Source organism: Crocuta crocuta, unplaced genomic scaffold (genome assembly GCF_008692635.1).
Source record: "Crocuta crocuta isolate KB4526 unplaced genomic scaffold, BGI_CrCroc_1.0 scaffold218, whole genome shotgun sequence".
In the NCBI taxonomy this organism is placed as follows: domain Eukaryota; kingdom Metazoa; phylum Chordata; class Mammalia; order Carnivora; family Hyaenidae; genus Crocuta; species Crocuta crocuta.
In genome coordinates, this window is record NW_027533170.1 from 9,981,611 (window position 1) to 10,043,600 (window position 61,990).

A 61,990-nucleotide genomic window follows, 5' to 3' on the forward strand; every position below is an offset into this window, starting at 1 on the left:
TTAGTTTTGTCAATTGTTTCCTTCATTGTGCAGAAGCTTTTCTTTAAAAATTTTTTAACATTTATTTAGTATTGAGAAATATAAAAAACACAGAGCATGATCATGGGAAGAACTGAAAGAAGGGGAGGTACAGAATCTGAAGCAGGCTCCAGGCTCTGATCTGTCAGCACAGAGCCTGATGCCGGTCTCGAGCCCACAAACTGTGGGACCATGACCTAAGCTGAAATCAGACACTTAATCCACTGAGGCACCCAGGAGCCCCATGCAGAAGCTTTTTATCTTGATGAGGTCCCAATAGTTCTTTTTTTTTTTTTTAATTTCCCTTGCCTCAGGAGATGTGTCAAGTAAGAAATTGCTGCAGTTGAGGTCAAAGAAGTTGGTTCCTGTTTTCTCCTCTAGAGTTTTGATGGTTTCCTGTCTCACATTTAGGTCTTTCACCCATTTTGAGTTTATTTTTGTGTATCCTGTAAGAAAGTGGTTCAGTTTCATTCTTCTGCATGTTGCTGTTCAGGTTTCCTAGCACCATTTGTTCAAGAGACTGTATTTTTCCATTGGACACTCTTTCCTGCTTTGTCAAAGATTTGTTGGCCATACATTTGTGGGTCCTATTCTGCGTTCTCTTTTCTATTCCATTGGTCTATGTGTCTGTTCTTGTGCTAGTACTACACTGTCTTGATGATTAGGGCTTTGTAATAGAGGCAAAAGTCCAGGATTGTGATGCCCCCTGCTTTGGTTTTCTTTTTCAGCATAACTTTGGCTATGCTGGGTCTTTTGCGGTTCCATACAAATTTTGCTTGTTCCAACAAACAAAGATTGTTTGTTCTGTCTTAGAGAAGAATGCCTGTGCAATTTTGATTGGGATTGCATTGAATGTGTAAATTGCTTTGAGTACTATTGATATTTTAACAATATTTGTTTTTCCATTCCATGAACGTGGAATGTTTTTCCAATTCTTTGCGTCTTCTTCAATTTCCTTCTTAAGTTTTTCTGCCGGAGACTGAAACTGCACAAGTCATCCCTGATGGCAAGACTCAGGAAAAAAAACCTGTGGGAAAAGACTGTAAGGCAGTCAGAAGAACCCCCTGAAGAATGCTTCTCTACTTGGTCTGTACCTTTTACTCTCACTTCTGCTGTTAGTCTATTCTAGGGTTAATATGAAACCAGAATCGCCCAAATTTCCCCCCTTCCTCCAAAATGGAATGTACCTAAATATCATGTCTGCCCTCTCAATCAGATGTTGTCTAATGATTATTGTAGCAATTAGCAAAATTGGGGATAGTCCGGTATGCATGGGATCTATAAGAGACCTAGAATTCATTTTACTTGTATGGGTCTAATTGCCAGTAAGAATACATATTATGCCATAAGCAGAGACAAAAACAAGACTTACTAGTTTTGGAGGACTTTCTCGGAAAAGTGTTAGAGAAATATTTGCCTGCTGATCTCAAGCCTGTAAGACAACTTATGGATTGTTCTGGCCAAAGAATGAGATTGGTAAATGCAGAGACCAAATTCTAGTTGATCCACATAAAACATTTCCATACGTCAGCTATGATAAATGTTGACATTGTTCTTTCTTAGTAAGGGGTTGTGAGAGTCTGTTACCTACAACCGTGGGTACAAGTATATCTTGTTTTTGCATGCCCACTGAATTTAAACAATTAAAGGGCACTGTGATCTCATGTGTTCTGGCAATATGCTTCACTTATCCTTAAATACCCTGCCATACGTAGTAAAGAATATGTAAAACTTTGTTATGACTACCTGGTTAAATTTTATTCTTTGAAGTGGAAATCATGTACCGTGAAATCACTGTTGCCAAGAAAACTTAGAAATGTTAAGTCCTATGACCGTATTCAAAAAATGTAAATTGTTTAAGCATGATTGTTTGGATTTGCTATATAAAAACCCTAAGCTGAAAAATAAATTTGAACAGTCCACCTGAAGAAGCTGGCTCCGTGTCTTCTTCGCCAATGCCAACCCTCACTCTTCGGGCTAACCCTGGCTTGCAGAGGCTGGACCCCTACATTTTTCTATAGTTTTCAGCATACAGATTTTTTTACATCTTTGGTTACGTTTATTCCCAGGTATTTTATGGTTCTTGGTGCAATTGTAAATGGGATCGATTTCTTGATTTCTCTTTCTGTTGCTTCATTACTGGTGTATAGAAATGCAACTTATTTCTGTACATTGATTTTGTATCCTGTGACTTTGCTGAATTCATGTATCAGTTCTAGCAGCTTTTTGGTGGAATCTTTCAGGTTTTCCATGTAGAATATCATGTCTTCTATGAAGTGTGAAAGATTGACTTCCTCCTTGCTAATTTGGATGCATTTTATTTCACTTTGTTGTCTGATTGCTGAGGCTAGGACTTCCAACACTCTGTTAAACAACAGTGGTGAGTGGACATCCATGTTATGTTCCTGATCTCAGGGGGAAAGCTCTCAGTTTTCCCCCATTAAGGATGATATTAGCTGTGGGCTTTTCATATATGGCTTTTATGATGCTAATTATGTCCCTTTTATCCTGAATTTCTTGAGGCATTTCATTAAAAATGTGTGCTATATTTTGTCAAATTCTGTTTCTGGGTCTGTTGACAGAATCATGTGGTTTTTATCCTTTCTTCTATTAATATAATGTATCACACTGACTGATTTGCAAACATTGAACCAACCCTGCAGCACAGGAATGAATCCCGCTTGATCATGGTGAATAATTCTTTTTTTTGCTGTTGAATTCGATTTGCTAGTATCTTGTTGAGAATTTTTACATCCATATTCATCAGGATATTGGCCTGTAAGTTTCCTTTTTTTTTTTTTTTGGTGGGGTCTCTATCTGGTTTGGGAATCAAGGAATGAGTCTGGAAGCTTTCCTTCTGCTTCTATTATTTGGAACAGTTTGAGAAGGATACATATTTACTCTGCTTTAAATGTCTGGTAGAATTACCCTGGGAAGCCGTCTGGCCCAGGACTCTTATATTTTGGGAGATTTTTTAAATTCAATTTCTTCACTGGTTACGGGTCTGTTCATTTTTTCTATTTCTTCCCTTTTGAGTTTTGATAGTTTGTGGGTATCTAGGAATTTGTCCATTTCTTCCAGGTTGTCCAGTTTGTTGGCATATAATTTTTCATAGTATTCTCTCATAGATGTATTTCTGAGGGATTGGTTGCAGTAAATCCATTTTTATTCATGATTTTATCTATTTGGGTCTTCTCACTTTTGTTTTTGAGAATTCTGGCTAGAGGTTTATCAATTTTGTTTATTTTTTTTAAAAAACAGCTCTTAGATTCATTGATATTCTACTTTTTTTGGGAGAGGATTCAGTCTTATTTACTTCTGCTCTAATCTTTATTACTTCTCTTCTTCTGGGTTTGGGGTTTCTTTGCTATTATGCTTCTAGTTCCTTTCGGTTTGCAGTTAGAGTTTGTATTTGGGATTTTTCTTGTTTCTTGAGATAGGCCTGGATTGCAATGTATTTTCCTCTTAGGACTGACTGCCTTTGCTGCATCCCAAGAGGTTTGGACTGTTGTATTCTCATTTTCATTTGCTTCCACATATTTTTTAATCGCTTCTTTAATTACCTGGTTGATGTGTTCATTCTTTAGTAGGTTGTTCTTTAACTTCCATGCATTTGGAGGATTTCCAAACTTTTTCTTGTGATTGATTTCATGGCGTTGTAATCAGAAAATATGTGTGATATGATCTCAATAATTCTATGCTTATTGAGGGCTGTTTTATGACCCAGTATATGATCTATCATGGAGAATGTTCCACGTGCCCTTGAAAAGAATGTGTATTCTGCTGCTTTTGAATGAAAAGTTCTGAATATGTCTGTCAAGTCCATCTGGCCCAGTGTACCATTTAAGGCCTAGATGATCTGTCCATTGCTGTAAGTGAAGTATTAATGTCCCTTGCAATTACAGTATTCTTATCAATAAGTTTGCTTATGTTTGTGATTAATTGATTTATGTATTTGGGTGCTTCAAATTGAGAGCACAAACATTTACAAATGTTACTCCTTGATAGATAGACCTTTTATTTATGATATAGTGCCCTTCTTCATCTGTTTTCACAGACAGTTTAAAATCAAGTTTGTCTGATATAAGTATGGCTACTCCAGTTTTCTTTTGACTTCTAGTAGCGTTATAGATGGTTCTCCATCCCCTCACTGTTTTTTTTCTTACAAATAGTTTATTGTCAAATGGTTTCCATATAACACCCAGTGCTCACCCCCACAAGCGCCCACCTCCATGCCCATCTCCCCCCTCCCCCCCACATCCATCAGTCCTCAGTTTTTTCTCAGCATTCAAGAGTCTCTCATGGTTTGCCTCTCTCCCTTTCCCACACCATTTCCCCCCTTCTTCTCCCCCATGGTCCTCCGTTAAGTTCCTTCTAATCCTCCTATACGTGCCAACATATGATATTTGTTCTTCTCTGCCTGACTTATTTCGCTCAGCATAACACCCTCAAGGTCCATCCATGTTGCTACACATGGCCAGATTTCATTGTTTCTCATTGCCATGTAGTATTCCATGGTATAGATAAACCACATCTTCTTGATCCATTCATCCGCTGATGGACACTTAGGCTCTTTCCATGTTTTAGTTATTGTTGAGAGTGCTGCTATGAACATTCATCCTCTCACTTTCAATCTGAAAGTTTCCTCAGGTCTAAAATGGGTCTCTTGTAGACACCGTATAGATGGATCTTGTTTTTTATCCATTCTGATACCTTATGTCTTTTTATTGGAGCAGTTAGTTCATTTACATTCAGAGTTATTACTGAAAGATATGGATTTAGTGTCATTGTATTATCTGTAGGTTTACTGCTTGTGGTGATGTCACTGGTCCTTTTTAGTCTTTGCAGCATTCCACTCAGAGTCCTTCCTGGGATCTGTTGCAGGGCTGGCTTAGTTGTCATATAATCCTTCAGTTTTTGTTTATCTGGGAAAGCCTTTATCTCTCCTATTCTGAATGACAACCTTGCTGGAATAAGAATTCTTGGCTGCACATTTCTCCTATTCAACCCATTGAATACCACTCCCTTCTGGCCTGCTAAGTTTCAGTATATAGGCCTGCTACTACCCTTATGTGTCTACCCTTGTAGGGTAGGTTAAGGCCTGTTTGTCCCTAGATGCTTTCAGAATTCTCTTTATGTTTGTATTTTGTCAGTTTCATTGGAAGATGTTAGATATGTTATAGTTTGTTTGTTTTTTTTTTTAATCTGAAGGGAGTTCTCTGTACCTCCTGGATTTGGTTGTCCTTTTTATTCCTCAGATTTTCTTCCTCAGAACTTCCTGAGAGAGGTTCTCAGCTATAACTTGTTCAAGTAAACCTTCAGCCCCTTTATCTCTTCTTCTTCCAGAACTCCTATGAGTCCTGTAAGGGCAATTCAAATAGAAGATAAGATAGAATATATTCAATAAAGGAGGATAGTGGAAAGCAATAAGAATTACAACATTCTTACAGTTTTTGTATTGAGTACTCCTTTTTTTTCACATTTCTTTTTTTTACCAGCTTTTTGCAGTGACACTTTCAATGAAGCTATTTTTTAATTTATTTACTTTTTCAGAGAGAGGGAGAGAGAATGAGCAGGAGAGAGGGGCAGAGAGAGAGAGAGAGAGAGAGAACCCAAGCAAGGTGCTGGGTCCATGCTCAGGGCAGAGCCAGATGCAGGGCTTGATCCCACAACCCTAGGATCATAACTTGAGTCAAAATCAAGTTGAATGCTCAAATGACTGAGCCACCCATTCACCCCTATTTTGGGAATTTTGACGTCTTTTCTATTAAGTGCCCTTCTAAAGTGATCTTTTCTGGGGCACCTGGGTGGTTCAGTCTATTAAACATCCAACTTCACCTCAGGTCATGATCTCATGGTTCATGGATTCAAGCCCTGTGTCAAGCTCTGTGCTGACAGCTAGCTCAGAGCCTGGAGTCTGTTTTGGATTCTGTGTCTCCCTCTCTCTCTGACCCTCCCCTGCTCACACTGTCTCTATCTCTCTCAAAAATAAATAAAAGACATTAAAAAATTTTAAAAAGTGATCTTTTCTAATTGGAATGTCCCTCATATAGGCCATTGCAATTCTAGGTTGTAATTCTCTGAGGGCTTGAAGCTGTTTGGTAGGACCCTGGCATAATTCTCCTATTCACATTAAATGTGAAGTTTAACCCACATTTTTATCCAGCCATACCTAGTCTCAAATAAGGAAGAACTCACATTTTTATCTGGTCTTAATTTGTGGCTCCTTACCTGACATCAAGCCAAGTTATTCAGGAAATTAAAAAAAAAAAAAAGCCTAGATTTTATAGCTTCCAAAATCATAATTCTTAAATATACAATATACAATGTGCTGGTGGGTAAAGCACTTAAGTATGGATTTAAGGATTCACTTTATTTATTTGTTTGTTTATTAGTTTATGCATTTATTTACTATATTTCTTAAAGCTAAAACTTTTCATCATATATATATTAATAGAAGCCAACCGTACTGAGGTAGTGGAACTATGGACACCAGCAGTACCCAAATAACCCAGGACTGGGCAAGGATTAAACCAACAGACCTCCATGAGTGGGGACTACAGATTGATTCCACACACATGGAGAACTGTAGCTGCTACCACATTTCCCAACTTGGAATCTGAGTTCAGAACCAAGAGCTCTGTGGACTGTTCAATAGAATGCCCTCTATTCATCACCACAAATTTCTATCATGGACTAAACCAGCAAATTCCATTATTGGAGACTGGAGACAGGAAGTGGGTAACAAACTAAGACAGCAAATAGTGGTAAATTGAAGCTATGGGCTGGAAGTGGGGAAAGGATTCCAATGTGGGCTTGTGTACTGAACCGGAGACTAAGAACTGTTGCTCTCTCAGAGCCCTCTGTCAGTGACAAGGTGATACACTAACCTTGGACTATAAAGCAAATTCGATCAGGGGCTCTCATGTAAAAAAAGAAAAGATCTCAAACCAACAGTTCTTGGAAATGTTGAGAGACAGTGAACTCAAATCTATTCATGGGATGCCACACCTGTTTCTTGTTGTCCCCCAAAACAGTCATAAGTTTGCTTTAGATCTCAACAATTCCACCAAATCTGTTTTACAAAACCTAAATTCAACAAAATAACTTCTAAATACCTAATTGGATTTATTAAATGATTTATGAATCAGGCAGTATCCCACCTAGCAAATAGAAAGGAGTTCCAACGAATTGAAGAAAAAGAAAAGTTTTTAAGCAAAGAGGGAAAGTGAGAAAAATTATCAGCAAACAATCCATTGTTTTAGCCAAGGTTGCCCTCCTAAGGAAATAGAAGGGGAACTGTCAATACAGTTTTCAGTTCTGACAAGGAAATTCCTATGTTGACTGGTGAAAGATTACATCCCTGGGGGCACAGAAACTTCTGTTAGGTAGTAAGTCTTGTTTTACTGATTTGGGGCATTAACTTAATATGCTCCAATATGACACTGTGTCATGATTTTTAACACATCTCTCCTTGGAACTATAAAGTCTGTGTCGTGTTGTTGAGAAGATAAGATGAGAAATGTATGTATAGATGTACATCTAAGGTTTATTGGCATGGATTTCTCATATTCCCTCTCATTTCTACCTCAGCTGCAGAGGACACACTACCAGAGGATGGAACACAAGCCCCTAGGGATATCATAAAAAAGTACTGTGTCCCTGCATTGCTGTTGTAACAGAAAATAATATATAACAGAACTTCACATACAACATCAGGTGAGGTTTGAGACCTTAACAATAGGGCATGACTTTTGTGTGTTGTAGTTGAAATTTGATTACCACATAGAATTTGCTGTCCATATGTTTGCCCTCCTGACCATGTCGCTTGACATGACAGCCCTTTTGCTGTATTTGTTCTGTTCCTCGGGACCCGTCTCAGTCAGAGATTTTCTCACCATCCCGTGTATTTCCCCCCACACTTTCTTATAATGCATAGGCACAAGACCACACCTAATAGGGTTGAAATCTTATTTCACCTTGTTGGCTTCTCTTTGAGACCCAGAATGTATATGTCTCTTCCATCCTCAGGCTTGCTCATTCTGCCTTGTGTGGTGCCTGCTCCCCAAAGGCGTGGTGAGGTGATTTGCTCTCCACACAGCAAGGGGCTGGCCCTGTACATGCCACACACTCAAGATTTCCTCTCTTCTGCACATAAAGAATATTCCTGCTGGGCAGTCAAAAGTGTTGATATCATCCTTTTTTAGTTGCTTCATAGATACTTCTTTCACTCATGGCAAGCAGGATTTCCACAAGTCTCTGTTCTAAGGAGGATGTTTGCATTCCTCATTCATATATATGCCAGTCCAGACCTTGTACACTTGCTCTGAATAATTTCTTTCCAAATTTGTTTTTGCCATCCTCTGTCCTGGGCTGCAGCCTGTGACCCCCACGAAGCCCATGAAAGATATGTCTGATCCCTCACTTTCAGCCAAAGGACATCTCTGCAGCCTGCATGCTGTCCAGACATCAGTGGTGACTTGAGGTGACTTGCTTCCTGACTTCAAAACTCTGCTCTCTGTCTCTGTAGGAGACAGTATACATATCTTTCATGTTACCTTTAGTCTTGAGTATATGATTTCTTCAGGTGCCCCATCTCAAGGTATAATAGTTCTTCAGTGATCAGATAGGTCCAGAACTGCAGAACCAGCTCAGTTTTTGATTGATATTAGGGAAGATGACAGAGGGACCTCCTTATCATGGTTGACTTCTTACAACATCTCATTTAACTTATGCTTCGGTCTTTGCTCACATCACCTTTCCATCAATGACACTTTATATAGTTAGTCCTCCATGTCACTTATCTCTCCCACCTGGTATCTGTCCCCTCTTATACAAAGGCATGAAACAGGTGATGGGTGGTGTCTCAGGACTGTTGGGGTGGCTCATATCAACTCCCAGGTGGATAGTCCCACATGGTTTTTGAGAACATAAGAAACCATGCCACCTGCTGTTTCTGCTCCAGGACATGTAGAAACAGTTGTCTCAACACCTTGTTTTATAAGCAAGCACACTTTCAGGATAAAAGAAAACACATTTGCAAGCATTAAAATTTCTATCACCTAATGAAGATATACAGTATCTCTTCTGAGGAAGGGAATCAAGAACAAAAATGAACTACTGGGATAAAAACCTCTGTACTGCAAAGGAAACAATCAATAAAACTAATAAGCAACTGATGGAAGGGGAAAAGATAGTTGCACATGACATATTGGATAAATGGCTAGTATCCAAAATCTATAAGGAACTCACTAAACTCCACACCCGAAAAACAAATAATCCAGTGAAGAAATGGGCAGAAGACATGAACAGGCACTTCCCCAAACAGGACATCCAGATGATCAACTGACACATGAAATGATGCTCAGCGTCACTCATCATAAATAGGGAGAGGGAGGGAGGCAAACCATGAGAGACTCTTGAATGCTGAGAACAAACTTAGGACTGATGGGAGTGGGGGGGAGGGGAAGGGGGTGATGGGCATGGGAGAGGGCACTTGTGGGGATAAGCACTGGGTGTTATATGGAAACCAACTTGATAATAAACTATTAAATAAATATATATTTAAAAAAGGGAGATACAAATCAAAACCACACTGAGATACCACCTCACTCTGGTCAGAGTGGCTAAAATGAACAATTCAGGAAACTCTAGATGCTGGTGAGGATATGGAGAAACGGGCATCCTCCTACACTGTTGGTGGGAATGTAAGCTGGTGCAGCCCCTCTGGAAAACAGTGTGGAGGTTTCTCAAAAAATTAACGATAGAACTCCCCTACGACTCAGCAATAGCACTGCTAGGAATTTACCCAAGGGATGCAGAAGTGCTGATGCATAGGGGCACATGTACCCCAATGTTCATAGCAGCACTCTCAACAATAGCCAAATCATTGAAATAGCCTAAAATGTCCATCAACTGATGAATGGATCAAGAAGATGTGGTTTATCTATACAATGGAATAATACTACATGGCAATGAGAAATAATGAAATTTGGCCATGTGTAGCAACATGGATGGAACTCGAGGGTGTTATGCTGAGCAAAATAAGTCAGGCAGAGAAGGACAGATACCATATGTTTTCACTTATAAGTAGAACAGGAGATACTTAACAGAGGACCATGGAGGAGGAGAAGGGGAAAAACTGGTTGGGGAGAGGAAGAGAAGCAAACCATGAGAGACTCTTGAATACTGAGAACAAATTGAGCCTTATGGGGACGGGGGAGAGGGAAGGGAGGTGATGGGCACTGAAGAGGGTGCTTGTTTGGATGAGCACTGGGTGTTATATGGAAACCAACTAGACAATAAACTATGAATGAATGAATGAATGAATGAATGAATGAATGAATGAAAAAATAAATACATAAATACACAAATAAAATTTTTTTTTTAAAAAAAGAAGGGTTTTCCAAGATAAGGGTAGAAACTGAGCAAGGGTAAACTTTACATCCAGGTCAGAAAGTCCACTCAATGCCTGGGCACAATCATAAGGGCTTCTGGGCACAATAGTGTGGCTAGGACCTCGGTTCTCTCTCCCCATAATAGCACATCCCAAGCCATCCATTTTTGTACTAACTCTTTTTCCTTTCTTCCTTTTTTTTCTTCCCCCAGGGCCTTCTACTGCTTAAGCCATGGGTCAGTCCTCCTCTTCTCCACCCTCTCATAGTAGTAGTGGTGATTTGGCCTCCAGCTTTGACAAGTTTTTTAAGGAATTCAAGCTGGAAACCAAAATCCTCTCTCAGGAAACCATCAGAAATATTCAATCATACCTAGAGAAGGGGGACCTTCAGAGTGCATTTTCTGAAATCAATGCCGCATTGAGAGACATTGAAAATGCCCCACTGAACATTGCTGTGACAGGAGAATCTGGGACAGGGAAGTCCACCTTCATCAATGCCCTGAGGGGGGTGGGGCAAGAGGAAGTCGGGGCTGCTCCCACGGGGCCAGTGGAGACAACCATGGAGAGAACCCCATACAAACACCCGACGTTTCCCAGTGTGACATTATGGGACCTGCCTGGCATAGGGACCACTACCTTTCAGCCACAAGAATATCTGGAGGAAATGAAATTTGGTGAGTATGACTTCTTTATTATCATCTCTGCTACACGTTTCAAAATCAATGATGCTCAACTGGCTACAGCAATTGGAAAAATGAAGAAGAAATTCTACTTTGTCCGAACTAAAGTGGACAGTGATTTACTTAATCTAGAGAAGAGTAAACCAACCACATTCAATAAGGATGAAATCCTGCAAAGGATCCGCGATGACTGTGTGAAACACCTGCAGAAAGCCAATGTGAGTGACCCTCAGGTCTTCTTAGTCTCTAGCCTTGAGCTGTCTGGCTATGATTTCCAAAACCTAGAGACCACCCTTCTGAGAGAGCTCCCAGCCCACAAGCGCCACATCTTCATGCAATACCTACCAAATATTACTGAGGCCGCCATTGACCGGAAGAGGGATTCCCTGAAACAGAAGGTCTGGCTGGAGGCCCTGAAGGCTGGAGCATCTGCCACCATCCCTTTGGTGGGTTTCGTTAGTGATAATGATGTGCAAACTTTAAAGGATGCTTTAACGCTGTACAGGTTTCACTTTGGGCTGGATGACTCATCCCTGAAAAACATGGCCGTGGACTTACACGTGTCGGTGGAGAAACTCAAGACAAACCTTATTTCTCCCCATTTGCTATCAATTGAGAAGGATAATGAGTCCTTAGGGGACAAACTGTTAAGATATTTGGAAAAATTCTGTGGTATTAGTGGAGGGCCCATTGCTTCTGGTCTTTACTTTCGGAAGATTTTCTATTTGCAAAGTTATTTCCTGGAGACTGTGGTGAGTGATGCAAAACGTCTTCTTACAATAGAGGAGGTTTTTAAGGACTCCAAGGGTTCTAAACAAGTCTAACTACTTTAGCATGTTGGGCATGGAAATGGGAAAAGTGGGGCATCCAGCTCCTGAATTACTCTCATCGTTGTTATGGCACTGGTGCCTGGAAAGATGACTTGGGCTTCCTTGTAGCAATCTTGAGCCATTGCTCTCAGAATGTATCACAGAGATTTTCATAATTCACTCTTGAACCAACCACCAACTTAAAGACTATTATTTGTCAGTGTGAGCAATCAGCTCTAAAGAATCCTTGCTTCATATAATCCTTCTTGGGAAAGTGAAGGACAATAATCTATGAGCTTCTGCTTCCGTTTCAGAGAATAACTCTTTGTGTGATGGTTACTTCATACGTAGCCATGGTCTTAAGGCTAAAATACTTAGTGATAAATGACTATACACTGAAAAGTGAATTTTTAAATAAATGTATACATAGTACACATTTGATGTTCATGACATTCTGTTATTAACACATAAATTCCTTTTATTAAAGATTTTGTTTAAATTCCAGTTAGCGAACGTACAATGTAATATTAGTTTCAGGTGTACAATGTAGTGATTCAACACTTCTGTACAACATTCAAGTGCTCATCACAACAAGTGTCTTCCTAAATTCCCATCTCCTATTTAACACATCCACCTATCCACCTCCCTCTGGTAACTATCAGTTGTTTACTATAGTTAAGTGTATGTTTCTATGTTTACCCCCCTCTCTCTGTTTTCCATTTGTTTGTTTGGTTTCTTAAATTCCACATATGAGTGAAATCATATGGTATTTGTCTTTTGCTGACTGACTTATTTCACTTAACATATGCTTACCTCCAACCATGTCATTATAAATGGCAATATTTCATTGTATTTTATGGCAGAGTAATATCCCATTATATATACCTATATCTATATCTATATCTATCTATCTATATATGTATATCTTATCTTTTATTTTATTTAAATTTTAGTTAGCATACAGTGCAATATTGGTTTCAGCAGTAGAATTCAATGATTCATCATGTACATTCAAGCCATTTCTCATCACAAGTATCCTCCTTAATACCCATCACCCATCTAGCCTACCTCCCATCCACATCCTTTTATCAAACTTCATTTTATTCTCTATCATTAAGAGTCTCTTGTGATTTGCTTCCTTCTCTCTCCTATTCCCCCTTCTAATATGTTCATCTGTTTTGTTTCTTAAATTCCACACATGAGAGAAATCGTATGGCATTTGTCTTTCTCTGATTAACTAATTTCACATACAATGACACATTCCAGCCCCATCCACCTGGTGGCAAATAGAAAGTTCTGGAATGGGAGAGGAGACAGTAGAACTGAATTGTCTGGTGTCAGGAGAACCATCTTGTCCTCAGTCCCGATTATGATTCTCCTTGCCCTTTATCTTTTATCCACCAAGTTGAAATTCTGTGTTTGCCACATTAGTGGTCACTGTGTTTTGGTCAGAAGAGCAGCAGTACAAGATGAGAAATAAGTGGTCAGAGGTAGTGTAGGTAATAGGAAAGGTTATAAATGTCTATTATCTCAGTTTTCTAAGAGTACCCCTCCCTTACCCTTGAAACATAGCTTTCTTTAAGACCTGTCTTATACCTTCCTCACAAAAATCCAGGTTCTTGTTTATGAGGGACATGGAGGTTCCCAGGGCCTCAAGTGCCACTTCGACACCAGGGAGAAAATCTCCTGGGTGAGTTCCAGCCTCACTGACTTGGGTGTGTAAAGGTGTTTCTTCTGCCCCTGACTATGCTATGGATTCTGCTGGCTATAAGCTTGTCCCTAGTATGGACTAGGAAAGTCTCAGTGTTCTTATCAGCAGTCCCATGGGGCCAGACCAGCCAGAAAGGACAGGAACTGGGCAGGCACCTTGAATCCTTGCGTTGGTTTGTCTAAATCCCTTCATACATTCACACATACCCCTATCACCCTGATTTCTCTATTAGATCACTGAAGAAAAAACAACAACAACTGGTCACCTAAACAGGTGTAGTATAAGTGTTTGTCAGTTTGCTTGTTTGCTTGTAAAGTGCATACCTGACACTGAAGCCAAGACATCCCTTCCAAGATATTCACTCAAATACACAACTGGGGTGCACCTGGGTGGCTCAGGTGGTTGAGCTACCAACTTTGGCTCAGGTCATGATCTCAGTCTGTAGGTGTGAGCGTTATGCTGACAGCTCAGAGCCTGGAGGCTTCTTCGGATTCTGTGTCTCTCCTGTCTCTCTGCCCATCCTCTGCTTGCACTCTGCCTCTGCCTCTGTCTCTGTCTCTCTCTTAAAAAAGAATATTTAAAAATTTAAAAAATTAATAAAAAATACACAACTGGTTAAAAAGCCTGGTCAGTCCACCCACGATGTTCGATGTTCTTTTCTTAGAAAGCCCTGGATGTCCTAGATAACTGACCTCTGGGTCACTCTGCTTTTCCCTTCCCATATTTTAAATACCATTCTTATATTTTAAGTGCGTCAAAAAAGAGTGAACCCCCAAACCCTAGACACCCCACCTTCAGCCCTAATAAAGACAGAACCCCAATTCCACATTCTTTCCCCCTCAACCTCGCTGTGTGGCCCCATGCATGCCGTGGGCCCTCCAACCCCTGTGAGTAAGCCACCTTATTTTTCAAAAATTTCTGATGGTTTTTGCTGTGGTGTGTCTTGCAATCATAAGAAGAAGTACAAGAACCAGTCCAGCCACAGCATGGACTTTGGCAGAAAAATGTCTATGCTGGCTAGCCAGAAGTATTAGGGGCCCAGGTGAGTGCCCGAGTCACTTCCAGATACTAGGATCACTATCAGTAGGCTGAGACAGACACAGTAGAATGGTTTAAAGACCAAGTAAGTATTTGTGCATCTCATATTAAGTGCTTGGTATAAAAATACACATTCAGGTCTATCCCACATCTGTTTCACACACTTGTGTTGAGGAAGGGTCATGTGATCACAGGGCACTCAGGACCAGAAGGGCTGACTGTGGACTGTGAGATGTGCACTCAGGGCATCAGGCCCCAGCCCACAAAGCACTGCAGCCATTCCTGACCAGAGGAGAAGTAACTGTGAGCTTGGTCTCAGCTGCAAAGCTGTCTGCAAATGTCCACTGGAGCAATCTGCCAAGTGCCTATGTGCTGTCCCTGTCCTCAGTCATTTACAGTAGTTGCACAACGTTTGTGTACATGGCCAGTTTGGGGCTGGGCAGCAGGTAGATTTGAAGTTCAACTTGTTCTTCATAATCTTCCTAAACCCACCTTCCCTGGCCCCTCCAAGACTCTACTTTAGCTTAATACTCTCACCTCCCTCTCCCTAGTCTCTTGGAAACCTTCATATCACTGACACCCTAAACCTATAAAACTTTAAACAAACAAGCAAGAGATTCACACATGAGGCACTTTCCTGGCTTTTTCTTAGGATGTCTAAACTAAAGCCACATATTTGAAGGTTCCTGTTTGGATAAAAATCTGCTTAATACCTTGAACTCAGCTTAGATGCTACAACAGCTTAGATGCCTCCTTGAGAACAATAAGATTTTGTCAATCAAATCAAATCAAATCAAATCAGAACAAACAACCAAAAAGTAAACTTCAAGAGTGTGTTAATTTGAGAAAAGTTGGAAGAATACCTACACAATAAAGAATAGAAAGCTTACCAAGGGGCAGTTGGTGAAATTGTTAATTGCCAAGGGCTTTGGCTCATGGTCGTGTTCACTTTATTCATTCACTTTTTCACTTGTTCATTCAGCATTAATTGAATAGTGACAACATGTGAAGATTCTGGGCTCCTTCGAGAGTCTTGAGCCATTGTTTGAGTCCTTTCCAAATGAGCACTAGGGATATTGCAGGGAATAAAAGGAACCAAGGCCCTGGCCACATTGAGCTTTACTTCATAGGGGAGAAATACAAAGAATAGTGGAGAAATTAAAAGGTGACATAGAGCCAGATGGTGCTGGTGCCATGAAGAAAATAAAGAAGTGTAAGTAGAAAGGGAGGATATTTCAACTTGGTGGTCAGAGGCTTCTCTGAAGACCTGACACAAAATGTGCATAAATGGAGGATTAGTGTCCCAGGAGCAGTGGATAGAATATAAAATTTTAAGGCATGAAAATGCAAGAAGCTTCCCATGTCCATTGACTGGCTGGGCCCCCCCCCTGGGGTGCAGTATGCAGTAGTGTGCACAACTGGGGAGTGGTAAGAAATTAAGAGCTAGAAATAATCAGGGACCCAGTGATGAAAGACACTGGAGGGCATGGTATTTGCTTCAAAATTTATTGTAACTGTGATGGAAACCACTGAAGAAAGCAAATTCCCTAATTTAGGTTTGGAAAGAGTTTGTCACACAGATTATCCTGGGAGCCAAAGGGACAGGCTTAAAGCACCTAAATGTGCTTATGTAGTTGCTCATGTGATAGACGGTGGTGGATTGCATGGGAGGAAGAGAGACAGAGGTTTGAGAGGACATTGGATTTGCCATGTATTTGAAAGTTAGACCTTCCAGTTTACTTAACTGGTGGGGGAAGATATGAGAGATAGGATATAAGAATCACAAGCTGGGTTTGTCCTGAACAATTGAGTGAAAAGAAGTGCCATTCAAGGAGATGGGGAAGGTTCTGGGAGAGTAGCTCTGGGGGTAAGAGTGAAGTAGAGGAATCAAGAATCAAGGACTCAGAAACAGGATTGTGAGACTTGTGGTGCCTGTTTGAACTCAGAGTGGAAATGGAGTGTGGATGGGTAGATATTTGTTTCAGGGTGAGCAGAGAGCATGGTTGTGCTGATTTCTAGCTGTCGGACCTATGACATATCACTCAAAAATATTTCCCTTTATCCTCAAAATGGTGATTGATTCATTCACTCAAGGACTTTGTGGGGAGTAGTCCTAAATAAAGGCAATTTAACATTTATATAAAACATTTATATAAAAGAACTCTGGTACAGTGAAAGGGCTCCATCGAGAGACCTAAATTATTAGGAAGCGTACACCAGGTAGATTAACTTGGGAGAGAGAAATTTGCCACCACAAAATTTCTCTCCCTGGAACATATGGGGAAAGGAATGTAGGCAAACTTGTGAGGTGAGATTTGCATTAGGTTCCCTTACTTCCACCTTTGATTGGCCACTTTTTTTCCTGTCTGTTGGCTACTTTGTTCATTCCTCTTGCCCTCAGGCATACATTGGTATCCACTTAGTCCAGCAAAATTTTTGAAAATATATTTTTCTCCATTCAGTTGCTTTAGCAAGTTGACAAAAGTTGTTTGATATCATATTTAAGTCAATTTCTGTCCTCTTTATTCTGTTCCATTGTTGTGTATATCTATCCTTTCTTCAATAAAATAACATTCCAATTACAGAAATTTTCTGTAAGTAGTGGAATAGAGTAAGAATGGGGTCTGAACCTTTCATTTTTTCTTTTTCTTTCTTTCTTTTTTTAATGTTTTATTTATTTCTAGGAGAGAGAGAGAGAGAGAGAGAGACAGCGCGAGCAGGGGAGGGTCAGAGAGAGGGAGTCACAGACTGAAACAGGCTCCAGGCTCTGAGCTGGCAGTCAGCACAGAGCCCGACGCGGGGCTTGAACCCACGAACTGTGAGATCATGACCTAAGCGAAAGTCGGACGCTTAACCGACTAAGCCACCCAGGCGCCCCTAATTTTTCTTTTTTTATGTATTCTGTTTTCCTGGTCTTTCTTATATAATTTTATTTTTTAATTTTTTAAATTTTTTTAATTTTATTTTTGAGAGACAGAGCATGAGTGGGGGAGGGACAGAGAGAAAGGGAGACACAGGATCCAATACAGGCTCCAGGCTCTGAGCTATGAGCACAGGGCCTGATGCAGGGCTCAAACTCATGAACCATGAGATCATGATCCAAGCTGAAGTCGGCGCTCAACCGACTGAGCCACCCAGGCCCCCTTATAATCTTAGAATTAGAATGTCTATATCTCTGAACAAAGCTTGCTAGGATTTTTATTGAAATTGTTTAAAATCTATAGATCTAATTAGAAAAAAATTGACATCATCACATTATTGATGCTTTCACTGATGAACACAATTGGGAATTCCTTGTATTTGAATATTCTTTTTTTAATCAGTGTTTTGTAATTTTCAGTGTATAGCTTCTGCTCATCTTTTGTTGTTTATATCTAAGCATTTCATTTATTTAGTGTTATTTATTTATTAAAGAGATCACCCATAGTCCATTGTATATTCTTCTGGTCCTTTGTCATAAATAAATTGACCATATATGCTTGGGTTTATTTCTGGATACTCTAGTATGTTCCACAGGACCATGTGTGTACTGTTATGCCAATACCATACTGGTGTTGATTACTATATAGCTTTGTAGTACAGTTTGAAATCAAGAAGTGTGATGTCTCCAGTTTATTGTTTGTCAAGATTGCTTTCACTACTCAAGTTCTTTCATGGTTCCTTACAAATCTTAGGATCATTTGTTCAGTTTTTGTGAAAAATGCAGGTATTGAATTGAACCTGTAGATTGCTTTCGGTAATATGAACGTTTTTGTAATATCATTCTTTCAGTCCATGAGTACAGCATATCTTACATTTATTTGTGTCTTCTTCAGTTTCTTACATCAATGTCTTAGAGATTTCAGTGGATATGACTTTCATCTTCTTGGTTAACTCTGTTCCTAGGTGTTTTATTCTTTTTATTTCAAATGCAACTGAATTCCTTTTGCTACTGTAACAGATGTATATTTTTATTGAGGTATAATTAACATGTAGTGTTATGTTACTTTCAGTTGTACAGTATAAGTCAACAATTCTATACGTTTCTCAGTACTCATCACAATGTGTATCCTCCTAGTCTTCTTTACCTATTTTAACAATCCCTGAACTCATCTCCCTTCTGGTACAGTTTGTTTTCTGTGCTTAAGGATTTCTCCTTTCTTAACTTCTTTTTTCCTTGTTTTGTTTTTTAATTCTATAATTAATTCATTTGCTCATGTGAAATATGCTTACATCCAGGGATAAATCCTGATTGTATGATCCTTTTGATAATCTGTTGTATTTGTTTTTCTAGCATTTTGTTGGAAAAAAATTGCAGCTATACTCATTAAGAATACTGGCCTGTAGTTTTTAAAATTCTAGTATCCCTGTCTGGCTTTAGTCCAAAGGTAAATCTGGTTTTGCAAAATGAGTTTGAACATGTTTCCTGCCATTCAATTATTAATAAGAATTTGAGTAAAATTAGTATTAGTTATTCCTTAAATGTTTGGTAGAATTATTCTATATTGAGAGACTTGATTACTGACTTAATCTCCTTTATCATTATTTGTCTGTTTACATATTTTAAAATTTCTTCCTGAATCAGTCTTGAAAGCTGCATATTTTCATAAATTTATGCATTCTTCTAAAAATGCAATCTTTGCACATATAAAATCTTTGGATTTTTTTTTTTTACAAATAGTTTATTGTCAAATTGGTTTCCATATAACACCCAGAGCTCATCCCCACAAGTGCCCTCTTCCATGCACATCTCCCCCCTCCCCCCCACATCCATCAGTCCTCAGTTTGTTTCTCAGCATTCAAGAGTCTCTCATGGCTTGCCTCTTTCCCTTTACCCCACCATTTCCGCCCTTCTTCTCCCCCATTGTCCTCAGTTAAGTTCCTCCTAATATTCCTATACGTGCAAACATGTGATATTTGTCCTTCTCTGCCTGACTTATTTCGCTAAGCATAATAGTTATTTCCAATTTATTTATGCGGACTTCATCTTTTTTTTCTCAGTTTAGCTTAAGGTTTGTCAATTTTGTGTATCTTTTTTGAAAAGTAGCTCTTAGTTTTGTGGTACTTTCTATTGTTTTTTCTTGTCTTTAATTAATTTCTCTCTGTTCTTATGTTGATTTTTTTCCTTCCACTTGCTTTTAGGTTTTTTTTTTTCTTCTTTTGTATTTCTTTGTTGGATATAGTTAGGATATTTTTGATATATTTCTTTATTCTTGATATAAGGAGTTACCCCTCTAAATTTCTCTCTTTGAACTGTGTGTGTGTGTGTGTGAAACATTTAGATATGTTGTGTGTTGCTTATGTTTGTTCAATAAATTTTTCATTTCCCTTTTGAGCTGCTCTTGGCCCATTAGATGTGTAGGAGTATGTTGTTTAATATGTACATATTTGTGAATTTTCTTTTCAAAAATCTTTATCCTGGTTTCATTACTTATTTGAGTGTAAACAGACTAATGCTCCAATCAGTAGACATAGGGTGACAGAATAGATTTTTTTAAAAAATCAAGACTCATATGCCTATAGTAGACTAATTTCATACTTAAATTCATATACAGATTGAAAGTGAAGGATGGAGAAGTATTTATCATGAACACAGATGTAAAAAGAAAGCTGGTGTAGCAATACTTCTATCAGACAAAATGGACTTTAAAACAAAGACTATAAGAAGAAACAAAGAAGAACACTATACAATCATAAATGAAAGAATTCAACAAGAAGATATAATGATTATAAATATTTATGCATCTAACATGGAAGCACACAAATACATAAAAGCAGCTATAAACAAACATAAAGGAAGTAATCAATAGTAATAAAATAATAATAAAGTATCTTACACCCCATTTATATCAATGGAGAGATCATCAAAATACAATATCAATAAGGAAACCATGGCCTTGAATGACACATTGGACCAGATGATTTAACTGATATAGATCATTCCACCTTGAAATATCAGAATATACATTCTCTTTGGGTACACATGGAACTTTCTCCAGAATAGGTCACACATTAGGCCACAAAACAAGCCTCAACAAATTTTAAAAGATTGAAGTCATCCCATACACCTTTTCTGACCACAGTGCTATAAAACTAGAAATCAACTACACACACACTCACACACACACACACACACACACACCACACAATCTGGAAAGAGCATATGTATATGGAGGTTCAATAAAATGCTACCACACAATACATGAGTCAAACAAGAAATCAAAAAGGAAATTAAAAAATACACGAGGACAGATGAAAATAAATTCACAGTAGTCCAAATCTTTGGGATGCAGCAAAAACAGTTCTGAGCTTTAAATTTATACCAATACAGGTAGGTTTACCTCTAGAAGAGAAAAGTCCCAAATAAAAACCTAACCTTACATCTACAGAAGCTAGAAAGAAAAGAAAAAACAAAATCCAAAAACAGTAGAAGAAAGGAAATAATGTAGAATATAGGAAAAATAAATGAAATTAAACTACAAAACCACTAGAAAAGATCAATAAAATAAGTAACAGGTGCTTTGAAAAGAACAACAAAATTCATAAAATTCTAGTCAGACTCATAAAAGGAAAAGAGAGATAGAGTGAGGGGGGTTCATATAAAGAAAATCAAATGAAAAAGAAGAAATAAGAAATGATATTACAGGAACACAAAGAATTGTAAAACAATATTATTAAAAAAATTATATGCCAAGAAATTGGGTAGCATAGAAGAAATGGATAAATTCCTAGAAACATGTTACCTCCCAAATCTGAATCAGGAAGATATAGAAAATTTGAACAGACTGATTAACAGGAATGAAATGGAATGATTAATCAAAATATTAATTTAGGACCAGACAGATTCACAAGTGAATTCTAGCAAACATTTAAAGAAGAGTAAATAACCTGTTCTTCTCAAACTATTCCACCCCCCAAAAAAACTAGAAGAGTAAAGAAAACTTCCAAATTCATTCTATAAAACTAGTATTACCCTGATACCAAAACCAGACAAAGACACTAAAAATAAACAAACAAACAAAAAAGAGAACTCTTGGCCAATCTTTGATGAAATAGATGTAAAAGTTCTCACAAAGTGTTAGCAAACAGAGTCCAACAATACATTACAAAAATCATTCACCGCAATCAAGAGGAATTTATTCCCATAAAAAACTGTAGATCAAAGTATGCAAATAATTCAAAATAAAACAATCAATGTGATATACCACATTAATAAAATAAAGGGTAAGAACCATATTATCCTTTCAATATATGCAGAAAAAAACATTGACAAAGTACAATGTCCATTCATATTAAAAATCCTTTACAAAGCAGATTTAGAGGGAAAAAACCTCAACGTAGTAAAGCCCATATATGAAAAACCCACAGCAAACATCATACTCAATGGTGAAAAACTGAGAGTATTTCTCCTAAGGTCAGGAATAAGATGAGATTATCCACTCTGGCCACTTTTATTCAACAGAGTACTACAAGTTCTAGCCACAGCAATCTGCCAAGAAAAAGGAATAAAAGGCATTCAAATCGGTAAGGAAATATAAAACTATCACTATTTGCAGATGAGAAGATACTATGCAGAGAAAACTCTGAAGACTCCACCAAAAAACTACTAGAAGTGATCAATGAATTCAGTAAAGTCGCAGGATACAAAATCAATGTATAGAAATCCACTGAATTTCTATAAGCTAATAATAAAGTAACAAAAAGAGAACTTAGAAAAACAATATCAGTTACAGTTGACCCCAAAATTCTAAAATACCTAGGAATAAGCTTAACAAGATAAGTGGAAGACGTGCACGCTGAAAACTATAAAACACTGATGAAAGAACCTGAAATTGACACAACAAATGGATGGATATTTCACATTCACACATTGGAAGAACAAATACTGATTAAGTGTGTTTACAGATCATAGCGCTATAGACATATAATGCAATCCCTATCAAAATACCAACACCATTTTCCACAGAACTGGAACAAGAAATCCTAAAATTTGTATGTAACCACAAAGGTCCCCAAATAGTGAAAGTAATCTCAGGAAAGAAAAAACAAGCTGGAGGTATCACAATTCCAGATTTCAAGTTGTACTACAATGTGGTAGTAAATAAAACAGTATAGTACTGGAACAAAAATAAACACAACATCAATGGAACAAAATTGAAAGCCTAGAAATAAACCCACACATTAATGTACCAAAAAGAAAAGGCAAAAATATGTAAAGAATAATAGTGTTTTCAACAAATGGTTTTAGGAAAACTGGACAGCTTCGTGCAAAAGAATGAAAATGGACCACCTTTTACACCATACACAAAAATAAATTCAAAACTGATTAAAGACCTAAATGTGAGAATTGAAAACATAAACTCCTAGAAAATATATGTAGTAATCTCTTGGGTGTCTCCCTTAGTGACATATTTATGAATTTGTCTTTCCAGGCAGGGCAAACAAGAGGAAAAATAAATTATTATGACTACAACAAAATAAAAATCTTTAGCAAAGGGAAGGAAAGTACAAAGAAACAAAAGGCAACCTAGTGAATAGGATAAGACATTTGCAAATAATATATTTGATAAGGGGTTAATATAGAAATGTATAAAAGATTTATATAACTCAACACCCAAAAAAAATCCAATTTAAAAATGATCAGGGGACCTGATTAGACATTATTCCCTTCCAAAAACAAAACCAAAGAAACAAACAAAATCCCAAAAAACTTACAAAGGATGACAGATATGAAAAGACGATCAACACCACTAATCATCATGGAATTACAAATCAAAACCACAGTGAGATAGGTCACACCAGTCAGAATGACTAGTATTAAAAATATAAGGAGCACTTGGGTGTCTCAGTTGGTTAAGCGTCCAACTTCAACTCAAGTCATGATCTCATGGTTTGTGAGATCAAGCCCCATATTCGGTTGTCTGCTGTCAGCACAAAACCTTCTTTGTATACTGTGTCCCCCCGCTTTGCCTCTCCCCTAATCATGTTCTCTCTCTCAAAAATAAACTTTTTTTAAAAAAAGAGAAAAAATAAAAAGTGTTGGTAAGGATGTGGAAAAAAAGGGAACTACCACACACTGTTGTGGGAACGTAAATTGTGCAACCACTGTGGAAGATTGTATGGAGTTACCTCAAAAGATTAAAAATAGGAATAGCATATAATCTAGTAATTCCATTACTGTGCGTCTACCCAAAGAAAACAAAAACACTAATTCAAAAAGATATGTGCACCTATATGTTTATCACAGCATTATCTATAATAGTCAAGATATGGAAGCAATGCAAGTGTGCAATGATAGATGAATAGATACACAAGATATAACAGGCACACACAATGGAATATTATTCAGCCATAAAATATGACAACATGGATGACTTAGAAGGTATTATACTAAGTGAAATAAGTCAGAAAGAGAGAAGTACAATGTAATTTTACTTTTATGTGGAATCTGAAAAAGCAAACAAAAAAACAGACTATGAAATACATAGAACAGACTGGTAGTTGCCAGAGGGGAGGTGAGTTAGGGGAAATATAAAATAAATAAAGGAAATTAAGAAGCAACAAAATTCCAGTTATGAGATACATAAGTCAGAGAGATGAATAGTACAGCAGAAGGAATATAGTCAATAATATTGTAACAATGTTGTACGATGGCTGCACTTATTTTGGTGAGCTTTGAGTAATGTATAGAATTGTTGATTCAATATGTTTGTACCTAAAACTAATATAATGTTTTATATTAATTATTCTTTAATCAAAAACTTTTCTGGTGGGAAGAATGGATAAACTCCAGATTGGAGGAGAGAGTTGCTATTTGCAGGGCATCACAACAGTTTACTGAACTGATGGTAGGTCCATTTCTTTTTCTTCTTATTTTTGAAATGACAGATTTATAGAACTGTAGCTCACAAAGGTCTTATTTCTTCAGCTACCTGTCAGGAAAACAGATGTTTGTTTGAAAAAGTGTTAATAAAAATATTTTTAACAGGAGGGGCTTTGAGTGTGCTCATCTAGAACAGTTAGAAAATAGCAAATGAAGAATTCAGGGTAGAGGACATTGTGTAGGAAATGCTGCCATTTTTGTAAAAATGAGAAAATAGATGTGCATATTTTCTCATATGTTCGTTAAACGGACCTGTAAGGATGACACGGCCTGCCTAGTACAGAAACTTCATGAATGGTTATTGTGTGTAGAGGGACATATTATTGTATACACCTTACATCCATTGAATTATAATAGTGGATTTCTATTCAAAAGATAAATGGAAAAAAAATTAAAGCCAGAATATGGCTACCAAGGGTTACTCCCTATTCAGTTTTGACTCCAAATGGGTATATTATCTTTTAATTCCTGCCCTAATCACCAGAGTTAGCAGACTCCTCAGGTTTCAGGGCTCAGTTCTTCAGAGGACTGCCCTCACTTCAGACACTAGCTGCACTTGCGGGGCTTTCCCTAGGTCACTTGGACCTGTAACCAACTGCCTACAATTTTGAGTGTTCCTATAACCCCGTCATTCTTGATAATTAATTACAATTATTCTCAGAGGTCGGGAAAGTTTTATAGGTAAAAGTAAAGTTTTATTTAAAAGTATACACATTGAGTGAGATATGGGAGGGAGTACACAACTTTCATTCCTCTCCCCATGGAATCAGGACACATCACCTTTACATAACACCATTGCAGTCATCAACAAAGAAGCCCAATGAGCCTTGGTGTCCAAAGTTTTGATGGGGGTTCCATTACACAGACATGATTGATCATATCAATAGCCACTTGATTGAATTCAATCTTACCCGTTTCTCCTCTCCAGAGGTCAAGCTGGTCCAAGTCCCTACCTTCTATTCACAGGATTGGTCTCTCTGGTGACCAGCCACTGACCTGAAGCTATCTAGAAACCAGCTAGGAGTCACTTCATTAGTATAATAAAGTCAATTTCTATCACTCAGAGAATTTCCATGGCTTTTGAAGCTCTGTGCTAGGAACTAGATATACTCTATATTAGACTTCATTCCCCATAGATTTTGGGCTGCCCAAAGTTAACAGAGGGGTCATAAGTGTCATTTTCCCATGACTCAGCCATATGTTCTCTGATTCTGAATTCAGATAATACCTTTCCTGGAGTCTGGGGCTTGGTTAGGGTCCTCTCAGGGGTCACTGAGAATCCTTCTTCCTGGGGTCTTGTGCCCTCATCTCACTCATGATGCCAAAAAAACAAACCAAAATGAGTGCCTATGGTGGCTTTCAGTTTCATTTCTTGGCAATGGCTGTGTTTCTCAGAAAACGAGCCCTCAACACTTTGATTTCACTTTTTTTTTCTTGGAAATGCAGGGCTCTGCAATGTGATGACTACTTCTTTACTATTGGCCAGATTCATGTAAGGGTGAAGCAGAGACCAGAGATTATTTCTGTCCTGCCAGCTCCTCACACACAATTTAAACACTGGATGACAGTCAGCTCTTTAATCTCTGCAGTGACCACACCAGCACACAGGACCTGTTCCAGTGCAAGGCCAGTCTGTGTACAGGAGTGAGTGATCCTGCTGTGGGCAGCTGGGGGCATTTCAACCAGACACAGCATTTCCTGCACTGCCAGTGGACATATTCATAGCTCAACCCTGACACCAAGTCTCTTTTCTTTCAGGAGCTGGTAAGTGAGAAATCACTTTGGATTGAGTGCTGGTCTAAAAATAGAATTATAGATTTGTAGGGCTAAGTGTGGGAGGGCCTAGATGCCCAGTTTTGGGTGCTGTGGACTTGAAAGGCTGAAGGGCAGGATGGCTGGTGGATGGCTGTGAGCCATTTAGAGAATTGAACTATTTGGGTAGTTTTCAGAAGACGTTTGCAGAACAAATTTTATTCCTGTGAACCACAGAAGGATCACGTGAATGCCAAGGGTGTCAGTGGATAGGGGCTTTCCCCCAAGAAGTCTGCCCTCGGATATTCTCCCATCTCATGTCTAAAAACCCTTTCACTTGGGAGACAATACATATTATCATTTTAAGAACAAAATTCAACTGAATATATTTGAAAAAACTACATTAAATAATTCATGAATTAGGCATCTTATCTAGCAAATAGAAAGGCGCTCCATTGTGCTGTGGGAATGTTTTTTAAAGGAAGAGAAGGGAAACAGAAAAATTATTAACAAAGAATCCATTGTTTTTGTCAAGATCACTCTCCTCAGGGGAAGAGAGAAGGTCTATTAACAAATTTCCAGGGTGCCTGGGTGACTCAGTTGCTTAAGTGTCCGATTCTTAATTTTGGCTTAGCTCATGATCTCTTACAATTTTGTGAATTTGAGCCCCACGTCTGCTTGGGATTCCCCCTCTCTCTCTCTCTCTCTCTCTCTCTGCCCCTCCTCTGCTCATGCTCTGTGTGTGTGTGTGTGTGTGTGTATCTCAAAATTAAGAAATACACTTTATTTTTTTAATAGTTTATTGTCATGTTGGTTTCCATACAATACCCAGTGCTTATCCCTACAAGTGCCCTCCTCCATGCCCATCACTCCCCTTTCCCTCTCCCCCATACCCATCAATCTTCAGTTTGTTCTCAACATTCAAGAGTCTCTCGTGGTTTGCCTCCCTCCTTCTCCCCCTGTTTCCCCCCTTCTCCTCCACGATCCTTCCTTAAGTTCCCCCTAATCCTCCTATACGTGCAAACATATGTATTTGTCCTCTGCGTGACTTATTTTGCTCAGCATAACACCCTCAAGATCCATCCATTTTGCTACACATGGCCAGATTTCACTCGTTCTCATTGCCATGTAGTATTCCATTGTATAGATAAACAACAGCTTCTTGATCCATTCATCCGTTAATGGACACTTAGGCTCTCTCCGTGTTTTGGCTATTGTTGAGGGTGCTGCTATGAACATTGGGGTCCATATGCCCCTAGGCATCAGCACTCCCGTATCCCTTGAGTAAATTCCGAGCAGTGCTATTGCTGGGTCATAGGAGAGTTCTATTGTTAATTTTTTGAGGAACCTCCACACTGTTTTCCAGAGGGGCTGTACCAGTTTACATTCCCACCAACAGTGTAGGAGGGTGCCTATTTCTCCACATCCTCGCCAGCATCTAGAGTCCTCTGGTTTGCTCATTTTAGCCGCTCTGACGGGCGTGAGGTGGTATCTCAGAGTGGTTTTGATTTTTATTTCCCTGATGAGGAGGGATGCTGAGCATCATTTCAGGTGTCTGTTGGCCATCTGGATGTCCTTTTTGGAGAAGTATCTGCTCATATCTTCTGCCCATTTCTTCACTGGATTGTTTGTTTTTTGGGTGTGGAGTTTGATAAGTTCCTTATAGATTTTGGATACTAGCCCTTTATCTGATATGTCATTTGCCACTATCTTTTCCCATTCTGTCGGTTGCCTATTAGTTTTATGGATTGTCAAGAAATAAACTTTTAAAAATTATTTTAAAAGTTTCCTAGGGCTAACTACGAAATTTCTATGTTACTTTAAAGGAGACATTCCTGGGGGAACGAAGCTGTAGTTAGGTTAGGTATTAAATCTTGGTTTGCTAAGTCAAGGCCTTAACTTAATATGGCTTCCTATGCCCTGTGGTCTTATGGCCCTGTGGCCCTTCTTTTTCACAATTACCCTCTTTTAATCAGACTCTCAGCTTTACTCAGAGATGTGATCAAAATGGGAGGCATTGGTGCCACTTTCAGCTACTGTTCAGTGCTTCTTGCAGCTTTTGATGATCCTTTGCATGGTATTCACATGTCATGATGTTTTCACTTAATCTTTGAGATACTCACAGGTGAGGACTTCAGGTTCACATTTTTTTTTAATGTCACATCCTCTTCATTCTTTTTTCTGATGGTTCAGTCCCAGGGAGGTTATTTACTTGATGGTTAGCATCTGTGAACAGGCATTAAAACTTTTGAGGGAATACATGTACTTGTCACATTATAATTTTCATAAGCAGAATAATTTTTAATGGTTAGAGTGCACTTTGGTTATCAAGACCTAAAAAAATTAAAATAAAATAAGTCAAAGATCTCACTAAAGGAGTCATATTTTTAAGCAAAGTGGCTTGCTCAGTGATCCTATATAGTTGTTTTCAACTTCCCCAGAAATGTTAATCTAGATGCACCGGATGGTGTTGGTCATGGTATAGACAGCTCCTGCTCAGCTAAAAGATAATCAGGGGATATCTTACTGTCAATAGAATTTTTGTCCTGAGAGTCTAAGTACCTTTTTTGGGCAGGTATATTGTTAGGAATGGATTCTGTAATATCTTTAGGAGCTAAGGATAGGTTACTGATCAAACTGTCATGTGCATTTACTCTTAACCAGGAAATCCTAGCCCTGCCAAAGGAAGCATAGAGATTTACATAGCTCTATGTAAATCCAAGGGAGTTGACTAATCAGATGTTTTATTTTGCTTGAGAAAAGTTTAAGTCATAATCAGATTATCTCTTAGCTTATTTTTACATTGTGGAGGTTACCCCCTTTTTAGCAATGAGTTGGGACATACAGCTGAGGGTATTATATTTCCAAGAGTAAAGGAAAGGGAAAAAATGAGACAGACTTTCACATTTAGTTAAAGTATGAAGACTTGATCTGTTGTCTTGGGTCAAAGCAGCCTACTTCGATGTCAGCTACTTCTCTTCCTCATTAATTTGGTTGATGTATAGGATTAATGTAGCATCTATAGAGAACCAGGTGTCAACTAAAGCTTTCTTTAGCTGTGAGATGTGTACCCAAGACTCAACACCTTCTCATTCTGTAACAATGGTTGGGAATACTTGGTAAGATCCCTTTCAATCAGGTTCAAAAGGTGCATTCTTCTGATAATTCCAGAATAACCAGTCTGGAATAACCATAGGCTCTTCGCTATGACCAACAGGATCTTTTGAATTATGATCTGGGAAGACTCTTTTAACCTGTTGATTTTAGGCTTGAGTGTAAAATCAGACTTTGCTGTAGTTATTCATACTAACATGAAACAACAAGGGATGAGCAGAAAGCTGTATATCAATAGATATTGGCCCACCAGTGACTATGTTGTGTGAGGTGAGTTTCCATTAGCCAAAGATGGTAGTGCAAACAGTCAGAAAGTCCAAAGGCTATACTGTAGGGCAGGGGAGTCCAGTATTTTTGGTTAATTTAAAATTTTTTAGTTTGAGGATCCCATTAGCTCTCTCAGCCTTGCCTGACGATTGAGGTGATAGGGACAGTGATAATTCCACAAAATTTGAAAGGTTGAAAACTAGTTTGAAAACTAGTATAATTTGTCCAATGAAATGGCTACCTCATTTACTGAAGATTGTGGACACTATATTCCAAATAGAAAACACATTTTCTAACAGTTTCTTTGCCAATGTGAGGGCATCAGCCTTGTAGCAGGGGGAAGTTTCAACCATAATTGAAAAGCATACATACAATAACAAGAACGTATTGATAGTTTATAGTAGGTAGCACTTGAGTAAAGACCAGTTGCATTCGTTCAAAGTCCAAAGGGAATGGGTCTAGGCATCTGGGGGCAGAAGTAATTTTTTCAGGATAATGCACCAGACAAGTCAGACATTGGTGATAAATTGTTTTCAAATTTTATAGAAGGGACGCCTGAGTGGCTCAGTCGGTTAAGCGTCCAACTTCGGCTCAGGTCATCATCTCACAGTTGGTGGGTTTGAGCCCCACGTCAGGCTCTGTGCTGACTGCCTGCTCAGAGCCTGAAGACTCTTTCGGATTCTGTGTCTCCTTCTCTCTCTGACCCTAGCCTGCTCACGCTGTCTCTCTCTCAGAAATAAATAAAAACATTTAAAACTTTTTAAAAAATATTTTAAAAATATTTTTAAAAAAATATATAAAAAATATATGCCTAGTCATAATGTGAGTTATCTTAAACACTATGATAGGTGAAGGAATAAAAAACAAAAACAAAAATTGACCTTACCAGGGAGTCAGGAAGAGTCAAGCAGCTATCCTGTGTTTCCAAAGCCTCTCTTTATATAATAAAAGGCAACTTTGTGTGGTTGAAATTTGCAGAGCACACAGAATTTTGCTGTTCATATCTGCTTGCCTTCTAGCTCTATCATTTAGTTTCCTTTCCCTTTATTCAGTACCTGTCTCGTCAACGATTTCCTCACCCTCCTGTGTATTTTCCCCCACATGTTCTGAGAATGCACAGGCATGAGACTATATTTGATAGGACTGAAGTCTCACCTTGTGTCTCCTCCTTGATACCCAGATTGTATATGCTTCTTCCACGCTCAGCCTTGCTCATTCTGCTTTGTGTGCTGCCTGCTCCCCAAAGGAGGTCCAGGACTCCAGAATTAGCTCAGTTTCATTGACATCAGGAAAGATGACAGAGGGAAGTCTTTATTAACACCATCTTTTACATCAATGACATTCTATACAGCAGTCATTCCTCCAGATGGATTATCTCCCTCACCTGATTTCTGTTCCCTTTCATATGCAGGTATGACACAGTTGATGGACTGGGTCTCAGGACAGTTGCAGTGACTCATAGCAAGTCCCAATGAATAGTCCAACATTTTTTTATAACATGGAAATCCATGGCACCTAATGCTTCTACTACAGGAAAAATAAAAAGAGTCATTTAAACAAATTGTTTCATGAGCCAGCATACTTTCTAGATGAAAGAAACTACATTCACAATCATTAAAATTTTCTATTTCCTAATGAAGATATAAATCTTCTTTTCAGAGAAGGAAAGGGACCATTAATTCTTATTTAGCTGCCTCATATGAAAACCAAGATCTATTATTACATGGTGATGTTGGAAGTTATAAGTGGGTTTCACACCACAGGTAAGAAGGGGTGTGGTGGTGAATGCTAGTGTTATCTTATTAAATTTGCTACCATTAAGAAGTATTATCTTTATAGCATCACAAATCAAAAAAGATGAAGCAAGATAAGGAATAATGTAGTGAGGTAAACTTGGATGGAAGAATCAGGCTTTGAAATTAGTCTGGAAGAATGAGGCACATCTTTAAGAACGGTTTTCCAAGATAAGAAAAGAAAAGGCAAACTTTACATCCAGGTCAGAAGTCCATGTGGTGCCTGGACATAAAGAGATGAACCCCTTGATAAAATGTTGTGATAAAATGTTCTCCTTGCCCATAACAGCACACCCGAAGCCACCCCTTGTACTAACTCTTTCTTTCCTTCTCTCCTCCTTCTAGTGCCCTCTACTGCTCCAGCCATGAGTCAGCCCTATTCTTCTACATCCTTTAATAAAAAGGATGGTGACTTGGCCTCGAGCTTTGACAAGTTTTTTAAAGAATTCAAGCTGGAAAGCAAAATCCTCTCTCAGGAAACCATCAAGTTGATTCAATCACACCTGAAGGAGGGGGACCTTCAAAGAGCTGTTTCTGCTATTAATGATGCATTGAGAGACATTGACAATGCCCCACTGAGCATTGCTGTGACTGGGGAGGCTGGGACAGGGAAGTCCACTTTCATCAATGCCTTGCGGGGATTGGGGCATGAGGACGAATTGGCTGCTTCCACCGGGGAACTGGAGACAACCTTAGAGAGAACCCCATACAGCCACCCAAAGTTTCCCAATGTGACATTATGGGACCTGCCAGGCATGGGCACCACTACCTTTCAACCACGGAAGTATCTGGAGGAAATGAAATTTGGTGAGTATGACTTCTTTATTATCATCTCTGCTACACGCTTCAAACTCTATGATGCACAACTGGCTACAGCAATTAGAAAAATGAAGAAAAATTTCTACTTTGTTCGAACTAAAGTGGACAGTGACTTACATAGTCTAAAACTGAGTAAACCCACCACATTCAATGAGCATGAAATCCTGCAAAGGATCCGCAACGACTGTGTGACACAGCTGCAGAGGGCCAATGTGAATGATGCTCAGGTCTTCTTAATTTCCAGTTTTGAGCTATCTAGCTATGATTTCCAAAACCTGGAGACCACCCTTCTGAGGGAGCTCCCAGCCCACAAGCGCCACATCTTCATGAAATGTCTGCCGAATGTTACCGAGGCCGCCATTGACCGGAAGAGGGATTCCCTGAAACAGAAGGTCTGGCTGGAGGCTCTGAAGGCTGGAACATCTGCCACCATCCCTCTCATGGGATTAATCAGTAACAATGATGTGGAGAAGCTGGAGGAGACTTTAACCCTTTACAGGTCTTACTTTGGGCTGGATGACACATCCCTGGAAACCATGGCCAAGGACTTGAATGTGTCAGTGGAGAAACTCAAGGCAAACCTTATATCTCCCCATTTGTTATCAGTTGAGAAGGATGAATCCTTAGGGAAAAAGCTGTTAAGATATGTGGAAAAATTCTGCTCTATTAGTGGAGGCCTCATTGCCACTGGTGTTTACTTCAGGAAGATTTTCTATTTGCAAAATTATTTCCTGGAGACTGTGGTGAGTGATGCAAAACGTCTTCTTAAAAAAGAAGAGATTTTTAGGGATTCTGAGGGCTCTGAGCAAGCCTACCTACTTTAGCATGTCAGGGATGATAATGGGATAAGTGAAGCAGCAAGATTCCTGAATTATTTTCAATGTTGTGACTTCCTTGAAGCAATCCTGACTCACTGCCCTCAAGGAGTATCACAGACATTTCCATAATTCACTCTTGAATCAACCACCAACTTAATGACTATTGACAGTGTGAGCAATCAGCTCTCAAGAATCCTTCTTTCATATTACCTTTCTTGGGAAAATGGACAGAAATCTGGATTTTTTGCTTAGTGGACAGAATAATTCTATACATGATTGTTACTTCATACCCAGCACTGGTCTTTCTACTGAATATAATCTTGAAAACTGGCCATGCACATAATAATTCTTCAAAAATTATTATTTTTAAGATAAATGCATACATAGTCCGTTTTTGGTGTTCCTGACATCCTGTTATGAATGCATAAGTTCTGATCATTGATAGATCATCAATTCATTTGACTGATATCCTCCTTATCTTTTTGTAGGGTTATCATTTTATGTAAAAGCATAAAATATAGTAAGTTGCACATGTGTCACAGGAAATGACAGAGAAACATTAACTAAGGAAAAACTTTATCTAGGGTACTTTGTGAGAGGGACAAATGCATAAGATGCAAACAGGGTCCAGGGGTTGCATATTGCAGGTCTAGATACTCCTTGGTTGCTGGCAATATATTTTGTGTCTGAACTCGAGGGGTTAGGTAATAAGAGACAAGTGAATTGTGATGAATCTAAGTGGAAACTTTAAAAAATGCAAAAGGTACTTAAACATATCCAATTTTTCATGTAATATGGGAAATGCAAATTAGAAATGGCATCTATACTAAGATATCATTTATCCTCTATTAGATTTGAGGAAATTGCAAAGTTTCATTCTGTGGGTGAAACTGTGGAGAAGCAGTTACTTTCATACAATGTTGGTGTGTACACAAAATGTTAGAGACTATAATGTGGCAAATATGTCCATCTCTAGGAAAATCACACACACACACACACACACACACACACACACACTTACACTTAACACCAGTGATCCTACTTTGAAGAATCTGGGCCATAAAAATTGAGAGTAGATTGGTGGTTGGCGCTGGTTAGAAAGTAGGGGAAATTAGTTATGCTGGTGAAAGAGTACATCTTTCAGTTATAAGGTGAATGTATAGCATGGTGACTATAACTTATAATACCATGTAATAACACTATACTATAGTAATACTTGAAAAGAGAGTAGATCCTATGTGTTCTCACCACACACACACACACACACACAAGTGAGGTGGTTGTATTAACTTGATTGTGGTAATCAATTCACCATATTTACATGTATATCAAATCACGGCATTGTACACTTTAAATATACATGATTTTATTTGTCAGTTTTACCAAATAAAGTTGGGGGGGCAAAAAAATCTGGAATTTTTTTAAAAAGATATATGCTTAAAGATATCAATTATAGCACTATTTGAAATGGTAAAACACAAAATTCAAATGTCCTTCAATAGAAAATATTACAGCCACAAAATAGATGACTTGACAGATATACGAAGGAATGAATAATATTTCATTTATTGCTATGATCTCATCTCCAGGATATATTGTTTATTGTTTAACACAAAAAGATGGAGAAATATACGTATAGTATTGTTTAGTATACTGCCAATGATGTGAGAAAGTACAAAACATAAATTGATATTTTCACATTCTCTTCAAATAAACATGAGACAACTTCAGTAGTAAAATTCAGTTATCTATAGGGAAAGTGATGGTACTGGGTGGAAAGACAGTGTTAAGGAGCTAGATTTTACTTATGCAATGTATTTTACATCAGAACATGCATATAGTCTATAAAGATATATGCTGTGTGATTAAATAAAAAGGCCCAACATTTATAGAAATACAAAACATATCAAAACAAATCAATCTAAGCTTATAGTTGGAATTTAAAAAACAGAAGTTATTTCAAGATTTTATTTATTTAAATTCCCATATAATTAGCATGCAATGTTATTTTACTTTCCGATGTACAATATAACACCTTAACCATTACTTGATGTTATCATTGTAAGTGTACTCTTTGATCTCATCACCTATTCCACCCATCCCCCCAACAACCTCCCCTCTGGTAACCATGAATGTGTTCACTATAGGTAAGAGGTTTTTTGGTTTACCTCTTTTTTTCTCCTATGATCAATTGTTTTGTTTCTTAAACTCCACATATGAGTGAAATCCTATGGTATTTTTCTTTCTCTCACTGACCTATGTCACTAAGCATAATACTGTCTCTATTCATGTCTCTGCAAATGGTGAAATGTCTTAAAATTAAAATTAAAATTTAAAATTAAATTCAAGTCAGTTAATATACAGTGTAGTGTGGTATCAGGAGTGATACCAGTGATTCATCTCTTACATATGACACCCAGCGTTCATCCCAACAACTGCTCTCCTTAAAGCCCATCACCCATTTAACCCATCCCATCACCCACCTTTCTTCCAACAATATTCAGTTTGTTCTCTGTATTTACCAGTCTCTTATGATTTGCCTCTCTCCCTTTTTATCTTATTTTTCCATCCCTTCCTCTATGTTCATCTGTTGCATTTCTTAAATTCCATACATGAGGGAAATCATATATTTGTCTTTCTCTGACTTATCTTACTTATCCAATACCCTCTAGTTTCACCCACATTGTTGCAAATGGCAAGATTTCACTTTTTTCATCACCAGTACTATGCCATTGTGTGTATATATATATATATACACACACACACAATATACAATATATATCTTTATCCTTGCCTCAGTCAATGAGCATTTAGGCTCTTTCCATAATTTGGTTATTGTTGATAGTGCTGCTATAAACATTGGGGTGCATGTGCCTTGGTGGTTCAGAATTTTTGTATCCTTTGGATAAATACTTAGTGGTGCAATTGCTGGGTTGCAGGGCAGTTCTATTTTTAACTTTTGGAGGAACCTCCATACTGTTTTCCAGAGTGGCTACACTAACTTGCATTCCCACCAATAGTGGAAAAATGTTTCTCTTCCTCCGCATCATCACCAACATCTGTTGTTTCCTGAATTGTTAAGGTGTAAAGTGGTATCTCATTGTGGTTTTGATTTGTATTTCCTGATAATGAGTGATGTTGAGCATCTTTTCATGTGTCTGTTAGCCATCTGGATGTCTTCTTTGGAAAAGTGTCTCTGAGTCTTCTGCCCATTTCTTCACTGGATTGTTTGTTTTTTGGGGGTGTTGAGTTTGAAAAATTCTTTAGAGATTTTGGATACTAACCCTTTAGATCATTTGCAAATATCTTCTCCCATTCCATCAGTTGCCTTTTAGTTTCCTTGATTGTTTCCTTCACTGTTCAGAAGCTTTTAACCTTGATGAGGTCCCAATAGCTCATTTTTGTTTTTTTCCCTTGACTCCAGATACATGTCAAATAAGAGGTTTCTGTGGCCAAGGTCAAAGAGGTTGATACCTGTAGGATTTTGATGATTTCCTGTCTCACATTTAGGTCTTTCATCCATTTTGAATTTAATTTTGTATGTAGGGTAAGAAAGTGGTCCAGTTTCATTCTTCTGCACGTTGCTGTCCAGTTTTTCCAGCACTATTTGCTGAAGACATGGTCTTTTTTCCATTGGATATTCTTTCCTGCTTTGTTGAAGATTAATTGGGTATGTCTTTGTGGGTCCATTTCTGGGTACTCTATTTATTCCATTCATTTAGGAGTCTGTTTTTGTGCCAGTATCATATTGTCTTGATGATTACAGCTTTACAATATAGCAAGTCTCGAATTATGATGCCTCCAGTTTTGCTTTTCTTTTTCAAATTACTTTGGCTATTTGGGATCTTTTCTGCTTCCTATAAATTTTAGAATTGTTTATTTTAGCTCTACGAAGAATGCTGGTGTTATTTTGATAGAGATTACATTGAACGTGTAGATTCCTTAGGGGAGTATCGACATTTTAGCAATAATTCTTCCATGAGCATGGAAAGTTTCTCCAATGCAATGTAACTTCTTCAATTTCTTTTTTTTTTAATTTTTTAATGTTTTTATTTAGTTCTGAGAGAGAGAGAGACAGCGTGAACAAGAGAGGGTCAGAGAGAGAGGGAGACACAGAATCCGTAACAGGCTCCAGGCTCTGAGCTGGCTGTCAGCACAGAGTCCGACACGGGGTTCAAACCCACTAACCGTGAGATCATGACCTGAGCCAAAGTCAGGTGTTTAACCGACTGAGCCACCAAGGTGCCCAGTAACTTCTTCAATTTCTTTCATAAGATTTCTATAGTTTTCAGCATACATATTTTTTTACCTCTTTGGTTAGGTTTATTCCTATGTGTCTTATGGTTTTTGCTGCACTTGTGAATGGGAACAATTCCTTGATTACTCTGTGTGCTTCATTATTTGTGTATAAAAACACAACCGATTTCTGTACATTTATTTTATACCCTGCGACTTTGCTGAATTCATGTATCATTTTTAGCAGTTTTATGGTGGAGACTTTTGGGTTTTCCAGAGCTTTATGTCATCTGTGAAGAATGAATGTTTGACTTCTTCCTGGTGACTTGTATGCATTTGACTTCTTTTTGTTGTCCAATTGCTGAGGCTAGGACTCCAGTACTATGTTGAAGAACAGTAGCAAATGTGGATATCCTTGTTGTGTTCCTGACCTTAGGGGGAAAGTTCTGTATTTCCCCATTGAGGATAATATTAGCTATGTGCCTTTCATATATGGCTTTTTATGATGTTAAGGTATATTCTTCTATCCCTGCTTTTTTTGAGAGTTTTTATCAAGGGAGTATGCTGTATTTTATCAAATGCTTTTTCAGCATCTATGGAAAGGATCAATGGTTCAATTTTATCTATTTGGGTCCTTTCTTTTTTCTTTTTGAGAAGTCTGGTTAGAGGGTTATCAATTTGGTGTACTCTTTCAAAAAACCAGTTCTTAGTTTTTCATTGATCTGTTCTACTGTTTTTTTAAAAATTCTATGTCATTTATTTCTACTCTAATATCTATTGTTTCCCTTCTTCTTCTGGCTTTGGGCTTTATTTGCTGCTCCCTTTCTAGCTCCTTTAACTGTAAGCTTTGGTTGTGTATTTGGGACTTTTCTTGCTTCTTAAGAGAGCTTAATTGCTTTGTATTTTCCTCTTAGAACTGCTTTTGCTGCATCCCAGAGGGTTTGGACTGAAGTGTTTTCATTTTCATTTGCTTCCATGTATTTTTAAATTTCTTCTTTAATTTCCTGGTTAACCCATTCATTCTTTAGTAGGATATTCTTTAACCTCCATGTGTTTGAAAGCTTTCCAAATTTCTTCTCATAGTTGATTTCAAGTTTCATAGTGTTGTGATCTGAAAATATGAATGGTATGGTCTCAATCTTTTTGTATCTGTTGTGGGTTGATTTATGAAACAGTATGTGATTAATTCTGGAGAATGTTCCATGTGCCCTTGAGAAGAATGTGTATTCTGCTGCTTTAAGATGAAATGTTCTGAGTATTTCTGTTCATTCCATCTGATGTAGTGTGTCACTCAGAGTCGTTTCCTTCTTAATTTTCTGCATAGATGATCTGTCCATTGCTGTAAGTGGAGTATTAAAGTTTCATATGATGATGGTATTATTATCAGTGAGTTTGTTTATGTTTGGGATTAACTGACTTATATATTTGGGTACTTCCAAATTGGAATAAATATTTACAATTGTTAGCCCTTCTTGATGGATATACCTCTTAATTATGATATAATTATGTTCTCCATCTTTTGTTACAACCTTTGTTTTAAAACCTAGTTAGTCTGATAAATGTATGGCTACTTCAGCTTTCTTATCATCTCCATTAATATGATAAATGGTTCTTCATTCTCTCATCTTCAATCTGAAAGTGTCCTCAGGTCTAAAATGAGTCTCTTGGAGGCAGCATATAGATGGATATTGTTTTTTTCCCCCTTTAATCCATTCTGATACCCTATTTCTTTTGATTGGGACATTCAGTCCATTTACATTCAGAGTTGTTATTGTAAGATATTAATTTAGTGCTATTGTGTTATCTGGAGATTTTGTGTATTCTTTGCTGCTTTGGCCTTCATAGTCTTTGCCACTTTAGTCTTTTTTTCCCCCTCCACTCAGAGAGTCCCCCTTAAATTTCTTGCAGGGCTGTTTTAGTGGTCATTTGTTTTTTGCCTGGGAAATCTTTATTTCTCTTTCTATTCTGAATGACAACCTCTCTAAATAAAGGATTCTTGGATGCAATTTTTCCTATTCAGCATATTGAATATTTCCTTCTACTTCCTTCTGCCTGCCAAGTTTCAGTGGACAGGTCTGCTTCTAACCTTATGTGTATCCCCTTGTAAGGCTAAGGACATTTTCTCCTTAGCTGCTTTAAGAATTCTTTCTTTATTTTTGTATTTTGCAAGTTTCACAATGATATATTGTGGTGTTGACCTGTTTTTGTTGATTTTCAAAGGAGTTCTCTGTACCCCTTAGACTTGGATGACTGTTTCCTTCCCCAGATTAAGGAAATTCTCAGCTACAATTTGTTCAAATAAACCTTCTGCCCCCTTTTCTAACTCTTCTTCTTCTAGGATGATATGGATATTGTTTCATTTCATGGAACCACTTAGTTCTCTAAGTCTCCCCTCTTGATCTAGTAATTTTCTTTCCCTAATTTTTTCAGCTTCATTATTTTCCACAATTTTATCTTCTATTTCACCTATTTTCTCCTGTGCTTCTTCAATCTTCACTGTCATTGTATCTAGTTTATTTTTCATCTCAGTTATAGCATTTGAAAAATTCATCCTGACTAGTTCTATGGTCTTTGATATCTGCAGCAAGGGTTCCTCTGGTGTCTTCTATGCTTTTTCAAGCCAAGCAAGTAGTCTTTTATGACTGTAGTTCTAAATTAATGTTCAGATATATTGTTTATATCTGTTTTGAGCAAGTCTCTTTCTGTGATTTCTTCCTGACCTTTCTTTTGGAGTGTATTCCTCCAACTTGTAATTTTGGCTACATTTCTGTCTTTTGCATGTCCTGCACCTGAGAATACTACCATATTAAAAAGGGGTCATACATTATCCAGGGCCTGGCACTCCAGAAAGTGTTTCTGGTGTATATTGTGTGCAGTGTGCTCTTGTATTTTGGCTGCTCTTTCCCACTGGTCAGTCCTCTGCAGAGCTCCTCCTTGCTTGCAGTGGTGGAACATTTGGACCTTTAATTAGGTGTGCTTTGATTTATTTGTTGAAGTAACCCTGGAGAAAAATAGCAGGGAGGGGAGGGGAGGCATGATCCCCTAAAAAGAGAAAAAGGGAAGGGGACAAAAGAAAACCAAACAGAGAATGAAAAATCTATAAGGCTGATTCTAAGGAAAGATAAAGGAAAAAAAGAAAAGCAGAATAAAAGAAAAAAGTAGGAAAAAGAAAAGTAAAAACATACTGACTTTATAAAAAAAGGCAAAAAGATATGACAAAAAAAGAAAAATAATCTATGAGCCTGATTCCAAAAGAAAAAAAGAAGAGGGGAAAAAAAGAAAAAAGAAATAAAATAAGAATTGTCTGTTTATGCCTGAGGGATGGTGGCTGTGCTTGCCTGGAGGAGAGGCTGCCTGTGTTAAGTCAGATTCAGCCTTGCCCAGTAAATAAGCACTTTCCAGGCATGGAATAGTGGGGTTTGATGTAAGCGGGTCCTGCCTCCACTGGAGCCTTCTGTGTTGCTCTCCGAAGTTCCACTGTGTTTCTGTTGGATGGGTGGAATGGTGTCACCCTAATTTATCATTCCTGGACTGGGGATCTTAACCCTCACTGTACAGGCAGCCCTCACAGAATAATGAGACAGTCAGCTCACCCTGTGTCTCAACTATCTTGTGCTTTCTCCTTGTTGCTTGACTGGTATTCAAACTTGAAGCTTAGAGGACACAGCATGGTGCAGCTCTGCTCCCCTGCTCTGGAGTAGAGCCTCTCCATCCTGCTGCTGAATGGCCTTTGGCTGGTACTGCAGAGTCTTTTGTCCTTGAAAAGGCAATAAACCCTCTTGCAAAATTACTCCAAGACTGTTCCCTCCTAGTGCACCCCAGAACTCATTATACCATGCTATGCACTCCAGAGCCAGCTCCCTCCTCCCAAGCAGCATACCCACAACTCTGCTCTGGAGAAAGTCACACACTCCCAAAAACCTCTGAGTTTGAGCTCCAGAAGGTGTTTGCAAAAAAGAACTGGGACACACAGTACTTCCTATTCCCCAATCTGTGGTCCAGAGAGATATTCCTTTTGTGCTAACTTGAAGCAATGCTATCTTAAAACCTCTCTTTTCCTTTGTCTCTCCATGGAAAGTGTTCTCTTCCCTCCGCTACTCAAACATTTTCTCTTCCTCCACTCAATCCACACAGTTTACACCTGCCCAGCTGTCTCCCTCCAACTGTGGAGATCATTCTGCTACTCTGTAAATTGATTTCTTTGGTGTTCCAAGTAAACTGATCGCAATACAGCTGTGTTAGAGGGACATGGCAGCCCAGATTCCTCCTGTTCTCTGCCATCATTACTCCTCCTTGCAAATGATAAGATTTCATCCCTTTTTGTGGGTAAGTAATATTTCATTTTATGTGTACACCACATATTCTTTATTAATTCCTCTCTGGATAGATAACTGAGTTGCTTCCATATCTTCACTATTGTAAATAAAGTGCAATAAACATAAGTATGCATTTATATTTTCAAATTAGTGTTTTCATTTTCTTTGAGTAAATACCCAGTAGTGGAGTTACAGGATTCTGTAGCAATTTTTTTCTGTAAATTTTTAAGGAACGACCATACCATTTTTCACAGTGACTACAGCAGTTTGCATTCCCACCAATCATGTGTGAGAACACCTTTACTCCACATCTTCACCAACACTTGCTTTTTCTTGTTTTTTTTTCCTTTCTTCTTTTTGACTTTTTTATGTATTTTTATTTTCTATCATTCACCCTCCCTCCTCTGTCTTTCTCATTAACTTTAGTTTTCCCTCTCGGTTACCATGATTGTAGAATTTGTCTGTGTGTTTCTGTCCCTCTGTTCCCTGTATGTTTGTCTGTCTGTTTTCTTCTCCAGGGCTACCTCAAGAAACAAAACAAAGTACACATGGTGAGAAGTCCTAAATACCACTACGAGTAGGAAAATAAAATAACCAACATCCCAACAACAGAGACCAAGAGATACTATTCAAAGAACACTTTCTGAAAAGATAGGCACTGGACAGTCAAAGAGTCTGTTTGGGTACAGCAGCGCCCACAGGTGAAGAGAGCATAACAAGTCTTTAAAACTAAAAAGAGACAGAAAGCTAACCAAAATGATGAAACAAAAGAGCTCTCCTCCAAAGAAATTTCAAGAAGAATTGAAAGCTAATGAACTGCTCAAAACAGATATAAGCAGCATAACTGAACAAGATTTAAGAATAATAATTGTAAAATTAATCGCTGGGCTTGCAAAAAGCATAGAGGACATCAAAGAACCTATGGCTACAAACAACATGGAGAACAAAATTAGGCATGATGAATTAAAAAATCCGATAAATGAAATACATAATAAACTGGAGGTGTCCAATGCACGGATTGAAGAGGCAGAGAAGAAAATAAATGATTCAGAAGACACCATTATAGAAAAACAAGAAGCTGACAATAAAAGAGACNGAATAGCCAGTGGAATAAATACAATCTCTCTAAGGGTGCCTTTGTGGCTCAGTCAGTTAAGCATCCAATTTTGACTCAAGTCATGATCTTACTCTTCGTGAGTTCGAGCCCTGCGTCAGGCTCTGTGCTGACAGCCCCAAGCCTGAAGCCTGCTTCAGATTCTGTGTCTCCCTCTCTCTCTCTCTCTGTTCCTCCCTGACTCATACTGTCTCTCTCTTTCAAAAATAAATAAAAACATAATTTTTTTTTTACAAAAAGTCTGTTTAACAAATGATGCTGGGAAANTAACTATTAAAAATTAAATTAAATAAATATAAATAAAATTTCCCAAGGAAAAAAAAAGAATAGAGATCCCAGAAATGGACCCAATAAAGTTGCNCTCTGTTCCTCCCTGACTCATACTGTCTCTCTCTTTCAAAAATAAATAAAAACATAATTTTTTTTTTACAAAAAGTCTGTTTAACAAATGATGCTGGGAAAACTGGAGAGCAACATGGAAAAAAAAATTATCCTGGACCACTTTCATACACCATACACAAAAATAAACTCAAAATGGATGACAGACCTAAACATAACATAGGAAACCATCAAAATCCTAGAGGAGAAAACATCAAAAACCTCTTTGACCTTGGCCACAGAAACTTCTTGCTCTACAAGTCTCTGGAAGCAAAAGAAACAAAAGCAAAAATGAACTATGGGGACCTCATGAAAATAAAAACTTCTACACGGTGAAGGAAATAATCAACAAAACTAAAAGACAACAGATGGAATGGAAGAAGGTATCTGCAAATGACATATCAGATAAAGGGTTAGTATCCAAAATCTATAATAACTTCTCAAACTCAACACCCAAGACACAAATAATCCAGTGAAGAAATGGACCAAAGACATAAATAGACACTTCTCCAAAGAAGACATCCAGATAGATAGCAGACACATGAAAAAATGCTCATGGTCACTCATCATCAGGGAAATACAAATTAAAGCCATAATGAGATACCACGTCCCACCTGTCAGAATGGCTAAAATTAACAACTCAGACAACAACAGATATTGGCAAGGATGTGGAGAAAGGATTTGTTTTGCACTGCTGGTGGGAATGCAAACTGGTCCAGTCACTCTGGAAAACAGTATGGAGTTTCCTCAAAAGATTAAAAATAGAACTACCCTACAATCCAACAATTGCACTACTAGGTATTTATCCAAGGGATACAGATGTGCTGTTTCAAAGGAGCACATGCACCTCATTGTTTATAGCAGCACTATCGACAATGTCCATTGACAGATGATTGGATAAAGAAGATGTGAAATATATGTGTGTGTGTGTGTGTGATACATGTGATATATGTATATACACACATACATATATATGTATGTAGAAATTATAGAATTACATAGAAAAATATAATTTTACTTATATGTGGAATCAGAACACACAAACAACAAAACAGACTATAATACAGAGAACAAACTGGTAGTTCCAAGATCTATATCTATATCTATATCTATACAATGGAGTATTACTCGGCAATCAGAAAGAATGAAATCTTGCCATTTGCAACTATGTGGATGGAACTAGAGGATATTATGCTAAGTGAAATTGGCCAGTCAGAGAAGGACAAATAGCATATGACTTCACTCATATGAAGAATTTAAGATAAGAAATAGATGAATGGGAGGCAAAAGCAATATAAAAACAGGGAGGGAGAAAAAATATAAGAGACTCTTAAATACAGAGAACAAACTGAGGGTTGCTGGAGGCGTTGTGGGTATGGGATGGGCTAAATGGGTAAGGGGCATTAGGGAGGACACTTGTTGGGATGACCACTGGGTGTTATATATAGGGGATAAATAAGTGGAATCTACTTTTGAAATCATTATAGCACTATATGCTAACTAACTTGGATTTAAATTTAAAAATAAAAAAAGAAATGTTGAAAAAAGCATTAAAATCTGTGTTGGTGAGTATGTGGGAAAGGGGGAACTATCATGCACTGTTGTGAGAAATGTAAATTTTTACAATCAATGTGGAAAATTGTACGGAATTTCCTCAAAAGATAAAAAATAGAAATACCATATGATCTAGTAATTCCACTACTGTGTATTCACACAAAGAAAACAAAAACATTAAATTTAAAAATGTGCCCCTCTATGTTTATTGTAGCATTATTTACAGTAGTCAATATGTAGAAGCAATGCAAGTGTGCCCTGAGAGATGAATAGATAGAGAAGATGTAGTATATAAATATATACAATGGAATATTATTCAGGCATAAAAATTGAGAACTTGCCATTTGTAACAACATGGATGTCTTAAAAGGTATTATAGTAAGTGTAAGAAATCAGAAAGAGAAAGAAAAATATAATTTTACTTATATGTGGAATCTGAACAAACAAACAGCAACAAAACAGATAGCAATACAGAGAACAAACTCGTAGTTCCAAGAGATGAGGAGGGTTGGGGGGAAAGGTAAAATAAATAAAGGAAATTAGGGGGTACAAACTTCCAGTTACAAAGTAAGTCACAGAGATGAATAGTACAACATAGGGGCTATAGTCAATAATATTTTAACAATGCAATATGATAACAGATGATGACTTCACTTATTGTGGTGAGCTTTGAGTATGTATAGAATTGTTTGATTTTTGTGTGTTTCAAGTTTTTATTTAAATTCTAATTAGTAAGCATATAGTGTAATATTGGTTTCAGGAGTAAAATTTAGTGATTCATCACTTGCTTACAACACCTAGTGCTCATCACAAGTGCTTTCCTTAATACCCATCACATATTTAGCTCATCCCTGCCGCAATCCCCTCCAGCAACCCTCAGTTTGTTCCCTCTAGATAAGACTCTTATGATTTGCATCCTACTCTTTTTTCACCTTTTCCTAATTCATCTGTTTTGTTTCTTAAATTCCACATGAGTGAAATCATGACATATTTGATATGTTGATTTGATATTTGGGTTGCAAATCAACATGTTGTACACCTAAAACTAATATAATGTTTTACATTAATTATTCTTCAAAATGGTGTGTTTGCGTGTTTGGGGGGATAGACTCCACGTTGATGGAGTTTGCTATTTATAAGGGCTCATCGGAGTGTGCTGGACTGATGGCAGGTCCCAATTATTTTTCTTTTTGAAAATAACAGCTTTATTGAGCTGTAGTTCACATAGGTCGTATTTCTTGAACTACTTGTCAGTAAAATAGATGCTTGCTTTAGAAGACATTAGTGAAAATATTTTTAAATAGAGGAGCTTTGAGTGTGCTCATCTAGAACAGTTACAAGATAACAAATGAAGAACCCAGGATGCAGGACATTGTGTAGAGAATGCTTATATTTTTGTAAAAATGAGAAAATAGATTGTGCATATTTGCTCATGTGTTCATAAAACGAATATGTAAGGATAACACTGTCCCCTCTGGCACAGAAATTTGACAAATGACCCTTGTGTGTGGGCAGCATTATTATTGTATACATCTTACAACTCTGGAATTATATAATATATATTGGATTTCTACTAAAACATTAATGAAAAAAGATAAAACTTAAACCCAGAATATGGCTGCCAAAGACACAGGACAAGTCCCTATTCAGTTTCCATCCCAAATAGGGATACTGCCTTTTAATTTCTGCACTAAAAACCCAGAGTTAGTAAAGACTCTCCAGGGGTCAGGCTCAGTCCTTGAGAAGACTACCCTCACTTCAGCTGTTATCTGTGCTTCGAGAGATTTCCTAGGTCATGTGGACCTCCAAACAATGTCTATAAATTTGAGGGTTCCTATAACCAGCCAGTCTTTATAATTGATAAGAATGATTCACAGAATTCAGGAAAGTTTTATATCTACAAGTAAAATTTTATTTAAAAGGATGCATATAGGTTGAGGTGTGTAAGGGAATACAATTTCCCTGCCTCTCCCCCCATTGAATCAGAGCACATCACCCTCGCAGAACATCAATACGTACATCAACCAAGAAGTCCACTGAGTCTTGGTGTCCAGAGGTTAGATGGGGGCTTTCATGACAAAGAAATGATTGACCAAATCACTGCCCACTTGATTGAACTCAATTTCCACCTCCCTTCTCCTCAGAAGACGAGTTGGCCTCCCTTTATTCAACATTCTTGGTCTTTCTGGCAACCAGCCCCTGACCTGAAGCTATCTAGGAATCTGTCAGCAATCATTTAATTAGCATAACAAAGTCATCTCCTATCAGTCTGGAAATTCCCAGGGCTTCTGAAGCTCTGTGCCAGGAACCAGCGACAAAGACTAGGCATGCACTTTTAGACTTCACCCTCCATAGAGTTTGGGCTGTCCAGGGTTAATGGGGTGCGGGTGGGGGGCTGAGTGTCATTTTCCCAGGACTCAGGCCTGTGTTCTCTGATTATGGATTCAGACTTTGCCTGGACTGGTGCCTAGGGCCTGGTTAGGGTGTCCTCTCGGGCGTCACTGAGAAGCCTCCTGCACGGGGTTCTGTGCTCTCCTCTCCTCATGATGCCCAAAACAGAAAGCTGTAACGTGGCTTTCAGTTTCACGTCCTGGCAATGGCTGTGTTTCCCGGAAAAGAAGCCCTCAGAACTTTGATTTTACTTTCTGTTCTTGGAAATGCAGGGCTCTTCAATATGACAGCTGCTTCTTTTCTATTGGCCAGATTGCTGTGAGGGTGGAGCAGAGAACAGAGACTATTTAAGTCCTGCCAGCTCCTCACACATAGTTTAAATGTTTGCGGTGACAGTGAGCTCTTCACTCTCTGCAGTAACCACACCAGCACGCAGGACCTGTTCCAGTGCAAGACCAATCTCTGGACTGGTGTGTTTCTGCTGCTGTGGGCAGCAGGGAGCACTTTATAAAGAGACTCAGCATTTCCTGTGCTGTCAGTGGACACATTCAGAATTCAAGTCTGACCCAAGGAGTCTCCTTTCTTTCAGGAGTTGGTAAGCAAGAAATCACTTCGGATTGAGTGCTGGTCTACAAATACAATTATAGATTCATAGATCTAAGGGTGGGGGAGCTTGGATGATTGCTCTTGGGTGCTGTGGACTTGAAAGGCTGAGGGACAGGATGGCTGGTGGATGGCATGAGACATTTAGAGAATTTAACTATTTGGGATATTTTCAGCGGGCGGTTGGAGAACAAACATGATTCCTGTGAACTGCAGAGGGATCCTGTGAATGTCAGGGAAGCCAGTGCATAAGGGCTTTCCCCAAGAGCTTTTGCCATCAGACACAGCTCATCTCACATCTAAATATCTTTCCCTGGGGAGACAATGCACATTATCTATTTAAAAACAAATTTTAACTGAAAGTTTTAAACAGTTGATTGACTTTATTAAAGGATTCATGAATTAGGCAGCATCTTAGCAAAGAGAAAGGGACTTGATTGAACTGTATGGAAGGAAATGTTCTTAAAGGAATAGAAAAAGAGAAAGAGAGAAATCATTAGCAAAAAAAACACTGTTTTAGTCAAGACCACTCTCCTAAGAGGAAGGAGAAGGGTCTATCAGCAAATTTCCTAGTACTGATCAGGGAATTCGTATCTTCACTGGTTAAAGGATACACTGCTGGGAGAGTGAAACTGTCGTTACGTTAGGTATTAGGTCTTAGTTTACTGAGTCGAGGCCTTAACTTACATGACTTCCTATGCCCTGTGGCCGCCTGGGCCTGTGGTCCTAACTTTTCACAATTCCCCTCTTTTAATCAGACTCTCAGATTTACTTAGAGATGTGATCAAAATAAGAGGCATTGGTACTGTTTTCACCTACTGTTCAGTGGTTCATACAGCTTTTGGTGATCCTTTGCAAGGTATGCACATGTCTTGATTAGTGCCTTAAGCAAAGGCATTAATCTCTGTGACGTTCACAGGTGACAACTTCAGGTTCACAATTTTTGAATCATCCATCCTCTTCATTCTTTTTCTGATGGTCCAGTCTCAGGGAGATTATTTTCTTAGTGGTTAGTACCCAGGAACACTTAAAGCTTTGGCAGAATACCATGCACCTATCAGATGATTATGATTTTTATCAGCAGGAAAATTTTCAGTAGTTAGAGTGCACTTTACCATGGCTCCCAAGACCCAAACAATCAAACTCAAGTAAGTCTAAGAAAGATCCTACTGAAGGAGTCATCCTTTTAAGCTATGGGGCTTGATAGTGATTTTATGTAGTTGTGCCTCTACTTCCCTAGAAGTGCTAATCCAGATGCACCAGGTGGTGTTGGTCACAGTACAGACAGTTCTTGCTAGGCTAAAAGATAATAAGATACTATCTGCTTGTCAAGAGATTCTTTGACCAGAGCGTCTAAGGATCTTGTTGAGCATCTATTGTCTTACCCATGGATTCTGCAATATCTTTTGGAGTTTGGGAAAACTTCCTGATTCAATTGTCATGTTAATTTACTCCTAGTTAAAGGAAGCAAATTTTGAGTCATGAATGGCCCCAGGTTGTTGTAAATCCAAGGGAGCTGACCAATGAAGTACCTTATTTTGGTTGAGAGAGTTAGGGACATAATTCGATTTTCTCTTAAGATAAAGTAAAAAGTTGTTTTAAATGCTGGAGAAGAGCCCAATGCTCTTCTTAGCAATGGGCTAAGACATACATACAGCTGAAAGTGTTATTTTTCCAGGGTTACACCAGAGTAAAAAAAGGAAAATAAGGAGAAAGGGTCTCATATTTAGTTAAGCTCTGAAGCCTTGCTCTGTTGTCTTGGGTGAAAACAGTTTACCTCAATATCAGCTACTTCTCGCCCTCATCAATTTGAATTAGAGGTCTCTATCAACTGTACAGGACTAGATGTCGACCGAAGCCTTCTGTAACTGTGAGATGTGTACCTAAGAGTCTACACCTTCTAGTTTTGTAGCAGTGTCACAGTTGGAGCACTTTCTCATATCCCCATCAATCGTGTTCAAACGCTGCATTTTCCTGATGCCATTTCTAGAATACCCAGTCACCAGACTCTTCACTATGACAGACAGGATCCTTTGAATTGAGAGCTGGGAAGACTTCTTTAACTTGTTGATGATAGGATACTGTGTAAAACATTAGAGATTTTGCTGTAGTTGGCCATACTGCATGGGATAACAAGATATCAGCAGAAAGTTGTATACCAAGAGGCATTGGTCTGCCAATGAGTATGTTGTGTAGGGTGAGATTCCATTAGCCAAATAGGAAACAATCAGCGAGTGTGAAGGCAATACCTTAGGCTAGATGAGTCTGGTAGTTTTGTCTAGTTTAAAATTTTTAAGTTTGAGGATCCCATTAGATCTCTCAACCTTGCCTGATCATTAAGGGTGATAGGGACAGTGATAATTCCAAGAAGTTTGCAAGGTTTTAGTTAAGCTGGTATAACTTTTCCAACAGCCCAATTGACTGCCTCAATCACTGGACACTTTGGAAGCTATATCACAAGTGGGAAACATATTTTCTAACACTTTCTTTACCACTATGGAGGCATCAGCCTAGAAGCAGTGGGGAGTGACAACCTAATTGAAAGGCCTACATATAATAACAAGAACATATTAGTAACCCATTCTAGGTGGCAGTTGAATAAAAACCACCCACAGGTATTCAAAGTCCATGGGGAATAGTTGTAAGACCTCTGGAGGCAAAACAACTCCTCCACGAAAATGCACCTGACAAGTCAGACATTTCTGGTAGACCATTTACACAATATTATAGAAGTCTCCCCACTAATGCCTAGTCATAGTTTAAGTTATGTTAAATGAACTATGATGCATGAAGAATGAGAAAAAAGGGGAGGGATTACCAGGGAGCCAGGAAGGTCAAGCAGTTGTCTCGGATTTTGCTAAGCCCTGAGAATTCAACATACAGACATTGTTTCCCCTTTTTGTTTCTAATACAAAAACGGAATAGGTGTTGCCATGTCCCCCTGGCATCAGAATGGCAAAATCTCGCAATGAAGGGACTTTTTTGCAGCAGAAAAGTGGGTGTTATCCATATGTGCCACAATCTTTATAGATTCTTTTGCTGGATGTCCTTGCATGAAGGTCTGCTGGAGTATTTTTGATACTCTGGTTCAGTCCTGTTAGTGTGAATTCAATTTTGATGACAGCAATTTTAGAATATAAGACTATTTACAAAGGATAACATTATACCGGAACATATCAAATTTCTTTGAATTCCACGTGTGTTTTGTTTTGTAGGAAGATCATTTAAATGGTAAGGAAACTTTCACAAGCTATTACCAAAACTAAATCAAATGTTGAAAACAAACAAACAAAACATTTGTTCTTTTAACAGGAAACCAAATGCTAATTTTGCACCAGCATACTTTTGTATTAGAATGTATTCATTCCATTGGTAGTCAGACAGTGTTCAATATTTCTTTCCAAAGATTCGTTTTTCACAGTCTTTCTACAACTTCTTTTGCCTTACAAATAAAAGTGCATCTCCAATACATACACTTTCTTTTAGTAAAAGCACATGTCTTACTTGTTGTCTTTCATTCAGAGAACTTTCCTTCTTTTTAGTAGCTTTATAAGTTAAAAAAATTTTTTTAATGTTTATTATATATAGAGAGACAGAGTGCAAGAGGGATAGGGACAGACAGAGGGAGACACAGAATCCGAGACAGGCACCGGGCTCCAAGGTGTGGGTACAGAGCCCAACGTGAGTCTCAAACTCAGGAACTGTGAGATAATGACCTGAGCCAAAGTTGGATGCTTGACTGACTGAGCCACCCAGGCACCCCTTAGTACTTTTAACCATACACATTAATTAGAGTTCTTAACACATAAAAAATTTAATTTATAGGAAAAGTAAGTAGTAAGCACTAGCTAATTTTGTGTTACTCCAGTATTTTATTCAACTTATAAATACATTTCAGAATTTCTGGAAACGTGCTCCTTTATAGTACAATCTTTCATTAAAGCATGCCAAAAAAATTTACCAACAGACCTACACTTATCTTTACTTTCCATGTAATAAAGAAGCCAAAATTAGAGAAACCAATGTTTACTAATTAATATTTAAGTATTTTCTCTATCCTGGAAATGATCTAGATATTTAATGAATTTAATTTAAGTCATTACTTTATCTAGCTCAGCATAAAAAAAAGATTTTGAAAACTATTTAAAAGTTTACTTAAGGGGCACAGTCGGTTAAGCATCCAACTTCACCTCAGGTCATGATCTCACAGTTCATGGATTCCAGCCCCAAGTCAGGCTTGTGGTGACAGCTCCGATCCTGGAGCCTGTTTCAGATTCTGTGTCTCCCACTCTCTCTGCCACTCTCCCACTCGTGCTCTGTCTTTCTCTCTCAAACATAAATAAACATTTAAAAAATTTTGTTTACCTAAAATTTTCTCTCTATAATAAAATCTTTCTAAAAGAATAAACAAAAGGGGCACCTGATGGTCAGTAGGTTAGTCGTCCAACTTCTGGCTCAGGTCATGATCTCACATTTCATGAGTTTGAGCCCTGCCTGCATCAGGCTCTGTGTTGACAGCTCAGAGCCTGGAGCCTGCTTCACATTCTGTGTCTCCCTCTTTCTCTATCTATGCCCCTCTCCTTCTTGTGTTCTCTTTTTTCCCTCTCTCTCTCAAAAATAAATAAACATTAAAAGAATAATAAAATAATAAATAAACGAAAAAATAAAATTATCATAAGGTTTTTATCCTTCTCCTGATTGATATGGTATGTCACATTGATTGTTTTGTGAATATTGAACCAACCTTGCATCCTGGGAGTAAATCCCACTTGATCATTCTCTCAGTCTATATTCTTTACAGAGAAAGATAATTACAGAGAAAGAAGCTGTTTAAAATTTTTTTTAAATGTTTTTATTTATTTCTGAGAGAGAGAGAGAGACAACATGAACAGGAGAGGAACACAGAGAGAGGGAGACACAGAATCCAAAACAGGCTCTAGGCTCTGAACTAGTTGTCAGCACAGAGCCTGACGTGGAGCTCGAACCCATGAACTGTGAGATCATGACCTGAGCCAAAGTCGGATGCTTAACTGACTGAGCCACCCAGGCGCCCCTAAAAATTTTTTTTGAATCTTTATTTTTGAGAGAGAGAGAGAGAGAGAGAGAGAGTGTAAGTGGGGAAGGAACAGAAAGAGAGAGGGAGACACAGAGCTGTCAGCGCAGAGCTGGATGTGGAGCTCAAACTTACAAACCATGAGATTAAGATCTAAGCCAAAGTTGGATGATTAACCCACTAAGACATCCAGGCACCCTGAAAGAGAGAATCTTAAGCAGGTCCCACACCCAGCATAGAACCTGATGCTGTGCTCAATCTGATCCTGAGATCATGACCTGAGCCCAAATCAAACGTTGGATGCTTTCAGGGAAATACAAATCAAAACCACACTTAGATACCACCTCACACCAGCCAGAGTGGTTAAAATGAGCAAATCAGAAGACTGTAGATGCTGGCGAGGATGTGGAGAAACGAGTATCCTCCTACACTGTTGGTGGAAATGTAAACTGGTACAGCCCCTCTGGAAAACAGTGTGGAGGTTCCTCAAAAAATTAACAATAGAACTCCCCTATGACCCAGCCATAGCACTGTTAGGAATTTACCTAAGGGATACAGGAGTGCTTATGCATAGAAACACATGTACCCCAATGTTCATAGCAGCACTCTCAACAATAGCCAAAACATGGAAAGAGCCTAAGTGTCCATCAACGGATGAATGGATAAAGGAAATGTGGGTTATCTATACAGTGGAATACTACATGGCAATGAGAAAGAATGAAATCTGGCCATGTGTAGCAACATGGATGGACCTTGAGGGTGTTATGCTGAGCGAAATAACTCAGGCAGAGAAGGACAAATACCGTATGTTTGCACGTATAGGATTAGAAGGAACTTAACGGGGGACCGTGGGGGAGAAGAAGGGGGTAAATAGTGGGGGAGAGGGAGGGAGGCAAACCATGAGAGACTCTTGAATACTGAGAACAAACTGAGGACTGATGGGTGTGGGGGGGTAGGGGGGAGATGGGCATGGAGGAGGGCACTTGTGGGGATGAGCCTTGACTTATTTTTAATACTGGATATTATCCCAGATCACATGTACTTGAAGAGCATTTAGCTTAGTTTCTATCTTTTTGAGAATTTTAGAATGCTCTGTTGTTATAAGTGCTTGCCTTCAAAGCAACTAAATGGAGATCATTTACAACAAAACCTTCAAGAGATAGAAAAATATCACTATACACATACCTACACACACAAATACGCACATATGAACACACAGAGAAAATAACTCTATAGTTACCAACAATTTATATGAAAGATTTTCAAGATTATACCTGGAATTAATCCAAAGGAAGTTGTGCCAGAGCTTGGGCACAACATCCACTTTTTGACAGTTTGTTTTATAAATAGCCTCTTTTCCTTTTTCCCTACTTACTTTCCAGTGATTGTGGGTGTGTTTCTATTTCATAGACGTGATAAGATGTATAATTTTAGGGGGCAGAGAAAGAATGCAAGTTCCTCCAAAGGACTTAGATCTCCTAAGACCAATAACTCACAAACACTTTGACATAAACGGGAGGTGTTTTGGGGTTGGCAAAGGAATAGGTGAACTTTGAATTGCACCTAGAGATGACTTTTGTTTGTGGTTTCTGTCAAGGCACTTCAGACAGAGGATGATTTAGAATGAGTACCCAAATAATGGAGGATCATGGAAAACAGTTAAGAATCCTATCAGTCTTACAGTCTTTTGTATCGGGTATTTGTTGTTGTTGTTGTTGTTGTTGTTGTTTACATTTCTTTTTTACCAGATTTTTGCAATGACTGTTTCAATGAAGCTATTTTTCGAATTTTGTTCATCACATTGAAGATTTTCTGCCATTTCTTTCTGGCCTGCCAAGTTTCAGTAGTTAGGTCAGCAACTACTCTGATAGGTCTCCCTTTGATGTTAGGCCCTTTTATCCCTAGCTGCTTTCAAAATTCTCCCCTGATCCTTATATTTTGCCAGTTTCACTATGATAGGCCATGCAGAAGATTGATTCAAATTACATCTGAGGGGAGTTCTCTGTGCCTCTCGGATTTCAATGTCTGTTTCAGCTATAATTTGTTCAAGTGTCAAGTATCCCTTCAGTCCCTTTCTCTTCTTCTTCTTCTGGAATTCCTATGACACAGTATTGTTCACATTGACTGCATCGCTCAGTTCTCAAATTATTTTTAGAATTATGAAGCCTTTGCTTTTAAGTGCACTTCTTTAAATTATTTTATTTTCTTGGATGTTCTCAAAATGGCCACTGTAATTCCCCTGAGGGCTGGTAGCAGTTTGGTATACACTAGCAATAAATAGAATTTAACCCACATTTCTGCCCAGCTATATCTAGCTTTGGACAGTGTGTAACACACACATTTTTGTCTAGCCTTATTTTGTGGCTGCCAACCTGACAGTTACCAAGCCATTATTTGGGACACAAAACATGCTGTAGATTTTTCTGGCTTCCAGAACCATAGTTCTTTTTTTTTTTTTTTTAGGTTTTTGTTTAAGTTCCAGTTAGTTAAAATACGTTGTAATATTAGTTTCAGGTGTACAATTTAGTGATTCAATACTTACATACAACACCTGGTGCTTATCACAACAAGTGTACTTCTTAATCCCCATCACCTGTTTCACCCATCACCTTTCCCACCCTCTGGTAACCATCAGTTTCCTATACAGTTAAGAGTCTGTTTCTTGGCTTTTGTTTTTTTTCTCCCCATGATTACTTGTTTTGTTTCTTAAATTTCACATATGAATGAAATCATAAGGTACTAATCATTCACTCACTGACTAATTTTGGTTAGTATAATACTCTCTACCTCCATCCATTGGATGCAAATGGGAAGATTTCATTATTTTTTATAGCTAAGTAATATGTCATTGTATATATATATATATACACACACACACATATATATACATATATATGCCACATCTATTTTTTTGGTTTAATTTTTTTTATATTTTTATTTATTTCTAGGAGAGAGAGAGAGACAGCGTGAGCAGGGGAGGGTCAGAGAGAGAGGGAGATACAGACTCTGACATAGGCTCCAGACTCTGAGCTGGCAGTCAGCACAGAGCCCGACGAGGGGCTCGAACCCATGAACCACGAGATCATGACCTAAGCGAAAGTCAGACGCTTAACCGACTAAGCCACCCAGGCGCCCCTGATTTAATATTTTTAATAGTTTATTATCAAGTTGGTTTCCATATAACACCCAGTGATTTATCTTAATGTTTATTTATTTTTGAAGAAGAGTGACAGAGCATAAGCGGGGGAAGAGCAGAGAGAGAGAGAGAGAGAGACAGATTCCAAACCTGGTTCCAGGCTCGGAGTTGCCAACACAAAGCCCAACGTGGGGCTCTAACCCACAAACCATGAGATCATAACCTGAGCCAAAGTCAGATGCTCAGCCGACTGAGCCACCAGGCGGCCCTATAAACATCTTCTTTATCCATTCATCAGTTGATGGACATTTGGACCCTTTCCATAATAAGGAGATTGTTGATAATTCTGCTATTAATAACAGATTGCACGTGTCCCTTCAGATCAGTATTTTTGCATCTTTTTGGTAAATACCTAGTGCAATTGCTAGATCTTAGGTAGTTCTATTTTTAACTCCTTGCAGAAACTTTAAACTGCTTTCCAGAGTAGTTGCACTAGTTTGCATTCCCACCAAGAAGGAAAGACAGAACCATAGATCTTAGATACAAGATAAACAATGTGTCAGAGGGTAGAAAACTTAACTCTTTGGATTTTAAAGATCCCATTTAATTTTTCTTTGTTTGTTTATTCATTCGATTATTTACTATTTTTCCTGAAGGTCATGTACATTTTCCTTTACCTCGTGTACACATTAACAGAAACCACCAGTACTGAGGTAGTGGAACTATGGACATCAGCCATAGCCAAAGAACTACGGACTGGTTGGGACAAGGATTGAACAAGCAGACCTCCAAGAATGGGGACTACAGAGCGACTCCACACACATGGAGAAATGTGGCTGTCACTCACAGTTCCGAACTTGAAATCTGAGCTTAGAACCAACGGCTAGGTTTAGAGAAGTTACTACACTGTCCAGGAGAATGCTTTCTGCACTTCACCATAAATTTCCATCATGGACTAAACCAGCAGATTCCATTAATGGAATTAATGAGGGTGGCTCATAGCAAGTCCCAGGTGGATAGTCAGACATGGTTTTTTACAACACTGGAATCCATGCCACCTGCTGTTTCTGCTCTAGGCAAAATCAAAAGAGTCCTTTCAACACCTCATTTCATGAGTCAGCATATTTTCTAGATAAAAGAAAGCACATTTGCAAATATTGAAGGTTTCTGTCCCTAATGATGATATGCAGTATCTTTTCTGAGAAGGAAGGAACCTCCATTCCTTTTTTAACTTCCTTATATGAAAACCAACATCTATTACATGGTAATGTTGGAGGTTATCAGAAGTGTTTTTTCTGGAGGGGCTTAAACACAGGTAGTTATGGGTATGGGGGTGAAAGTTCATGCTGTCTTATTAGATTTGCCCCCATGAAGGTGTATTATTTTCAAAACCTTAAAAATAAAGAGTAATGTGGGCAGGGAAGTTTTGAAAGAATAATCAGTCTTTGAAATTAGAGCAAATAGAGCTTTCCAAGATAAGTGAAAAAGAACTCGAGGAAGGGCAAACTTTTCATTCACGTAGAATTCCACATAATGCCTGGATAGAGAAGGGCTCCTGGATGCAATGTTGTGGCCAGGACTCAGGTTCTGCCTGCCCATAACAGCAAGCCTACCCTTGTGCTAATTCTTTTTCTTTCCTCTTCTCTCCTCCCCCTAGTGCCCTCTAGTGCTCAGCCATGGGTCAGTCCACTTCCACAACATCTGATATAGATGGTGGTAGTTTGGCCCTCAGCTTTGACAAATTTTTAAAGAACTTCAAGTTGGAAAGCACAATAGTCTCTCAGGACACCGTCAGGAAGATTCAATCACACCTGGAAGAAGGGGACCTTCAGAGTACAGTTTCTACAATAAATAAAGTATTGAGAGACATTGACAGTGCTCCACTAAATATTGCTGTGACTGGGGAGTCTGGGACAGGGAAGTCCAGCTTCATCAATGCCCTGCGGGGGGTGGGGCAAGAGGAAGAAGGGGCTGCCGAAACGGGGCCAGTGGAGACAACCATGGTGAGAACCCCCTACAAACACAAGAAATTTCCCAATGTGACATTATGGGACCTGCCTGGAATGGGGACCACTAAGTTTCAGGCACACAAGTATCTGCAGGAAATGCAATTTGGTGACTATGACTTCTTTATTATCGTGTCTGCTACACGCTTCAAAGATAACGATGTGCATTTGGCAACAGCAATTAGAAAAATGAAGAAGAATTTCTACTTTGTCCGAACTAAAGTGGACAGTGATGTATATAATCTAAGAGTGAGTAAACCCTCCACATTCAATAAGGACGAACTCCTGCAAAAGCTCCGCAATGACTGTGTGACACATCTGAAGAAAGCCAATATGCGGAACATTCCGATCTTCTTAGTCTCCAGCTTTGAGTTGGCCAGCTATGATTTCCAAAGACTAGAGACCACCCTTCTGAAGGAGCTCCCAGCCCACAAGCGCCACATCTTCATGCAATACCTGCCGAATGTGACCGAGGCCGCCATTGACCGGAAGAGGGACTCTCTGAAACAGAAGGTCTGGTTGGAGGCCCTGAAGGCTGGCGCATCTGCCACCATCCCTTTGGTGGGCTTCCTCAGTGAAAACGATGTGGAGACTTTAAAGGAGACTCTAACTCTCTACAGGTCTTACTTTGGACTGGATGATGCATCCTTAGAAACCGTGGCCAAGGACTTGCACGTGTCGGTGGAGAAACTCAAGGCAAACCTTATGTCACCCCACTTGCTCTCAGTTGAAAAGGATAATGAGACCTTAGGGGACAAACTGTTGAGATGTTTGGAAAAAATCTGTTCTATTAGTGGAGGACTCATTGCCACTGGTCTTTACTTTCGGAAGATATTCTATTTGCAAAATTATTTCCTTGACACCGTGGTGAGGGATGCAAAACTTCTTCTTAAAAAAGAAGAGATTTTTAAGGACTCTGAGGGCTCTGAACAAGCCTATCTGCATCAGCATGTCAGGGATGAAAATGGGAAAAGTGAGGCAAGTAGCTCCTGAATTATTCTTGGTGTTGGCATGGCACTGGTGCCTGGAAAGTTGACATAAGGCTTCCTTGAAGCAATCTTGACCCACTGCCCTCAGAATATCACAGACATTTCCATAATTCACTCTTGAACAAACTACAAACTTAATGACTATAATTTGACAGTGAGAGCAATAAGCTCTCAAGAATCCTTTCATATGACCTTTCTTGGGAAAATGAAGGACATAAGTCTGCAATTTTCTGCTTATTAGAGAGAATAACTCTTTGTGTGATGGTTACTTCATATCAGGCACTGGTCTTCCTAATGACATACTAGTAACAAATGGCTGTGCATACAGTAGGTCCTCAAAAATGCTGTTTACACTTTTAATGTTTGTTTATTTTGAGAGAGAGAGAGAGAGAGACAGAAACAGAGACAGAAACAGAGAGACAAAGATAATGAGTGGGGGAGGGACAGAGAGAGAGGGAGACACAGAATCTGAAGCAAGCTCCAGGCCCTGAGCTATCAGTGGAGAGCCTTACCTGGGCTCAAATTCTCAAAAATGGGAGATCATGACCTGATCCAACTCCCAAAGTTGGATGTTTAACCAAGTGAGTCACCCGGGTACCCCTCAAAAATCATTTTTAAAATAAATGCATACACAGTCCATTTTTATGCTTCTGATATTCTGTTATGAACACATACATTTTATCATTAATAGATTATTAACTAATGTTGACTGATACCCTTCCTGTCTTTTCTAACGTCATCGTTTTATTAAAAAAATAAAAGATAATGAAATGAACACGTGTCATGGGAAATAAAAGAGAAATATTTGCTAAGGAAAACTTTATCTGGGATACCCTGGGAGAGGAACAAGTGTCTAAGATGGGAACATGGTCAAAGGTTTGCATATTGCAGGTTTAGGCACTCCTAGATTGCTAGCAATATATTTTGTGCCTGAACTTGAAAGGTTAGGGAATATGAGATGAGACAATTATGATAAGTCTAAGTGGAAATAATTTTTTTAAAAAGGCCTAAGGTCCTTAAACATATCTAATCTAATAAGGGAAATGAAAATTAGAAATGGCATCTATACTAACACATCATTTATCCCATATTAGATTGGGGGAAATTTCAAAGTTTGACATTCTGTGGGTAAAACTGTAGAAAAATCATTTCTGTCATACAGTGTTGGTGGGTACACAAAGTGATATAACCTATAAGGTGGCAAATTAGGCCATCTCTAGGAAAATTGCACACACATGTGTACTTTGTCCCAGTGATCCCACTTTGAAAAATTGCTGGTTGGCAGGGCTGGAAAGTGGGGCAAATGCATAATGCTGGTTAAAGCATACAAGCTTTCAGATATAAAGTGAATGTAGAATGTGCTGACTATAGTTAATAATACTGTATAATAATATTATACAATAATGATCCTGGAAATTTGCTTTAAAAAGCAGGTCCTAAGTGTTCTCACCACACACACACACACACACACACACACACATACACACACACGTTAAATATGTGAGGTGATGGATGTATTAATTAACTTGATTATGAAAATCATTTCACCACATGTACATATATTTGAAACCATCACATTAAATATATGTTATTTTATTTGTTAAATTTCCTGAATAAAGCTGTTGGGGAAGGGGATAAAGAATCTGGAAAAATTACAAGAACATGTATTCTAAAAGCTATTAATTGCAGCAATATTGGAAATGTAAAACACAGAAGCTTTTCATGTTGATGAGTTCCCAATTCATTTTTGTTTTTATTTCCCTTGCCTCTGGAGACATGTCAAGTAAGAAATTGCTGTGGCCAACTGAGGGTGTATGGGGGCGTGGAGTAGAGGGAAAATAGTTATGGGCATCGAGGAGGGCACTTGTTGGCATGAGCACTGGGTGTTGTATGTAAGCCAATTTGACAATAAATTATATTAATAAATAAATAAACACAAAAATAATGCATCTATTTTGAATTTATTTTTATGTATGGTGTAAAAAAGTGGTTCAGTTTCATTCTTCTGCATGTCACTGTCCAGTTTATCCAGCACTATTTGCTGAAGAGACTGGCTTGTTTCCATTGAATATTCTTTCCTGATTTGTTAAAGATTTTGGCCATATATTTATGTCCACATCTGGGTTCTCAATTCTGTTCCATTGATCTGAGTGTCTGTTTTTGTGCCAGTACCATACTGTCTTGATGATTACAGCTTTGCAACACATCTTGAAGTCCAGGATTGTGATTCCTCAAGTTTTGGTTTTCTTTTTCAGGATTGCTTTATCTATTTGCGGTCTTTTCTGGTTCCATACAGAATTTAGGATTATTTGTTCTAGCTCTGTGAAGAATGTTGATGTTATTTTGATAGGGATTGTAATGAATGTGTAGATCAATTTGGGTAATATAGATTTTAACCATATTTGTTCTTCCAGCCCATGAGCATGGATTGTTTTTCCATTTCTTTATGTCTTCTCCAATTTGTTCCCTGTTTTTTAGTTTTCAGAGTACAGATCTTTTACTTCTTTGGTTAGGTTTATTCCTAGATAGCTTATAGTTTTTGGTGCAGTTGTAAATGGGATCAATTTCTGGATTTCTCTTTGCACTGCTTATTATTGGTATATAGAAATTTCTATACTTTGATTTTGTATCTTGTGACATTGCTGAAATCATGTCAGTTCTAGCATTTTTGGTGGAGTTTTTTGAGTTTTCTGCATATAGTACCTCATCTGTGAAAAGTAGAAGATTGATTTCTTCCTTTCCAATTTGAACGTCTGTTATTTCTTTTTTGTTGTCTAATTGGGGAGGCTAGGACTTTGCCTTCTGTGTTGAACACCAATGATGATAGAGGACAGCTCTGTCATGTTCCTGACCTTAGGAGGAAATCTCTCAGTTTTTCCCCATTGAGGATGATATTAGTTGTGGGTCTCTCATATATCGCCTTAATGGTGTGGAGGTATGCTCCTTTTACCCCTACATTCACGACGGTTTTTATAAAGGAAGTTGTATTTTGTCCAGTGCTTTATCTGCCTCTATTGAGACGGTCTTATGTTTATTAGCCTTTCTTTTATTAATGTGGTGTATCCCTTAGATTGATTTGTGGATAATGATGCACCATTATAGCCCAGGAATAACAGGAATAAATCCCACGTGATCAT

At 38.3% G+C, this 61,990-nt stretch overlaps 2 protein-coding genes across 2 annotated transcripts in view; both read left to right on the forward strand.

Annotated features, from left to right (window-relative positions):
- The window catches only part of LOC144216892 (uncharacterized), a 96,048-nt gene extending 83,709 nt beyond the window's left edge, over positions 1-12,339 (forward strand). Inside the window, exon 5 of the mRNA XM_077746334.1 lies at positions 10,644-12,339. Coding sequence (XP_077602460.1) covers positions 10,644-11,918 — 1,275 coding nt within the window. The 3' untranslated portion in view covers positions 11,919-12,339. The remainder of the gene's footprint in view (positions 1-10,643) is intronic.
- A 13,832-nt stretch (positions 12,340-26,171) lies between these two features.
- On the forward strand, positions 26,172-59,628 carry LOC144216893 (uncharacterized). Its single transcript, XM_077746335.1, is given in 3 exon segments — positions 26,172-26,278; positions 31,786-33,203; positions 57,526-59,628. Coding segments are annotated over 2 exon segments (2,730 nt in total). The 5' UTR covers positions 26,172-26,278; positions 31,786-31,805; the 3' UTR covers positions 58,858-59,628.
- Positions 59,629-61,990: the final 2,362 nt, after the last annotated feature.